General features: G+C 39.4%; 3 protein-coding genes and 1 pseudogene across 4 annotated transcripts; 1 reads left to right on the top strand and 3 right to left on the bottom strand.

Annotated features, from left to right (window-relative positions):
- Positions 1-8,102: 8,102 nt before the first annotated feature.
- tbc1d17 (TBC1 domain family, member 17) lies at positions 8,103-22,612 on the bottom strand. Its single transcript, XM_061710925.1, has 17 exons — positions 22,534-22,612; positions 19,889-19,984; positions 19,708-19,785; positions 19,508-19,619; positions 19,244-19,427; positions 18,056-18,167; positions 17,803-17,973; positions 17,213-17,338; positions 17,011-17,114; positions 16,086-16,180; positions 15,863-15,979; positions 14,522-14,622; positions 12,434-12,533; positions 12,187-12,284; positions 11,166-11,282; positions 10,994-11,080; positions 8,103-8,835 (listed from the first exon to the last, which is right to left on the bottom strand). The coding sequence occupies exons 1-17, from the start codon at positions 22,558-22,560 to the stop codon at positions 8,677-8,679; spliced, it is 1,884 nt and encodes a 627-aa protein (XP_061566909.1). The 5' UTR covers positions 22,561-22,612; the 3' UTR covers positions 8,103-8,676.
- Positions 22,613-27,000: 4,388 nt separating this feature from the next.
- On the top strand, positions 27,001-38,400 carry akt1s1 (AKT1 substrate 1 (proline-rich)). 2 transcript variants are annotated; one of them, XM_061711144.1, is made up of 6 exons: positions 27,001-27,127; positions 28,905-29,631; positions 30,796-31,057; positions 32,206-32,289; positions 32,361-32,536; positions 35,249-38,400. In XM_061711144.1, exons 2-6 carry the CDS (start codon positions 29,245-29,247, stop codon positions 35,384-35,386), a joined length of 1,047 nt encoding a protein of 348 aa, XP_061567128.1. In that variant the 5' UTR covers positions 27,001-27,127; positions 28,905-29,244; the 3' UTR covers positions 35,387-38,400. The 2 variants fall into 2 exon arrangements, with proteins under 2 accessions (XP_061567128.1, XP_061567129.1); XM_061711145.1 differs by having other exon boundaries at positions 30,796-31,051.
- A 959-nt stretch (positions 38,401-39,359) lies between these two features.
- Positions 39,360-55,009, bottom strand: zgc:195001 (uncharacterized protein LOC567531 homolog). Its single transcript, XM_061712311.1, has 5 exons — positions 54,910-55,009; positions 44,485-44,511; positions 44,281-44,343; positions 40,801-40,940; positions 39,360-39,873 (listed from the first exon to the last, which is right to left on the bottom strand). Exons 1-5 carry the CDS (start codon positions 54,923-54,925, stop codon positions 39,472-39,474), a joined length of 648 nt encoding a protein of 215 aa, XP_061568295.1. The 5' UTR covers positions 54,926-55,009; the 3' UTR covers positions 39,360-39,471.
- A 16,073-nt stretch (positions 55,010-71,082) lies between these two features.
- LOC133422313 (ER membrane protein complex subunit 10-like) overlaps positions 71,083-71,400 on the bottom strand; it is a 9,177-nt pseudogene continuing 8,859 nt past the window's right edge.

Genomic DNA, 71,400 nt, shown 5'->3' on the forward strand with positions numbered 1-71,400 from the left:
CAGGCAAAGTTTAACATCTTGCCTTACCCGTTTCATTGTCCTCATTTGTCAGCGAGCTCGCTTTTGTGAAAAAGCTGCCAATTTTGGCACACTTTGCTGCCTCTGATTCCAGAGCTTTTCTCTTTTTTAATCGTTGCTTCTCCGCGCCACCCTTGCTCTTTCTACTCTCCATCTCTCCATCACCACTGTCCGAGTGCACGGACGTGTTACGTCGTAACACGTCCGTGCACTCGGACAGGTAACAGTTACGTCACGGTCCGTCTGCAAAGAAAAAAAAAAAAAAGAGCTGCCAGCGGAGGCGGAGGCGGCCCAGGGACAGCGGTAGCACTTATTATATCATTATATTATTATTATACATCCATGCAGATACGTGATCAGCCCAGTGCAATGACTGAACACCGGCCCCGCCCCCCCGCCAAAAAAAAATGAACACCGGCCCTCGCGGCCCAAACATCAGACCGGCCCACCGGGAATTGTCCCGGTCCTCCCGATTAGCCACTCCGGGCCTGGCTCCTACCATAAGCTTTTGATTCTCCAGGAGACCAATTCTACGGAAGAGTATCAGGGCCATGCAGGAGAAAAAATATTTGAGAGAGGAAGATTTTTTTTTTATTGTGCACTTCGAGAAAAAAGTTGAAATGTCGAGAAAAAAGTCGAAATGTCGAGAATAATGTCGAAATACAATTTTTTTTCCTCAACATTTCAACTTTATTCACGACATTTTGACTTTTTTCTCGACATTTTGACTTTTTTCTCGACATTTCAACTTTTTTCTGGACATTTCGACTTTTTTCTCAACATTTCGACTTTTTTCTTGAAATTGTACTTCAACATTAATCTTGACATTTCGACTTTTTTTTGACATTTCGACTTTTTTCTCGACATTTTGACTTTTTTCTCGAAGTGCATAATGAAAAAAAAACTTCTTCCTATAAAATATTATTTTCATGTTTCTCTTGCCTGGCCATAATACTCTTCCTTACCAATTCACATGTGTGTGTGTGTGTGAATAAATCAAATCAAAAGGGAAAAAAACATTACAGAATGACCTCATAACTAAGAAAGTGTCGGTGAGTTACTTTACGAAAAAGCAGCCTCAAATGCGATCCAGGATGCAAACAGACTTTGTTCATTTAAAAGTTTTGGAAAGTGACGTTTTGAGCAATTATAAATGTCCCAGACTCTAATAAGGCTTCTCCAAATCCCTTAGAAACAAGTTAGAAGTTGGAATATTCTCCGCAAATATGTTCATCAAAGTTTTGGCTGTGGGTCTTTTCTCATTGTCAAAGCAGGCTGTCTCCCGGCCGTCAGCCTCCCCTCCCAGCGCCTGCAGCAATCTGCTGCCCCTGTTTAAAGAGCGCTCAGCCGCCGGGGAGGGCTGGGCGAGGTATGTGCAACAGACAGTGGAGCCGGCCGGGTCAATGAGCCGTATTGTCTCCTTTAACAAATCAGTGTCAGACAACAGACCCTGGCCTTCTGCCTGGTGCTGGCTCCTCTCACAGATACACACTTCACACATTCATGAGGTAGACACACTCCCCACACGCTCCCGGGAGACCCCTCTGACCGCCACAATGGGGTCACACTCACCGGTGGCCGTACAGATTGTATTTGACACACTCATTACAGGTGGCTTTTCACCAATCTGGAGGATTCGGTGGCAGCTCGCGTTTCAGACGGGAGTTAAATGGACGGCTGCAGGACAGCACGCAGCGGGCACCGGGACTTGATTTCAGCCCGGCATCAATAATTCACGGCCAGGGTTTCTGAGCATCAATGAGGGAGGATTCAGTTTCCAACGTGACACAAAAACGTATTTTTGAATTTGTTCGGTCGTCTGGAACTTGATACATTTCTAGATATCACGTAGCTCGGTCTGAAGACATAAGCTGCTCATCCATCCATCCATCCGTCCGTCCGTCCGTCCGTCCGTCCGTCCGTCCGTCCGTCCGTCCGTCCGTCCGTCCGTCCGTCCGTCCATCCATCCATCCATCCAGTGCAACTGTGAGAAACCTTGGTGTTGTTTTCGATCAGGATTTGTCGTTTAATCCATATGTTAATCAGGTTTGTAAAATAGCGTTTTTCCATCTCCGTAATATTGTAAAAATTCGGAAAATCCTCTCGCAGAGTGATGCAGAAAAACTAGTTCATGCGTTTGTATCTTCTAGACTAGATTACTGTAATGTGTTATTAGCAGGATGTCCAAGTAATTTGCTGAATAGGCTCCAGCTGATCCAAAATGCAGCAGCCCAAGTGCTGACAGGAATCAGCAGGAGAGACCACGTCTCTCCAGTGTTAGCGTCGCTCCATTGGCTACCTGTAAAATTCAGAATCCAATTAAAAATTTTATTACTTGCATATAAAGCCCAAAACGGCTCAGCTCCGCAATATTTACAAGACCTGATAGTGCCTTATGTTCCTGGCAGAGCTCTCCGTTCTCAGAGTGCAGGTTTACTCGTAGTTCCTAGAGTATCTAAATGTAGATTTGGAGGGCGGGCGTTCTGCTATCAGGCACCATTACTATGGAACCAACTTCCAATCTGGGTTAAGGAGGCTGACACCACCTCCACCTTTAAAACTAAACTTAAAACATTTCTGTTTAGTAAAGCCGATAGTTAGTGTTTAGTAAACCTCTAGCTGGTGTTGGTAAATCTCTAGGTAGTGTAAACTCTAGTGTGTTAGAGTCAGTAGTCATAGTTGCAGCTATAGAACAAGACTATAATAGTTAGTCTCAAATATAGCTTCGCGGTAGATATGCTGCTATAGGCCTATGCTGCAGGGGGGCACCGACATGATCCGCTGGGCGGTGCCTCTCACCCTTCTTCTGCTCTCCTTTTCCCTTCCGCTCTTCTCCATTTCCATTTTTATTTATTATAAATATCTCATAGCTATCGTTTTTGTCCATCGCTCCTGTAGTTTCTTGTGCTGGCCCCCCTTTTTTCTCTTTTGTGCATATTTGCAGGCCGGAGCCTCGGGAGCTGCGTTCTGGCCTGCGGTCCCAGTCCCCCGCCCCATCCCCGGTCATCCCGTTGCTGCTTCCACCTGCCTGCTGTGCTGCTGACGTCGCCGACTCCCCCAGTCTGGCCTTCGGCAGGAGGGTCCCCCCTTATGATCCAGGTCCTGGTCAAGGATTCTTCCTCCTAAAGGGGAGTTTTTCTTGCCACTGTTTGGCTTAAGGCTTTTCTCCCACTATGGGAGTTTTTACCTGCCATTGTTTATGTAATAACTGCCCGGGGGTTTATGTTTATGTTTATGTTTATGTTCATGTTTTGGATCTCTGGAAAGCGTCTAGAGACAACATCTGTTGTATTAGACGCTATATAAATAAAACTGAGTGGAAATTGTCCATCCATCCATCCATCCATCCATCCATCCATCCATCCATCCATCCATCCATCATCCATCCATCCATCCATCCATCCATCCATCCATCCCTCCAATCATCCATCCATCCATCCATCCATCCATCCGTCCATCCGTCCATCATCCATCCATCCATCCATCCATCCATCCATCCATCCATCCATCCATCCATCCATCCATCCATCCATCCATCATCCATCCATCCATCCATCCATCCATCCGTCCATCCATCCATCCATCTAAATGAAACATGTAAATCAAACGTTTTTAGAGAGTTATGACGTAATTGTGCGAGTTGTAATGAATTTAAATTAGATGGGTTGTCATGACAACATGACAACATGTATATGACTGCAAATATCAAGCCGGACTGTTATAGAAAACTTAGTTTAGTTAAAGTTTAGCTCATGTACAAATGTACAACACAATAAAAGGTCCAACAAATAATGTATATATGTCTTATAACGTATTCAAGAATGCGTTTATTTTAGACTAGGTGTTTTGTTTGTCTTAGTGGTCATTTTTAGTTTTTCCACACACCCTGTGAGACTGTCTGACACTCACATGACTGCTGTTCACACACAAATATACTGGCAACGTGACCAAAGCACCACTCTGAGATCACAGCTTCTTAAAGACACTCTACATAATGACTAGATGAAGAGAGCTTAATCCTCTAACACTCGGTTGATGGTAACATCAGCGAGAGAATATTGACTTTAGAGCCTTTTGGCTGTGAAAACGGGCTTTAAGAGGTGCTGAAAGCAGATTGAGTTTGAATGAGGGATTGACTGGGTTTGACTCCGCCAGTCAAGTGGGGTCAGGTTGGGGTGGACTCGGGGGCGGCGACTTGGGGGGCGGCCGGACAAACAGAGTGACAGATCGTCAGCCTGTTTAAGCAGCCTGTTAAATTCATACGCCACAGCTGTATTCAAACAACACGGAGCAGAGGAGAGGAGACAGCGACGAGCCAAAAGAGGAGCGCAGCAGGTCCTGAGAAGGGGGTGTGCCCGCCCGCCCCTCATTTTCCAGCTCATTTCCCGGGACACTGGAGAACAGAGGTCCTATTTTCCTCTCAGCCATTCACCTCACTCAGACACCTGCTGACCGCTGGTGGTGGGGGGTGACGGGGGAAACCAGTTCACAACAAAAACAAGCCAGTCTGACTGAGTAAAAATCAATATGGAAAGTCAGATTAAAGTCTGCACACTTCTGCCTTCTTCCCTGTTCAGTTGCTAACATACGACGGAGTATTAGGGTCAAACTAAGAAAAAAAAAAAAAAAAAGGAAATTCCGAAAATAAAGTCATAATAATATGAGAATAAAGTCGTAAAATTATGAGAATAAAGTTGTAATATTTTGAGAATAAAGTCGTAATATTACGAGAATAAAGTCGTAATATTAAATATATTATAAATATATAAATATAACTTCACAAGATGCTCAATATTCAACATTTTAACACACTCTTCTTGTTAGAGTTCTCATAAATTAACACTTTATTCTTGTAATATTACGACTTTATTCTCGTAATGTTACGACTTTATTCTCATAAATTATGACTTTATTCTCGTAATATTACGACTTTATTCTCATAAATTATGACTTTATTCTCGTAATTTTACGACTTTATTCTCACAAATTACGACGTTATTCTCGTAATGTTACGACTTTATTCTCGCAACATTATGACTTTATTCTCGTAATTTTACAACTTTATTCTCATTATATTATGATTTTATTCTCGTAATTTCCAATTTTTTTTTTGTCTTAGTTTGGCCCTAATACTCCGTCGTACTAACAAACAGTATTTCACAAAAACTAAACAAAAACAATGTTCAAAACTAACGTGTAAGAAGTTTTGAAGGTTCATCTCTGGATAGCATACAACTTTATAAAACAGCTCTGACATTTATTTGAACACTAACGTCATCATTCCAAGCAGGCCATTGTAACTGAAAGGCTGGGTCTTTGAGCAGCCGGGTCTTCTGGGAAATGTTTAAGAAAGCTTTTCCCCAACACAACGGAGAGGGTTCACACTTCCTCTTCTACAGTGCTAAATATCATTAAATTATTTAAATAAATCTGGAGGAATCTTCAATGTGTAAAAGGGCAGGGGTAAAACCCGATGTGTTCCATTCCTTCAGGTTCTGATCCATTTATCATTTAGTACTTGATTTAATCACAAGGGCAAGAAAATAACTCTGTCAAAACGCTACAGCGTGGAGCAAAGCTCAGAAACACCATTTAAACTTACTTTTTTTGTGGTCTGGTGAGTCAGTTTTGTACCCCTGACGTTTTATTTATTTATTTTATTTAACCAGGAATAATCCCAATGAGATTCAGAATCTCTTTTGCAAGTAGGTCCACGTAAAATACACACAAACAACAAAACAAGGATTAAAAACAGCTAAAACAGTTTGACAAACCACAGCATTACACTATAATCACTGTGCATGCAGTAGTCAAACAGTTCTAGATCCGAGCTTTAAAATCTTCCCCTCTTGGGAGATAATCCAATTTAAGATGACTCTGCAATTTACACCAGGACGAGGGTGTGAATGCTTAAAGGCTCGTTCCTGAAAGACAGTTCGGGTACGAGGACTAGTGCACATTATCAATCTGTCATGCCTGAGACTTCAGCCTTTGGTGTTGACTTTAGAAACCAAGAGAGAACAGAAATAAGGGGGTGAGACCTGCTCCCAAACCCCCCCAGACCCCCCCACACACCCACCACCCTGAACAGGAAACAGCCGGTACAGGCGGGGCCGCCTGGATGAATCAGTATCATCAGATTACCATTTGTTGCTATTAACAAAGTTTGTCTGGTTTCTTTTTGTTTCTGGGGGAGTCTCTTACCGAATAAACTGAAGGGCAACATGAAAATACCAACAAGAGATCAGAGGTGTCAAAAGTATTCACATTCATTACTCAGGTAGAAGTATAGATACTAGAGTTTAAAAATACTCCTGTAGAAGTTGAAGTATCAACTCAAGTTTTTTACTCAAGTAAAAGTATTAAAGTACTGGTTTCAAAACTACTTAAAGTATAAAAGTAATGTAAGGGGGAAAAAAGCCATTAAGGACAAAAGCCATTGAAAATGAATGCATCTTAGTATAATGTAAATATATTAAAGAACCATATATGTGTACTATTGAGCATTAACATGTGTTTCAGAGAGCAGGAGATATGATGACTAGTTGCCTATAAGTATTGTAATGGTGCAAAAAGTCAAACTTCAGAGGCATGTTATCATTTATCCTAACCTTTATTGGAATGTACATCCAAGTTTAGTTGCAGGAATCTGAGGGAACGGATGTAAGAACAAAACTGGACAAGAACATCTGAAACAACCACAACCAAATTCACTCTATCCGGATGGAGCAATTTAACTGGATAGTTTTTTTTTAAAGGCCGAAATGAAATAGAGTAACAAGGCTGTTTTTAAAATGTAAGGAGTAAAAAGTACAGATAATTGCGTGAAAATGTAAGGAGTAAAAGTAAAAAGTCGTCTGAAAAATAATTACTCCAGTGAAGTATAGATAACCAAAATTTCTACTTAAGTAAGGTAACAAAGTATTTGTACTTCGTTACTTGACACCTCTGCAAGAGATAAACTTTTACTTTATTGTAATATATTGCAATATTATCACCTGCCTGACACAAACTAAAAGACTCTTTATGACGTGCACCGGTGACCTGTTGAAGGGGAACCCCGACTTTACTTTTTGGGTAAAGAGAGCTGGAATTGGCCCGAAAAGACTCCCCTGACCCTAAATAGAATAGAATAGAATAGTGGACTTTATTAATCTCCCAGAGGAGAAATTCAGTCGTGCAGCAGCCAAAACACACAAAAAAAAGTAGTAAACACAAAATAAACGGATAATATTTACAAGATATTTACAAATATTTCCAAAAATACGTGAGGTATTAGTGGTAAATAGGCGGAAGTGGGTTTAGATAACTGATAGTTGGACTTTGCGTCTTTGTTGTTTTAGATTTGTCACCTTTTGAAAATACATAATTCTGGGACATTGTCAAAATAAAAAAACTCTACAAATCATATTCAAAGCGAGAACTGATTCACTTCCAGGCAATTTACAGAAAATGTTTTGTGACAGGGAGGGGGGTTATAATTTAAGAGGAAAATTTAATTTAAAAAAACAATGTGTTCATTCTAAAAGGAAAAGCATGTGTATCTCAGTTGTTGGAGTGGATCTATGGAATGGGTTGGGTGATGGGTTGAAGCAATGTACAAATATAAATCAATTTAAAAAACGGTACAAAAAGGAAGTTCTAGGAAGTTATTTGATTGAGGAGTTATGTTAAGGAAAGATTGTGTTTGTTAGCTGGTTAGGTGCAAAGGCACAACCAATGGGAAAATCGGTAGCCTAATAGGTAAATTAGCAGCTATTTATTATTAATATTTATGTTTAATTTATAATAGAGGTAACAAAGGGGCAGGGTTAAATAAGTTTTACTTCTACCTGCTCCTTTTCGGACACTGTTTTTTTTTTTTCCTGTTTTTCGTGTTTTGAATTTGTTTTAAAATGTTATATTTTTTTCCTTATGTGTTCAAAATAAACAATTCAATCAATCAATCAATCAATCAATCATAATACTCAAATTGCTGCACCTCTGGTTTCTGACGCCTCTCTCTTTTGAAATCTCAATAAAAGCAGCTTGACGACGGCCATCGCTGAAAACGAAGGGGTTAATGATGAAACAAATAGACGCTGTTTGGTAAAGATTTAAACATTTATTCGGTCATAATTCTTGGATGAAAATGCTTTTCATATAATGCATAAAAGAACAGCTATCCACGCAGCGTGTGAACACTATAAGGCATGCAAAAACTTTGCATAGGGCTGGAATGGCATCACGTAGCTCCAATGAACTGCTGCCACTGAGTTAATCTTCAACTTCTTCCCTTTGCAGTTACAGTCGAGAGGAAATAAAACGCGCTGGACATGATGACGGCGACAAACGACACAGAGGTGAATTAATTGTAAATTAGCAGCAACAGAGATAGAATGGAGAGGAGAAAGAATGGCATAGACACTCAGAACACATAAAAAAGGAAAAGCTGTCAAGAAAAACGAGGATACACACAAAAAAAACAGCACTGCAAGTACAAGTGTTTAAATCTCCAGGAGCAAGAGGGAACTGCTTTAAAGAGCCTCAATACTGCCCTCTGTCGTTGATAAGCAGCAACAACAGCCTTTATCACATACAGTTTATTCCTTCTTTTCACTTCATATTTAAATGTCGTCCACACGTGTCTTCATAAGCACCACTTCAGATGAGACAGTCTTAAGGACAGGGTGCGTGATGCGCGTCAGAGGCAGCGGCTCCCGCCTGCGGTTGGCTGAGCAGCCGCTGCGTCTCGCTGCTCCGGGAGTCTGGACTGCTCTCCTCCGAGCTGGACGGGACGTACAGGCCCAGAACCTGCTGCACTTTGAGAGGAAGCTCCTGCACAAGAACAGAGAACAGAGGGAGTAAGAACCTGCCGCCGCGGCCATGTTTTCAATCACCCGAGAGTCCTTGTTTCATCCTTGTGAGGACTCTCCAGAGGTGTCAAAAGTATTCACATTCATTACTCAGGTAGAAGTATAGATACTGGAGTTTAAAAATACTCCTGTAGAAGTTGAAGTATCGACTCAAGTTTTTTACTCAGGTATAAAAGTACTGGTTTCAAAACTACTTAAAGTATAAAAGTAAAAGTAATGTAAGGGGGAAAAAAGCCATTAAGGACAAAAGCCATTGAAAATGAATGCATCTTAGTATAATGCAAATATATTAAAGAACCATATATGTGTACTATTGAGCATTAACATGTGTTTCAGAGAGCAGGAGATATGATGACTAGTTGCCTATAAGTATTGTAATGGTGCAAAAAGTCAAACTTCAGAGGCATGTTGTCATTTATCCTAACCTTTATTGGAATGTACATCCAAGTTTAGTTGCAGGAATCTGAGGGAACGGATGTAAGAACAAAACTGGACAAGAACATCTGAAACAACCACAACCAAATTCACTCTATCCGGATGGAGCAATTTAACTGGATAGTTTTTATTAAAGGCCGAAATGAAATAGAGTAACGAGGCTGTTTTTAAAATGTAAGGAGTAAAAAGTACAGATAATTGCGTGAAAATGTAAGGAATAAAAGTAAAAAGTCGTCTGAAAAATAATTACTCCAGTGAAGTATAGATAACCAAAATTTCTACTTAAGTAAGGTAACAAAGTATTTGTACTTCGTTACTTGACACCTCTGGGACTCTCGATCCGGTTACTGAGAGACGACTTTGATGAATAATCTAAACAAATATTATACAATTTGCGGAAACATATTTTGATGAGATATAATGCGAACATGTGTGTGTTTTTTTTTAATCAAACATGAATGATTGAGTTAACTCTGACTGCAGGGTGTCTATGGGTTTGACCAAGGTAAATTTAAGACTTTTTAATACCATTTTCAAACAAAATTTAAGACCAAAAAGACAAGTCACTAAGAAATCCAGCGCTGAGGTCGAGGTTGCCAGATCTGGCTACCAGGTTCCAGCCCAGACGCGATGTAAAACCCACCGAAATGATGACAAACCAACCCCAAATCATACACTCTATTTTAAAACGATAAATTATTAAACGCGGAATACATTTCAAGCTTCACAACACCACTAAATAGCCCAAAAAAAAATTCAGGCTCCAAACAAAGACTACAATTAAATTGAGTAGATTAAAGCAAATCAAATATCAGTGAGTTTGTTCAATCAATCAATCAATCAACTTTATTTGTCCCCAATGGGGCAATTAATCATGCAGCAATATGTAGACATATACACATAGTAAAAAAGGGACAACGACTTAAATCTAAAAATCTAAAAATCCAAGCCCCACAACAGCTACCTTTTCCTCATGGAATTGAGAAGGGGGATAGCAGAAGGTACAAAAGAATGTTTATGTCTGTTGGTTTTGAGAAGTGGAAGTCTGAGCAATTTACCCGATGGAAGAAACTGAAATTCTTGGTGTAGAGGATGGGAACAGTCTGATAGGATAGTTTTTGCTTTCCTATACAGCTGTTTGTTATAAAGGTCCTGTAGAGTCACCTGAGCAATTATTTTGCTACAGACATTAACCACCTTGGTAAGAACAGTTTTCTGCTTTACCCTTAGTGATGAAAACCAACAAACGAAAGAAAAAGTTAATACGGACCTAATGAAAGAGCGATAAAACATGGACATCAAGGATGAATCAACATGAAATTTGGACAGTTTTCTAAGACAGTACAATATTTCTTCTAAATATTTAGTAAAAACCAGGAAAAGCAGCCCAAATATATATTTGTCAGCCCAATTCGGCTGAAACGTGCCCAATCTGGCAACACAGATTCAGACCGTCCGCAGGAGATTCTCCTCAAAACGATAAAATACACTTTTTGACGGTGACTCGATACATTGCCTCTAAAATTAAGACCCTTGGATTGAGATTTAAGACAAATTAAGACCATTAAAGGCCTTATTTTAGCAAAAATGGAATTTAAGACTTTTTGAAAACAACTATTCCGACAAACACAAGAAGACTAAAGTTGAAGTCGCCTTACTGAATGGTGAGGTGTGCGACATCCTACCTTGCACTGCACCAGCTGTAGGTAGATGGCCTCGGCGTCGTGCAGAATACTCTGCAGGTCGAGCTTCATGGTCAACTCATTGATGTGCTGTAGTTCAGTCAGGATGAAAGACATTAAAACGTGGATGCCGACATGTTACCGTGATCCGTCATCACGTCATAAACAAACTGACCTTTAAAATAGTGTTGAGGTCGTGGTCGGAGCCGATCAGCTCTCCTCGCTGGGACTGGAGGATGGAACAGGCTATCACCAGGTGGAAGTTGTCACAAGGGAGACGGCTCCAGAGGACCTGAGACAGAGAACAGGACGTCAGATTACCAAAACATTCTTAAGAATAAAAATCTTCTTAAGTGTCATTTTTTTCTTAAGTTCAGTCTTAAGAAGAAAAAAGAGAAGAAGTCATATTCTCCAAAAAAGTTCTAAGTATTTTCTCAACTTTCTTCTTAAGAAAAGACGTAAGAATAAATGGTACGCTTGAAATAAAAGTTCTCAAATTTGTTCTTGACTTTTTTCTTAACTTTAAGACAACCTTGACCCGTCTTAAAATTTCTTCTGTGAAAAGGTAATAATAATAATAATAATAATAATAATAATAATAATAATAATAATAATAATAATAATAATAATAATAATAATAATAATAATAATAAGACTCTAATATCCCCTTTTTCAACACATTTTAGACAAGTTTAGACTAGTAGGTCATAGTTTGAGGATATACTTTGTAATTAATTACACAAAGAGCCTGTTAACTGTTTGTTAGCATGTTAGTTAGCGTGGTAGTTAATTATTATTAATTTTCCCCAATAGTATTTTTTTTTCGCACATTAATCTCATCCACCATAACCTCTTTTTCTCCTTCTCCATGTTTAGTGAGTGACTGACGGTTAAGACCCAAACTACCTGTATAAATGTTGTTTGTTGGCGCGTGCAATGACATATTTTAAGAAGTTCTTAAGTAGGAAAAATAAGAAATTCGTAAGTTCTTAAGAAAATATTGAGGAAATGCACTTAAGAACTTTCTTATGAACTTCCTAATTTTAGATCTTAAGACATTTCTTAAGATCGTTCTTAAGAACATATTGGTGAATCTGGCCCCTGGACGTCAGACAGCGTGCACTCAACACCCAGGTATTTAACGTGTGTTTTCAGTGAATGGGTTTGTAACACACAATGAAGCGTAAAGGCCTCACCTCCCACAAGATGAGGATGTCTTCAAAGGAAAACTCTCTTTTAAACCAGATGAGCAGCCAGCGGAAACAGAAGCAGAGCGAGCCGCTGTCCTGTGAGTCTGCACGGCAAGAACAAATGATTAAAAAAAACAACAACTAAAAACAACTAAATAAAGACCCGTGGAGCCAGTTAGCTTTGCCTCTGGGGTGTAAGTTCCTTTGAATTTACTCTCATTCAATCTGATTGGCTGAAAATGAGACGACTGACCCAGGAAGTCCCACAGATCCGGGTCCAGAGCCTTCAGCAGGATGGTGAGTTGGAGGAGCTGGGTCTTCATCGCCTCCTGGGACTCTTCAAAGTTCTGATGCTGCAGGAAGAGGAGAAGTAAAAACAGAGCTCTCAGTGTCACGCGTCTGCCGTGGTCTTCATTTCACTTCTCTTACTACATGAATAGTATAGTAAAGCAGTATTTCCAACACGAGCTGGGACATTTTAAAGGGCTTTTCCTGTTATTTAGAAAAGCAGGAGCCAGATGCAAAACACTGGTTTGATCAATAATGCTGCATGCATATTAAATCTGCCAGATTTAGAAATCTCTGTGTAAATACGGTTCTTTTGGACGAATCGAGGTTTTAAGTACGTGCATGAACATGATTTCCACTCCCACTTTTTGCACCCTCCAATCAATTTGCATATCAAAGTTTCACCTTAACTAAACAGGACAAGAAGCACAATTAAGCTAAAAAAGAAAGAAAGAAAGAAAGAAAGAAAGAAAGAAAGAAAGAAAGAAAGAAATGAGCCTGAAAGAAAGATAGATATGAGCCAGAAAGAAAGAAAGAAAGAAAGAAAGAAAGAAAGGAACGAAGGAAGGAAGAAAGAAATGAGCCTGAAAGAAAGAAAGAAAGAAAGAAAGAAAGAAAGGAACGAAGGAAGGAAGAAAGAAATGAGCCTGAAAGAAATGAGCCTGAAAGAAAGAAAGAAAGAAAGAAAGAAAGAAAGAAAGAAAGAAAGAAAGAAAGAAAGAAAGAAAGAAAGAAAGAAAGAAAGAAAGAAAGAAAGAAAGAAAGAAAGAAAGAAAGAAAGAAAGAAAGAAAGAAAGAAAGAAAGAAAGAAAGAAAGAAAGAAATGAGCCAGGAAGAAAGAAAGAAAGAAAGAAAGAAAGAAAGAAAGAAAGAAAGAAAGAAATGAGCCAGGAAGAAAGAAAGGAAGGAACGAAGGAAAGAAAGAAAGAAAGAAAGAAAGAAAGAAAGAAAGAAAGAAAGAAAGAAAGGAACGAAGGAAGGAAGAAAGAAATGAGCCTGAAAGAAAGAAAGAAAGAAAGAAAGAAAGAAAGAAAGAAAGAAATGAGCCAGGAAGAAAGAAAGGAAGGAACGAAGGAAAGAAAGAAAGAAAGAAAGAAAGAAAGAAAGAAAGAAAGAAAGAAAGAAAGAAAGAAAGGAACGAAGGAAAGAAAGAAAGAAAGAAAGAAAGAAAGAAAGAAAGAAAGAAAGAAAGAAAGAAAGAAAGAAAGAAAGAAAGAAAGAAAGAAAGAAAGAAAGAAAGAAAGAAAGAAAGAAAGAAGTAATGGGAAAAATTTAATAACACAATTGATTAACTCTGTAAATTCGATGGTAAGGACCCAATGGAGGGGAAAAAGGGGAAGAGAAATTAAAATTCATATTACTTCACATGGACAGACGACACCGGAGCTACAGAAAGAAGACCAAGTGCTTTGTCTTGGACAGATGGAGCATAGCATGTTGTTGGTTTACTCAGACAGCTCTTGGAAATCTAAAACATTGCATGAGGGAATTCCCATCTTCTAAAAGTCTATTCTCTCCTTCGGGTTATAAAGTATAAAGGTCTTCAGACACCAGAACGCCATCCCTGCACACGACTGTATTATAAAACTCGAGATATTCACAGAAATTGTTTTCTTTCATGTTACATTCCATAATCTGTCGGCTTCACCATATCAAGCTCTAAAAACATCGGTAAACACGGGCAGAAGAATTATGAGACACACACATTCTCACAGTCTATTCTTCCTTTATGAACACTAGTTGGTGAGTCAGAAACCGCATATGCATGGTTTTGATGTGCATTTTTGCATCTGTTTCTAGAATTAAAAAAAAAAAAGTTCAAACTAGGAAAGATTTAGGAATCCAAGAATCTGAACCAGAGCAAAAGGTTTTGGAAACTCTCCGCTTGGGCTGTGCTGCTGATGAGCTGCAGTCCGTGTCAATTAGAGCTGAAATATTTTCCCTCGCACAGCTGCTAAACCTCTGAATTCACGTCGACTCCTCAGCAGAATCAAAGCAGGGAAGCAGTCCCGATCAAATTAACTGCTGGGCTCAGAGAAATATTTGTACTGACCACCAGCTCCATGAAGCCCGTCAGACACCAGAAGGATTCCACCTCGTTCTGGGTGACGAACAGGATGGGAGAAAGGAGGTCGCTCATTCCCTGGACGTAACCTGGATTGGTGGAGAGGAAAAGGGTCAGAGCGGAATGGTGTTTATGTCCATGTGACCTGTCTGTTTTTAATGATCCACTTCAAATAATCTGCTGTGTATTGCCTTTTTAAGGCAACAATAAAATTAAACAATACATTTAAAGTATTAGTGCATCTGTGAGCGGTAGGAATGGGCGATATTTTACCGTTCACGATAAACCGTCAAAAAAATTCCCCACGGTAAGAATTTGTCATTTCGCGGTAAAAACGATAAATTCCCGTTGATGATGTTTTTGTGTAAAGCTGATTTATGGTTCTGTGTTGAATCCACGCACAACGTACGTGATGGAAGGAAGGAAGGAAGGAAGGAAGGAAGGAAGGAAGGAAGGAAGGAAGGAAGGAAGGAAGGAAGGAAGGAAGGAAGGAAGGAAGGAAGGAAGGAAGAAAGAAAGAAAGAAAGAAAGAAAGAAATGAGCCTGAAAGAAAGATATGAGCCAGAAAGAAAGAAAGAAAGAAAGAAAGAAAGGAAGAAAGAAATGAGCCTGAAAGAAAGATAGAAAGAAAGAAAGAAAGAAAGAAAGAAAGAAAGGAAGAAATGAGCCTGAAAGAAAAGAAAGAAAGAAAGAAAGAAAGAAAGAAAGAAAGAAAGAAAGAAAGAAAGAAAGGAGCCAGAAAGAAAGAAAGAAAGAAATGAGCCAGAAAGAAAGAAAGAAAGAAAGAAAGAAATGAGCCTGAAAGAAAGAAAGAAAGAAAGAAAGAAATGAGCCAGAAAGAAAGAAAGAAAGAAAGAAAGAAATGAGCCTGAAAGAAAGAAAGAAAGAAAGAAAGAAAGAAAGAAAGAAAGAAAGAAAGAAAGAAAGAAAGAAAGAAAGAAAGAAAGAAAGAAAGAAAGAAAGAAAGAAAGAAAGAAAGAAAGAAAGAAAGAAAGAAAGAAAGAAAGAAAGATAAATTCCCGTTGATACGTGTTTGTGTAACAAGCATGTTGGATCTGAGTCATTCCAGTTTTGCAGTACATGTGACCTCATTTAATTGGTTTTTATCAATTCAATTTAATTGGTGTAGTTTAGTAGCATTTACTATTCTTTTAGAGCAGTGATTTGGGGGTTCCAAAGACTGAATGTGGTGATAGATTTATAGTTACAAAGGTGGAGTTGAATTGGTATTTTTTTTCGTTATCGGGATAAATGCCAGAAATTATCATTATACATTTTTTAGTCCATACCGCCCATCCCTAGTGAGCGGGCATTTAATAAAATACACACCGAGATCAAAGTTGTACATGCAGTAAGTCATCAGCACGTCGTGGAGCAGAGTCAGCCCCGGGTTGTCGTTCCCGGAGAAGAACGTGTTGTGTCTGTCCGTCCTGTTGACGTCCCTCTCTGTCACAACACAACAAAGACGCGTCAGCTTTAACGTTCGCTGCAGGCCAGACAAGCAGCTGACCGAGAGGAGGAACAGATCTGCTGTTGTTTGTGAAGACTTCACCGATCAGGTTCCTGTATCCTCTGAGGAGAGTGTTCCTCATCTCCTGCTCCTCGCTGACCGACTTCCACTGCACCTTCATCCTGAAATACTCATCCCTGCAGAGACGGAGGGGCATCAGAGCAGCTGAGCATGCAGAACCTCAGAAGAGAACGTTTAAAACCAAGAAAGTACAGAAAACAAAAGCTATACCGTATTGGCCCGAATATAAGACGACCCTGATTATAAGACGACCCCCTCTTTTTCAAGACTCAAGTTTGAAAAAAGACTTTTTGAACACCAAATTCAATTTTTATACAGAAAAATAATTACAGTACTTCTGAAACAAATAATTATAACAAAATATCTGAGAGAAAAAGCATGTTATTTTGCCTCATTCAAATCATCATCTTGAAGTTTGCATCATAACTTCTCCTCAGCTGCCGGTTAACCTGCCGATCTTCCACCCACTTTTCTCCAGATTGTCGCTACGTTTCTCCATTTTCTGTTATCTCTTCTCTTATTTTCTTCTCTTTTCCTTTCTTACCGGTATTTTTTATTTTTCTTCTTCGTGACAGGGGTTGGCTTTGGCCTGGGGAGTTATGTTCAGGATTCGCTTTAAAGATATCTCCACCCCCACTTTTTCAGTCTTATTTCAATGCAAAAAAACCCCGTGTTATATTCGGGCCAATACGGTATTTTAAGTTCTCAAATTTCTCAAATTTAATTGAAGAATGTAGTTGTTATCTGTAGAATAGATATACTGTTTGATGTGGTTTTTGAGTGATGTATTTTGTATTGTGTATTTTATTGCTGCTGTTGTCTTGGCCAGGTCTCCCTTGCAAAAGAGATCTCGTATCTCAATGGGACTTCCTGGTTAAAGAAAGGTTAAATAAATAAAATAAATAAAAGAGGCTATGAGTGCGTGTGCAGGAATAAAAACACCAACGTTTTGAAGCGAAGAATGTCTTCTCTTTCCTTTCTGGTGCTGTTCCACGGATAAAACCCCAGGAGGAACTTCCAAATGTCTTTCCTTAGTGTTGGTGTGATGCCCTGCAAGAAGAAGGGCAGTGAAGAAAAGACACTTAGCTTTAAGAGTTCAAAGGGGACGGTTCAAACATTAGGATGAACTGGGATTCTTCCTGTCTCACCCCTCTGAACACGAGTTCTTTGATCTTCTCTGGATTCTGCACTCGTCCCTCGGAGTCCAAAAACTCCTCCCACCGATCCAGAGGTCGTCCTCTTGTTACTTTTGGTCTGGGACCAAGTTCCATACCCTGTATGGGAAAACAATCACAAACAGCTCAGTTAGGATTCATTGGGTTTATCATTTATACATACAGGACTGTCTCAGAAAATTAGAATATTGTGATAAAGTTCTTTATTTTCTGTAATGCAATTAAAAAAACAAAAATGTCATACATTCTGGATTCATTACAAATTAACTGAAATATTGCAAGCCTTTTATTATTTTAATATTGCTGATTATGGCTTACAGTTTAAGATAAAGATGCCCAGAATATTCATATTTTTTGAATAGGATATTTTAGTTTTCTTAAGCTGTAAGCCATGATCAGCAATATTAAAATAATAAAAGGCTTGCAATATTTCAGTTGATTTGTAATGAATCTAGAATGTATGATATTTTTGCATTACAGAAAATAAAGGACTTTATCACAATATTCTAATTTTCTGAGACAGTCCTGTATATGAGGCATATAACTTTTTTTTTTTTTCTTACACAGGTGATGAGTTCAAATCCAGGCTCATCATCGGGCTGTGGGGGGAGATTTGGATCCTGAGAGACCCGTGAGTGGATGGGGGACTCTGGAGGTCGAAGGGCTTCTCTGAAGAAATTAGTGACTTTGGAGAAGCCACCGAATGTTGTGGCATACGGGTCATGGATAAACTTCTGTTTTAGGTGGATAAAATCAAAGTTACAATGTGCTTTTGGGTTCATTTATTTCTGTTTTGCTTCGTTACTGCAAAGTTACCGAGACAAGGTCTGAGCCTCCATCGTCAAAGAGCTGCAGCTTGTCGAAGGACTGAGAGAGATTATTGGAGTCTTGTGGGAAGGCGAGGAAAAGACGTCCATCGACCGGAGATCTGATGATAAGAGCATCCACCATGTCAGGTCTTCATCACCAAAGATGCAGCCTTTACCTCGACTACAATTTAGGCCCTGTCCCAATACTCCCACTACCCCTTGTTTTCATCACTACCCCTAAATTTTGCGCGTTCCCGTGAGGGTAGTGGTGTCCCTATTCCTCTTTTCACCTAGTGGTAGTGAAGAAAACGAGGATAGTGGCTATGAATCTGTCCCTACGGATCGAGGGTTTTCGGATCCTCACTAGCTGACCGAGGGCCAGAAAAATTTCCCAGAATGCTTTTCATCGTCATTTGCGGACTGAATAAAAAAAAAAACATGGCGGACATTTCTTATTTTTTTAGTGAATAAAATCAATATTTTGAGTTAGTTTCTGCATAAAAATGTGTTTTTATTACATTTCTATCGAGAAATATATATTTTACTTTCATAATATTCACTCAGTGAATGTACATAATCACTTTTCTGCCCGTTTTTTGCGACCTCGCCAGAATAAAGGCTGATTTATAGTTCTGCGTTACACCAACGCAGGCCTACGGCGTAGGTTACGCGGCGACGTGCGCGTACGCCGTACCCTATGCCGTACCGTATGCCGTAGGCTCTGCGTAGATTTAACGCAGAACCATAAATCAGCTCCCGAAGCCGGCAGGCAGACAGAAATCCTGAAGTTTTCTGAGCAAATCTCTTAACAGGCGTAGCTACAACTGTTAGATTTCATCTATTAAACCAACATTTATCTTCCTAAATGATTTATTTCGGCCAGCGGTAATTCTCAACAGAGCTGCAGGTTTCTCCCCCGGGACGACGGTGCAGGTTGACCTGGCGATCACGTCTGTACTCCGGCTGCTGCTGCTGCTGCTGCTCCGGGCCGGCGGCTCTTCTCATCGCCAAAAACAGCTTGAAATTAAAACAGCTTTTGGCTCTCAGCTTCCTGATTTTAGGGGTGGTGCTGAAAGTAGGAGTAGTGGGAGTATTGGGACAAGAGGACCCTTTATCTGCCATGAGATGTATTCTGACACACGTACAGTGACAACCCGGCAGGAAGTGCAGCTAAAAAGAGCAGAGCCGTACTCACGGGTCCAGGACGATGTAATGGTTGAGAGCTCGGAGCAGCTCCCTGGTTCCTCCTCTGTGGAAGTGAAGGGGCGGGAGCGGGTGGCCGCCTCTGCTGGTCAGCACTAGAAAGTTTCGACCTAAGGAGAAGCGGGCCCTACGAAGAGAGTACAGCTCGGACAGAGGCAGCGAGAAGGCCCACTGACCTGCAAGAGAGATAAAAAAGGTTTGAACATGTTTTCTTCATGTAACTATTTGCCCAGACTATGGAAAGCCTAAACTGCACCTGAATCCTTCACCGGGACTGGCTCACGATCTTTCTTCACAGTGCTGATAATTGCCCAGTCGGGTTCATATCCAGGGTCAAACCTTGTATCATCCTCCTCTCCTTCACCATCCTAGTTAGTTGGTGAGAACAACATTCTGACTCATAAAAATACTAATATTTTTAGACTTTAACAAGTAGTAAACAAACTGCCTGCAAACCTTTTTGGTGTAGAGGACGGCAGGAGCGCAGCGGCCCTCGTCCTCCAGTGGACTCCACTCTAAAGCCGGCACCCCACCCTTAAAAACACAAATAAATAGATAAATACATGCTTAGTTAACACAGTCATGTTGCATCCCTTCTTTGTGTTAGAGCAGACTTGGCTGATACAAATCTACGTACCCGCTCGACAATACGGATGAAGCCGGGGATGGTGGTTTCTTGGTTGCTCCTCTTGGCATTCGTGTGGAGGTAAACCCCTTCCTTCTCAAATATCAGCTGAAAATGACCCCAAAACACACAAACAATTCACTCAAATTAAACAGTCACCGGAGACAGATGTGTTGCAACCAACCACATTTTAGTTTCAATATCCAGTGATCTGCAGGTCCTATTTTCAATGTAGTTTTTTTTGGTAAGCATAATAAAGAAAAATAAAAGTCATACACAAATCATTCAGTCAGGGTAAAAAAAAAGACAAATAATAAACTTTATAACCTGCCACAGCAGCTGCTGACCACCTCCTACTCTGCCATCATACAGTCTGTTCTCTGCACGTCCATCACTGTCTGGTTCGGATCGGCCACCAAACTAGACAGAACAGACTGCAACGGACAATTAGGTCTGCAGAGAGGATAATTGGGACTAAGTTCCCATCTATCCAGGACCTGTACCTGTCCAGGACCAGGAAACGGGCAGGTAGCATCTCTGCAGACCCCTCACACCCAGGACACAGTCTGGTTGAACTCCCCCCTCTGGACGGCTCTACAGACCTCTGTAGCCAAAACCTCCAGACTCAGAGACAATTTCTTCCCCCACGCTGTTGCTCTGATGAACTCTCATCATTCATAGTCTCAGAGTAATCAAGTGGTTCAGTGAGCGAAAAAAAAACGAAAACAAATTCCCTGTCTGGCATGTTCATACTTGGCCAATAAAGCTTATTCTATTCTATTCACTTGATTTACACTTGGACAGGGTCACATGTACACAAAACCACACGCAAGCTCACACTCACTATGTGAAATTAAACCTTAAAATACATGTTTTTGGACGTGGAGAGGAAGCCACAGGAAGTCGAACCATAAACTCCCTTGTGAAGCAAGTCTTAACAACAAACATCTGGATATTTCTTAGAACCTCCAGACACAAAAACAGTTTCTTCCCCCAAGATGTTGCTCTGATGAACTCTCATCACTCACAGAGTCTCAGAGTAATCAATCACTGTGCAATAATAATAATAACAATAATAACCACAATCATATGCTGTAACAATGCACCTTTCAATAACCATGACTACCTCATACTGCTGCACCTTTCACTTTTTTTTTTTAAATTGTATATATGTTAATAAGAGCTGTCATTTGTCTATTTATTGTACAGTGAGCTAAAATAACCGGAGTCAAATTCCCTGTCTTGTTTGACCTGACTTGGCCAATAAACCTGATTCAGATATATCTACATCTATATATATATATATATATATATATATATATATATATATATATATATATAACAATAATGTATATTGTACATGCCTGTATGTATACATAAGGGAACCCCCTCATTAAGGCAAGAAAACCCCTCAATCTTCCCTAAAGCAACACAACTAGAGAAAGTTATATAAAGTTATAATACATGATTCTGATTCTTTATCACGTGATGAAACCGGAAAAACAATCACTGGAGTTTCATCTAATTTGCTCCGAACTGTCAAACTAAAATACGGACTTCTTACATATTTCACAGCATTAATTACTGCAACACAAGTGTGTCAAACATAAACCGCCTGGACACACAGTGTCCCGGTCAGAAGGTTAATCCGCAGCTTTAGCTGTAATATTATGGAAATAAACATGTTATATATATATGTATGTATATGGATATATAGAGATATATTATACATACAGTATTTATGTATGGGTATATCTCTGTTAATATATATGTATATAGTTATATGTAGATATGTTGATAAATGGATGTATATTCATGTTGATATATAGACTTATATTTTGCTTTTTGTGTTCTATAAGTGAGCTCATTGATTCTCTTGCTATTTGGAAAAATGTATATAAGATCCAGGGATAGGACCTGATATATATATATATATATATATATATATATATATATATATATATATATATATATATATATATATATATATATGTATATGTATATATATATATATATATATATATATATATATATATATATATATATATATGTATATGTATATATATATATATATAAAAGTAAAAAAAAATAAGTACAAATATATATATATATTTGTACTTATTTTTTTGTATTGTTCTTTTTTAATATGCATATTCGAAAAATAGCTCAATAATAATAATAATAATAGCAGGTAAAGCCTGATTTATGGTTCCGCGTTAAATCGACGGCGTACCCTACGCCGTAGGCTCTGCGTCGGTGTAACGCGGAACCATAAATCAGCCTTGACAGCAGCACAAAGAGCCGATCACTCGTTCAGGTCACATGATTACGGGGTGACTCGTCCGTCAGGTCCGACCTGGGGAAAAAACTACCTTAAGAACAAACTTAGAGAGACCCTCCCAAACTGGATGTTTTCATGTCTATATATTACACATATAATCAGATATCTGCACGGTGTCCAGCCTCTTGTTCTGCAGCCTGATCAAAGTGTGGACAGTTCGATCAGCGTTATTGACAACCCAGCTGGCCTTACACGCCTTTAGCTCGGACTAACTGTCGGGAAAGTTCGAGTGACACAGCCCAAAGGTTTTTCTGTCGAAGTGTCGTATCCGTGACACCTGGGCATGGAAAAAAGAGGAGAATAAACTTGCGTTTACCTTACAATTCTCAACGCTTTCCTGCATTTTTCCTGTCGTCTCCTCGCTCGTCCAAAACAATGTTACGTCATACTTCCGGCATACGGGACGCCCCGCCCACCAGAGAGTAGCCAATCAGATCACAGTACTATATATGTGTATTAATGCTTTTTATTGTTATTATACAATGTATAACGAAATTTTAAAGCTTCTCATGGGCTCAGTGCAAAACAATTAAATATATATATATATATATATATATATATATATATATATATATATATATATATATATATATATATATATATATATATATATATATATATATATATATATATATATATATATATATATATACATATATATATATATATATATATATATATATATATATATATATATATATATATATATATATATATATATATATATATATATGCAATTTTTTGTGTATATTGTACATGTGCTCAGTGCAAAACAATTAAAGTAAAAACAATTAAAAAGAAATTGCAGATATGCAAAATAATTTATATAAGAATAAAAAGTATAAAGTCTTTAAAAATGTATGGTAATATATATATTCTCTCTCTCTCTCCATATATATATATATATATATATATATATATATATATATATATATATATATATATATATATATATATATATATAAATAAAACATACATACCTTTTTAAATATGTTAATAAAACCCGTTTGTTAGCCGAGTCAAATTCCCTGTTTGACCTGACGCTGCCAACAAACCATATATATATATATATATATAGTACATGTCTGTATGTATACATAATGGAACCCTTATATTAAGGCAAGAAAACCCCACAATCTTCCCTAAAACAACAAAACTAGAGAAAGTTATAATACATTTTAATTTACTGAACACTGACTAATGATAATAAAGTATTGCTTTTTTTTGTAATAATTGCTCAGGGGTTTATGTTCTGGGTCGCTGAACAACTTCTGTTGTAATAGAGGCTATATAAATAAAATTGAATTGCTTTTAATTTTTTGTTTTAACCTAATCACTAAAAAACAAACAAACATACAAAAAGACTAATGACACTAATTGTGTCAAATGATTTGGTAGCTCAGCTTAACATTTTGAGTCAATGACTCAGTTTTGCATGTTACAGCGTTTTACACAGATGTTCAGTAGGATTTAGATCAGGGCTCATACAGTAGATGGACGTTTCAGAATCATCCAGTGTTTTTTTTAGCTGAGTGATTTTGGTTATTATCCTTTAGAAAGACTCGCGCCCTGCAACTAAATTCAAGCTTTCTCACACTGTGCAACACATTTAGTTCCAGAATGCCAGGATGGAGTACCTTACACAGATTCAAGGCTCCTGTGGATCCTAAACTTCTGAAGGACATTTTGCAGCTGCTGTCACAGGAAAATAAAGCTGCCTGGAAATAGTCTTAGAACTTTAACCTTTAACATGTGTAGAACCTTCTTTCTGGTCTTCTCAGATAACAGTCTCCTTTCATTTCTTTGGTCCATATCAAACAGCAGAGATAACAGTTCGCCTTTTTAAATAACCAGATAATCCTACTGCTAATTACAGACCAGACACGATAACTTACTATTACTTTTATCAGTAGTAATTTTAAGATAAACCTTACTGAGTCACATTTTATGTCAGATAGCTATGTTGGTTTCTAGTCATTTTTAGTTTTGACTGGCTTGACCATGATGTAATATTTACTGTATCGTCAGCTTTTGGCTTCTACATGTTGATCACTCAGTAACAGCAAACGTTAACTGCATATTAATCCAAATAAAGGTGTTACCGCAAGTGACAGTACTTAAATTGCACCTAATAACCATCAATTCCAAAGCTATTACGGTTAATAGTGCTTTAATCATGTTATCTTTCTGAAACAACTTGGAAGTTGTGGATGTCATCGTCATCAAGCCACTTTTGATAATATAGGTAATTAAGACTTATAAACACTGTATTATCTTAAATAGCATAAGTCAAAGGTTTGGTCATGCCTGTAGAAGCGTTTTGAATGAGTTGTGTTACATGATGATAGATATATGATGGACAAATGAATAAATACACTCAGTTTGACTTTGCTGTACAGATTAAGCGGGTAGTGCAAGAGTGTAATACAGATTTGAAAAGAGGCTCACTTAGAAGATTAGATTGGAGTTGAGTAGGATCACTCCACCTCCCAAACCTGCTGCAGCCAACAGATATGTAAAGACGTGATTAAAAAGGCCGGTTTTGTAGGGTTTCTTTGTGGTGACAAGCAATTATTGCATTTTTTAAAAACAATTTAATCGCTTTTAAAATTAAAAAAAAAAAAAAAAAAACAACATACAGTAAATAACAAAAAACCCACTGACAATAATTTCTGAGAGCTTTTTTCCCCCACAATATGACATGGTTTGTTGATGTTGTTTGGTAACATGGTGTACTGTAATAGTTAATGTAAACTCACTAACAGATGCACTAGGCTCCAGATATCACTATTTATACTTAATATTACACAGAGGTGTCAAGTAACGAAGTACAAATACTTTGTTACCTTACTTACGGTAAGTAGAAATTTTGGTTATCTATACTTCACTGGAGTAATTATTTTTCAGACGACTTTTTACTTTTACTCCTTACATTTTCACACAATTATCTGTACTTTTTACTCCTTACATTTTAAAAACAGCCTCGTTACTCTATTTCATTTCGGCCTTTAAAAAAAAACTATCCAGTTAAATTGCTCCATCCGGATAGAGTGAATTTGGTTGTGGTTGTTTCAGATGTTCTTGTCCAGTTTTGTTCTTACATCCGTTCCCTCAGATTCCTGCAACTAAACTTGGATGTACATTCCAATAAAGGTTAGGATAAATGATAACATGCCTCTGAAGTTTGACTTTTTGCACCATTACAATACTTATAGGTAACTAGTCATCATATCTCCTGCTCTCAAAAAAAACACATGTTAATGCTCAATAGTACACATATATGGTTCTTTAATATATTTGCATTATACTAAGATGCATTCATTTTCAATGGCTTTTTCCCCATTACATTACTTTTACTTTTATACTTTAAGTAGTTTTGAAACCAGTACTTTTATACTTTTACTTGAGTAAAAAACTTGAGTTGATACTTCAACTTCTGCAGGAGTATTTTTAAACTCTAGTATCTATACCTCTACCTGAGTAATGAATGTGAATACTTTTGACACCTCTGCTAACAGATGCACTAGGCTCCAGATATCACTATTTATACTTAATATTACAGTTGTAATAGATGAATGGACAGAGGAGCTACAGTTGTGCCCCCCAGATAGTTTTAGTCCACGAAATGAGTCTGACGTCTGCAGCAACATGTTTGGCTTCAGATTAAAACTTGACTTGATAAAGAAAGAGGAATAATATCTGTCTCGCAGCTGGAAGGTCAGTTTATGGGGGAGGATTAAGGCTGATTTATGGTTCTGCGTTAAAACGACGCAGATCCTACGGCGTAGGGTACGCGGAAACGCGCACCGTACCGCGGAACCATAAATCAGCCTGTAGGCGAATACGTGCTCGGCAACAGACCTCGGTCACGTGGTCGACGCGCGTCCGTTTGGAAACCTGTTGGAAACGCAGTAAACAGGTGACGTCACGGCGGCGTCAAGTCAGATACAAAACCGGATAAGAGCAGGTCTCTCATTTAATTCATTGTTCAATCTAATTATTTGGACAATCATATTTTTTAAATCAGAAAAAAAAATTAAGTAGAATTTTATAAATATATATAAACATGTTTTAACACTTTTTAAAAACAGTTTTTGCACACTCAATACTTATAACTAATTGGAATTAATTAAGAGTTAGTGTATAGAATACGAAATTATTAGCAGTAATTTATAAAACTATATTATTCACATATATTTAATTTTTTATTGTATTTATTTGCACAATGACAACAGTCATTTTTTTTATCATACAAGGACAAATAATTTGTGTAAGAGAGGAAAAGAAGCCCGAAGGGCTTATAAAAAATCCTCCCCCTCAATACAAAATCACCAAAACAAATCAATCAATAGAAAAAGAATAGAAAGGAAAAAGAAAAGGTAAAAGAAACAAAGAAAAATACAATAAACACCCAAACAAAAATATCCATGAAATGGCAATTTCATTTCAGTACGAATAGCCTGTTAATTTTGTCTATATAAAAGATACCCCACCAAGCTGGTCCTAAACATTTTTAAGGATGACACTAACTTAATAACTTAATATATTGCCTGTGAACATAGAAGGGGAACAGTTTTTGAACGTTACTAAATTATTACGTCATGTACATAGAAACTTTTGCAAGATGGCAAAAAACTATTATAATTCGACCCCAACAAATGTTACTTTTCACAAAGACATATTTAAATTAAATTAAGACCTTAATTTAGTTGTAGAAAAGTAAAAGACTATCGCAGCTTTTACGCTGAAAGTCTAAGCGGAAGCGCCTGACTGACGGCGGCCGCTTTGCTGCTCTGGTGTCGCTGCTGGCTGGGGGAGAGAAACCGTGGGAGAGGGCACAATCCGTGGGACTAAAAACAACATTAAAGCTCGATTAACATCTGGCAAGGTTGAAGAAGGAAAGTGAACCGGTAGGTGACCGTCTTTTCTTTTCTCACTTGTCACATTTGCGGATTCCTGGCCGCTGTTAAAGCCTGAAAAATGGAGGTGAAATGTGGCTCCATCAGGAGGAGGTTGCACACAACACTGAGCAAACAAGCAGATAAACAACAGCAGCTGCAGCAGCAGTGGCTGTGGCAGCAGCAGGGCTGATAAAGTCTGCGACATGCAGCTTTTAAACGAGGTAGATGTGATTGCGAGGATGGCAGAAAGCCAGTTTTTACAGGAGAGCCTCATTACTCAGCGCTCACGTTGCACGTCGCTACAGTTGTTAGCTTTGGTCTTGCAGAGGAAAGGAGGGCTGAGACAGGCAGCTCCAACTCTTCTGCATGTTTACATGATTACCTGCACTTATCTGAACGGGTTTAGTCAGTTTTTCAATGCACAAGCATGATTTCTACAATTAAAGTCTTGCAGCTCATGTTTTTTTTAAATTGTTATCATAGTTTTAATTAGGGCTGTTCGATTTTGCCCAAAAATAAAATCTCGATTTTTTTCTCTCAAAATCCGATTTTCGATTACGATTATTTTGTGAATTGACAAAAGGCAAAGAAATGATTTCAAATATGCTGTTTTTTTATTGAACATTTGCCCTATTGGGCTTTAAGTGCAAACTTTGCTCTTATTAAACCAAAAATGAATGAATAAAGTGCAAAGCTCTGTAAAATAAGTTGAAAAAAAGTTTTAAAAAATATAATAAAATATAAAGTTTTATCTCTGAAAAAAAATCAGCAAATCAGCACTTGCAAACATACAGTAAGGTATATTTCCAATTAAATAAAACAAGACATTTTCTAATTAAACTAAACTGGGTCTTTGCATGCTAAATAATAATGCAACCCATGAAGGAGGTAGAGGTGTGTAATGTCAGTCATTACATTTGCTATTCACATTTGCAAGTTTTTTGCAAGGAACACGAGCCGGTCTACCGCATCTGGCTTGAGGGATGCCCGGTGGCATGTTACAACGCCCCCTCCTACACTAAAGAGCCTCTCCCATGGGGCACTTGTCGCAGGTATTGAGAGGTATTTCCACCATCATTAATATGGTATCAATCATTAATATGTGTGCAGACAAGGTAAAAAAAATAAATAAATAAATAAAGAAAAAAAGTGAAAAATCGATTTTACGAGTTTCACGTTTTAACATCGTTCTAATTACATAATCACGATTACGATTTAAAATCGATTAATCGAACAGCCCTAGTTTTAATTATTGCTGCAATGGTTGCTGTCATCATTAGTGTAAGTTTTTCCTTATCACTATAATTTGTAAGGCAACTACAAACGCATGGAGTGCTGCTGGGTGTATAAAAAGTAAACTTCAGGTGCTCTTCGGCATGGGGATCCAAAAGATTCAAAAACGATTTAGAAAAACCGAGGCACTCAAGAAGTTAGAAAAATATAAAAGGCCTTTACTAAATCATGGCTTAAAAAAGTTAAAATGCCTAGAAAAAGTAAAAAATTCCAATTAGTCAGTCTTTCAATGCACAAGCATGATTTCTATAATTAAAGTCTTGCAGCTCATGTTTTTTTTAATTGTTATCATAGTTTTAATTATTGCTGCAATGGTTGCTGTCATCATTAGTGTAAGTTTTTCCTTATCACTATAATTTGTATTTTAGTTGAACTTTTTCATTACTCTATGTGAACTTACGGGTGGACCCCAGGAAGATTAGTAGCTGCTAATGGGGATCCAATCAAATAAACAAATAAATGTTATGCTGTTTTTTGTCTTTTTTGTTTTTAGGTATCACCAGCAAGTTGGCAACATCTCTTCTCTCCCCTGGCTCTCCAGTTTGTAAAGACACCATCCAAAGTATCATATCTTAATGTCACCCAGTGCCTCTTTATCGGACAAGTTTTAACTTTCCACTTCATTTTCATCAGTGCAAAAATCTGCAATCCGCACCAGCAAGAAACCAACTTAAGGAAACTCAGACAGACGCCCCCTCAGCCACCAAAGTCAGTCCCGGTTCAGTCACAGTCCAAGCTCCTGCTACATTTTGCACCACTCATCACTGTTATTAAGTTATTGCATCAAGCCATTTTTCGACTGAGGGTTTCTTTAAAGAGTAGTTAGCACCATTATGGCCTCCATCACCCAGTCATCCGAGCCTGAAATCCCAGACAACCACAAGGAGAGCTGGCTGGCGCTGCTCTCTGCAGCAGAAGCTTACTGCCAAAAGTCTGGCTGCGACCTGGCCATACTCACCGCCTGCAAGAAGTTCCGGCCGTCCACCGGGGAAGGAGAAGGAGGGAAGAAACGGGAGGGCGGCACCACCTTCCCCAGGGAGTGCGATTTCTCCTACAACGTGTGGGGTCAGGGCTTCCTGGCGGAGTCGGCGCGCCGCTACATGGACGACATCGGCGTGCTGCACTCCACCACCATGCTAACAACCCAAAAACATGCGCGTCAATCAGCGGAGGGAGCCAAGCTCGTGGTGGACTTCACGCCCGACCCTGGACACAAGGGGGTGAGTGAACGTCTGTGCTAGGGCTGGGGATCCATTCAAATATCAAGAATCGATTCTGATTCTTAAGATTCAGAATCGATTATCACGATTTGATTTGATCCGATATTGATTTGGGTTACTGTTAATAAAACAGTTTTTTCAGCTGTTGCATGAATTATATGACTGTCTAGTTATGCAACATATTAATACTAGTATTATATTGAGATTCAACAGCAAGTATTGGCAGCTAATGATGCTGTAAGGACCAATCAGCTCCCAGAATGCTGATAGAACTGAAGCAGAAACATCGTGGGTCAGAATTACCAAACAGATCCAGGGAGGAAACAGAGACGGATGAAATCGCTTTTATTTTTTCCCCATTTATGAGAATTTGGTTTTTAACATTTATGCAAATGTAACCCCAAGACAGTATATAAGGCAAAGAAATATAGACAATTTATGCAATTATAACTGAAAACTTTAATGTTTTCATACCTTTAAACATATTTAAAGGCAAAAACATGGCACCAGTTTACGACGGAGTATTAGGGCCAAAATAAGACAAAATAAATTGGAAATTACGAGAATAAAGTCGTAAAATTACGAGAATAAAGTCGTAATATTACGACTTTATTCTCGCAACAATATGACTTTATTCTCGTAATATTATGACTATATTCTCGCAACATTAGGCTATGACTTTATTCTCGTAATATTGCAACTTTATTCTCGTAATATTACGACTTTATTCTCGTAACATTAGGTTTTGACTTTATTCTCGTAATATTATGACTTTATTCTCGTAATATTATGACTTTATTCTCGTAATATTATGACTTTATTCTCGTAATATTAGGTTTTGACTTTATTCTCGTAATTTCCAATTATTATTTTTTTGTCTTAGTTTGGCCCTAATACTCCGTCGTACCAGTTATTCTCGTGTCCAACAAAATATTCCTTTTTTGGGCATAAACAAAAAAGTTGTAATGTAATGATGAAAAAAAAAAACATTTTTTTTTTTTTTTTTAAATCGATCTTTAGACATATGAATCGATTTTTAGGAATTAATATGAGAATCGATTTAAAATCGGAGAATCGATCTTTTCAACACAGGCCTAGTCTGTGCTGCTCTCCGCTCGGATGTTTCCATCAGAGAAGCTCACGGTGCACTTCTCTCCCCTGCAGAGCTTCACGGGCGACGGCAGCCTGGGCGGCGTGAGCCCCAACGGGCGGCTGTACTCCCAGAGCTACCCGTCCATCTACAGCCCCGGGGCCGTGAGCGGCCAGGGCGACAACAGCAACGGAGAGAGGGAGCGGGAGAGGAGCGTCATGGAGGCCGAGCGGGGGAGACAGAGGTCTGGGATCGTGGATCTGGAGGAAGAGTGTGAGGAAGAGGAAGACGAGGAGGACATGGACGAGAGACGACAATATGGAAATGAAGGTGCCGGTGAGGAATGAGGCGTAAAACTGTTGTCACCAGCAAAATCTAAACTATTAAGAGTGTCCTAAAGGTTTGGAGCATCCGAAATAGTCTAAATCAGGGGTGTCAAATGTGCGGCCCGAGTGAGATTTTCATGCGGCCCGCAAGAAGTTTCCAACGCACAAAACCTAAAAAGGAAGGCATAAATAATTGCCATGAATCGCAGCATATCCGATAATATATTTCTTCTACAAATCCATCGTTATTCCACAAAGAGAGCAGTTTGACATTTTTTTAGTTTTCTAGAATGCATTTGCCGATTTTATTTCTTTGTAGACGGTCGTTTATTTTTATTAACTGACTACTATTATATATTTTCGCAGGAAAAATATCACTGCTAAAAAAGATGATAGAAGATATTTATTCGGAGAATTTCAGTTTTGAATACGAGGATAGTGACAAAATAAAACAGTTAAAAGAGAAGTGCTGACTTTTTCGGCACACTGGCGTAAATATCCGCGCCAATTTTTAAAAATAAATACACTTAATTGTACTGGAAAAATCTCTAAATCACAAAGAAACACTCTCGGATGTAATAAGAAAGATTTTGCTTTTAATTACATTTCCTATAAAAAAGCGAAATATAAAAAAAACATACTTGTTTCTGTTTATCTTTGTAAAATGATATTAAAAGTATTATACATAATTTGAAAAAAAAATGAGAAATTTCAAGAAAAGATCCTGAAGAAATACATTTTACATAATTAGAGTGTAAACAAAGTGCATATTTCCTTTAAAATTAACTAAACTGATATTGGATTAGATAACCATAGTAAAAAAAAAAAAGAATTTGAAAAACTAAATTTTGCACCGTTTTTGTTATTTTGAGCGTGCGGCCCGCAAGAAAAAAATTGGTCAAATCCGGCCCGCCAAGCAAAATTAGTTTGACACCCCTGGTCTAAATGCAAGTAGTAAATACTTGAATACATTTATTTGTATTTATTAGTCGCCTTTCATGGCAGTCAAGGTCGCCGTACACCAATCAAAATATGAAAACACAATTTAAACAACAGAAAACAGCAGTTTTGCTGGTAGATAATCACAACAAAGCACTGACTCAGAGCTAGACGGGACATGACGGTACATTATTTCTCCTGATTATGTTTCTTCCTCAGGTGTGTTTTCGATGGATGAGGACTCTCTCTCTCGGGACTGCGAACCGTTCTTTGAGTCTGACGGAGAGGAAGAGAGCACCGATGGTAAGCCGTTGTTTCTCCACCCGTAATTACACGTTTCTGGATCACTGACGTTGATTTCTCCCCCCGACCAGGCTCCCTGAGTGAGGACGCGCCGCCGCCATCGTCGCGCGCGATGGCCGTGGGTCAGCCGGCGTTCATGTCGCGCCACAGCCACCCCATGGCTCTGGCCCGCTCGCTGCCCGTGTCGGTGCCCGTGTGGGGGTGCAAAGGAGGCCGAGCTCAGGGAGACAACAACAGCGGTGAACGGGTGAGCACCAGCCGTCCTGGAGACGCCAACCGCTTCCTTTAAATTTGGGAATTCTCTGTTAGTCTGTGTTGAGTAATCTATGACTGGGTCTTGATGGGGACAAAGACAAAGTGACTTGAAGAGTATAGGGCTGGGCGATATGGACCAAAAGTCATATCTCGATATTTTCTAGCTGAATGGCGATACTCGATATATATCGATATTTTTTCTGTGACATAATTGGTGTTTCCCCCAAAGCATTATAGCATAGCATCTCTGTTAGCTTCATTTTTTTCTGAGGCAAACCCTTTAAAAAACTGTCAGTTTTAATACAAAGCCTCGTGCCAAATGTCACACAGGTACCTTTGTTAACAGAGGTCTGCACAATATCAACATGTATAAAACAAATGAAATAAAAATAAACTGCCTGCATATATAGAATAAAAATGCTTCTTGAATAAAATAAAACAAATATCCCTTTCCTGCATAACAATTAAATTAAAATACACTGTGCAATTAATACAATGTAGACAGTAACAGGCAGACTTTTCCACTGAGGTTGACAGTTGTGCAAATAACAAAACATTTGTGCAAATCTCTAATAAAACATTCAAGTCAATTTGTCACAAAATAAGCTTTATCAAAATCATTAATTTTTTTATTTTTTTTTTAATCGATATATACGATATTGTCTCGTACCATATCGCGTTTGAAAATATATCGATATATATTAAAATCTCGATATATCGCCCAGCCCTAAGCTGTTGTGAAGTGGCACTTCATCAGAGGAAGAAACTTACAAAGGTTTTACCTTCACTGGAGCTGGTTCTTGTGATTCTGGTGCATTTGGGGATTGCATTTCAGAACTGAACTCTAAGTTTTAGTCGACTTTAATTACTAAAACAATCGTTTTATAGCTTTTTCTTGCACAGAATATTTTTACAACACAAATATTTGGATCCGAGTGGTGGACTGCTTCTCAGTCCAAACACACTGAAAACCACATGAATAACTCCACCATGTCATTTCTTCAGGCTACGTTAGATCTCTGGATGTTCCTCCAGGTTTATTTTAAGGTTTCATTTGCTGTTTTAGCCGTATGTTTAGGTTTTCCTGCACTTAATTATCGTGTTTTGCGGTCGTCTTGTCCGTAGCTGGATCAGTGAACAGTAGCCTGGATGTTGATGTGACACGGATGAGTCTCGCTTCACGACACCTGCTGCACCTGTTCTGGTTTGGTCTGTTGGGGAATCAGTAAAACGCTTTTAGCATTGGGGAAAAACAGGTTTCTTGTTTTTACTGGAGACATAGTCACATAATGGGGGTTATACGGCTTTTATTTAAAAAATGAATAAATAAAATACTAGGAAGGAAGGAAGAGAGAAAACAAGGAAAGAAGGAAGGAAGGAAGGGAGAAAAGAGGAAGGGAAGAAGGAAGGAGAGAGCAGGAGGAAAGAAAGAAGGAAGGGAAAAAAGAAGGAAGGGAAAAAAGAAGGAAGAAAGAAATGAAGGAACGAAGGAAATGAGCCTGAAAGAAAGAAAGAAAGAAAGAAAGAAAGAAAGAAAGAAAGAAAGAAATGAGAAAGAAAGAAAGAAATGAGCCAGAAAGAAAGAAAGAAAGAAAGAAAGAAAGAAAGAAAGAAAGAAAGAAAGAAAGAAAGAAATGAGCCAGAAAGAAAGAAATGAGCCAGAAAGAAAGAAAGAAAGAAAGAAAGAAATGAGCCAGAAAGAAAGAAATGAGCCTGAAAGAAAGAAAGAAAGAAAGAAAGAAAGAAAGAAAGAAAGAAAGAAATGAGAAAGAAAGAAAGAAATGAGAAAGAAAGAAAGAAATGAGCCAGAAAGAAAGAAAGAAAGAAAGAAAGAAAGAAAGAAATGAGCCAGAAAGAAAGAAAGAAAGAAAGAAATGAGCCAGAAAGAAAGAAATGAGCCAGAAAGAAAGAAAGAAAGAAAGAAAGAAAGAAATGAGCCAGAAAGAAAGAAAGAAAGAAAGAAATGAGCCAGAAAGAAAGAAATGAGCCAGAAAGAAAGAAAGAAATGAGCCAGAAAGAAAGAAAGAAAGAAAGAAAGAAATGAGCCAGAAAGAAAGAAAGAAAGAAAGAAAGAAAGAAAGAAAGAAAGAAAGAAATGAGCCAGAAAGAAAGAAAGAAAGAAAGAAAGAAAGAAAGAAATGAGAAAGAAAGAAAGAAATGAGCCAGAAAGAAAGAAAGAAAGAAATGAGCCAGAAGGAAAGAAAGAAAAAAGGATAAATTCCCGTTGATGTGTTTTTTTGTGGCGGATCTGAGAGCGAGATAGATTTATAGTTACAAAGGTGGAGTTGAATTGGTATTTTTTTATCATCATTTTTATCGTTATGGGGATAAATGCCAGAAATGATGGTGATAAATGTTTTAGTCCACACCGCCCATCCCTAGTCTGAGTCCTTTAGGTGGAACTGATTTTCTGGGGGTGAAAAAGCAAATTGAAAGAACTTGTTTTTTTAGGCTTCAGTTGATCCAGACTTATTTATTCCGTCTGGAGACAAAGACGCCATTGAGTCCCGGCCGCTGATCAAGCAGCTAACAGCCACGACGGATCCCTGCGTTCATGTGACTGTAAAAGTGTCTGGGGTCATGCTCAGCAAGTAACTGTTCGGAATGTCAAACATCGTGTTTTTGAACAACCTGAACAGAAAAATCCTTTGCGAGCAGCTGGTGTCTCGGTGTGTTTCTGACCGACTATGTTCCCATCTCCCAGGTGGGCTGCGCGGACCTGGAGCACATCGCCGCCAGCATGAAGGCCCTGCTGGCCCCCGGGGCCACGGACGGGACGGAGATGTTCGGGGCGCTGCCGCGGCCGCGCCTCAACACCGGGGACTTCTCCCTCAAGCACTGAGGGCGGGCCGGGGAGGGCGAGCGAGCGGAGAGACGGAGAAAGGGATGAAGGGAGAGGGTCAGAGAGAGGTCAGAGAGAGGTCGTAGCGGCGGTCGGAGGTCGGAGGGAACCTGGAATATCTGGCAAATGTGACATACAGTATGTGAAACAGTGTTAAAGCTAGTAACTCCGTTTGTTTCTCACTAACATGAATTAACGGCACATGCTTTCAGGAGTATCGTACGTACAAGAAATGTTATGAACACTAATAACATTTTCAACACTACTACCCCCTCGTTGTCTACATCTCACAGCATCTCACAGTACTAGCTGCTGCACATGCAACACTACATTTGGATCCAGCGCCGCGGTGGAGAATCTCTGGGAGGTTTTGCCTTTTGGTCAGATTACCTGTGACGTGAGCTGAAAACCAACAACCCGTCTGCTCGGTTGCTGGTTCTGGTGCTCCACGCCGACCTCCAGCGGCCTCGGCTTTGGGTCGCTAGTTTATCCAAAGCTTGACGTCGCAGCTTTTTCAGAGACGTGAGAAAAAACCCGATGTCTCTCTCATCTTCAGGTTAACAGGCTGAAAAAAAATTCATCACCACCAGCTCTAAAGCTCAGTAATCGGCAAGTGGAGTTCAGTTTGGTTCATGCGCATCTTTTTCTCTTTAATAATAACTTTTTAACCCCCCCCAAAAAAAAAAAAATGACAAAAAAAGAAAACTAGCTTTGGTTTTCAGTGATGGCGATGGGCTCGGGGCTGCGACACCGGGGGTCCGTGTACTTCGCGGCCATCGGTTTTTTGTTTTCAAACGACAAAATAAAAATAGAGATATAATCAGTTTCCCATCTTTTGTTTTGTAATAAAAAACGGAAAACGGATCGTTATATATTATCCTTTATCCGTTTTCATTGATGTGTTTGAAAATCGAAATTGGGAATTAAAACAGCGAGTGGAAAACTCTTTTCTCTATTTCCTATTCGTTTCCAACGGGGGTGGGGGGCAGTATGTTAGAGTTCAGTACATGTAATTGATTGGACGCTGCAGCTGAACGGACTGTCACAACATGATGACGGAGTGAAGACAGATTACAGATTAAACTCATGTTTCACTCCCATGTTTCATATTTGATTTATTTTCTGTTTCAACATTAAAAAAAATCTAAAACTGTTAATTTTCAATCTGATCAACAAAATAACCAGAAACAACTTTCTTCATTTATTACTGCGCATGTGCAATCCCCCCATTTGTCCAATCCTTGTTTTCAGTATCCTTGGAAACGAATAGGAAATAGAGAAAAGAGTTTTCCACTCGCTGTTTTAATTCCCAATTTCGATTTTCAAACACATCAATGAAATTGGATAACGGATAATGGATAACGATCCGTTTTCCGTTTTCCGTTTTTTATTATCAAAACAAAAGATGGGGAACGGATTATTTTGGTTTATTTCTCTTTCTCTATTTTTATTTTGTCATTTGAAAACAAAAAACGGATGGCCTAAAACTGACGGAGCACTCTTGTTCAGAACAATCCTGATTGATTAATAATAATAATTGGCAGCTCACTGTCGGTCCGATGGCGTGAACTGACGCCCCGGAGCTCATGAAAAATGGACAATTCGTATCATAATCTCTTAAGTCACCCTGTTAAAAACGACAGTTTTACACCTTTTTAATTTAGAAAAGCGATTAAACATTAACGACTAGTGTTGTCTGACGCTCGTGTTTCCGCTGAAGTCTCGACAAACGCCTTCCTCCGTTTAATTGGACTCCCTTTTTCCTCCGAAACGCTCTCAGAGGCACGCCGTTAAAACAGTTAATATCAGTAGATGAATGTTGTGATCATAATGGGATGGTGCCGTCGGGTTGCCACACATGATGGAGATAATAAGGAGAAGTTTGTAACGATTCCGCTCAGCTCAAGCATTTCTCTCCAACTCAGGAACGAGGCCAGGCGAACTAAAACCACGGGGCGTTACTTTCTAAAACCGATGATTTCTAGAACAGTTTTAGGTCTTTGATAGAGTTTTTGATGATGTGCTGAAGTCTCTAGAGAGCGTTACTAACGCAGCTCCAGTCCTGTGTGTAGGTGCGGGCCGAGACACCCGCCGGCTTGTTTTGACCTTTGTGGCTTTACGTGTAACGCGGATTTCTCTTGAACCAAAACATAAAATACAAACTTAATTTAACGCTCGCGGTGACGGTAGAGTCGGATCAAGGAATAAAACCTTTCTTTTCTTCTGCAGACTGGAGTGGCTCGCAAGCAGAGTTTAATAAGATGCAGTGCAGCTGAATATCCTGGGCTTATCATTTAATTCTTCACGTATAATTCATGAAGCTCAATTCCCACGGATTCAAAGCACACTGGAATACATAAAAAAAAAAAAAAAAGCAAGGTGTTATTCCCAACTGCTGAGCTCCACATCTAATCCATGTTTCCGTCTGTTTCAGTCTGCAGCAGAGAACCAGAAACTTCTCCAAATTCCTCCTGAAATGTTTGAAAATAGTGAAAAATATTGTTCATTGACTCCAAAAATATGCATTTCTGATCATGTGACCTTCGTTGGACACATGTAGAGGTCAGGTTGAGCTGTCAGCTCCGGTCATTTACCCGGTAAGATGACCAAAAGGCCCGTTGTCACCCCTCAGCGTTAAAGGGGGAGAAGCCAGAGAAATGGTTTATAACAAAAAAAAGCTTCTGACTTGTCGATATGTGAGCAGAGGACACCAGCACCTCCTCCTACATTGCCTATTTTTACTTTTGCCAATGAATGACTGACTGATAGAATGATTGTAAATGAATACCGAATTTTAGGGGATGGTATTTTTTTTCTTTTTAATTTTTTTTTTTCTTCTTTTTGTTCTGAGTTTATTGTTGAGATGGAATGAATGAGGACGTGACTCTGTGTGCGCATGCGAGAGAGAGAGAGAGAGATGGAGTTGGTTTGAAAGGCGACGTGTCCATCTCTGACATTACAAAAACAAATAAATGTACTTTTATGTTTCAAATAAAGGAGCAACACCAAGAAAAGAGACTTGTGCATTATTGTGAGCACTCGTTTAAGGGTGCAGTGTTTCCATCCGCCGCTAGATGGCGACAGAGCGCCACAAGTGAGGCGTCACATACAGGAGCAGATGACGTCAACGTTGATGCAGCATTACAGGACTGTCTCAGAAAATTAGAATATGGTGATTTTCTGTAATGCAATTACAAAAACAAAAATGTCATACATTCTGGATTCATTACAAATCAACTGAAATATTGCAAGCCTTTTATTATTTTATTATTGCTGATCATGGTTTACAGCTTAAGAAAACTTTTAGAATATTCTGGGAATTCTGGGAAAAAATTAGAATATTCTGGGAATCTTAATCTTAAACTGTAAGCCATAATCAGCAATATTAAAATAATAAAAGGCTTGCAATATTTCAGTTGATTTGTAATGAATCCCGAATGTATGACCTTTTTTTATTTATTTTTTAATTGCATTACAGAAAATAAAGAACTTTATCACAATATTCTAATTTTCTGAGACAGTCCTGTACATTCAGGCCATTATAAAGGCTAAACTTTAAAACTATCCAATGCAATATATATATATATATATATATATATATATATATATTTTTTTTTTTTTTAATATATATATATTTATATATATATATATATTTTTTTTTATATATATATATATATTTTTTAATATATATATATTTTTATATATATATATATATATATATATATATATATGTATTTTTTTTTAAATTTTAGACAAAGGGGTGAGAGCTACTAAGCTATGCTCACTCCTTTTCGAATATGTCATTTATTTTCGGTTTTTCTGTGCTTTATTATTTTTGCTTCCTGGTAATTGGCATATTTGGAATAAACAGTACAAACAAACAAGTATAAACAAAGTCCCAAGTGTAACAAAATCAAAATAAACGTAACTTTTAATTTTGAAATACATTTAAAGAAATATGAAGTAAAACAGTTAGGCATCTTTAGATATATTATTAACTCAAGGAGCATTTTTCATGCATTGCAGACAGGGTTACAGCTCCCACACTTGATCCCCAAACTTCTTTTTTTTTTTTTTTAAAGACATCATTGATCTTTTTTCCGGATGAGACAGAATGAATTTGTGCCGACCCAGAACGCCGGGAACACTTTCTCCTTGAAGCCGGCCTGGAACCTGTGGATGAGCGTGACCTCCCTCTCGCTGTCCCCTCCCACGGAGAGGAACTGGATGACGCCGGCGGGCTGGTCCACGTACACGCCCATGGTGGGCGTGGACGCCAGCGTCACGTCCACGTTCTCGCTGTTGTGCCAGACCTGGTAGCAGGAGCCGCACCAGCCCACGCCCCAGGAGCCGCCGTTCTCCCCGATGCCGCAGGGATCCGGGCCCTTCCGGGGCGCGCTCTCCGACACCAGCCCGATCACCACCCAGCCCTCGTAGTCCACCTCCCAGTAGCCGCGCTGGCCCTGCAGCCCCTGCTTGCTCAGCACCTGGAAGGAGACACGTCATCACGTATTCAGTGATCTGGGGATCCAGATGTTTCTATCACAGACACTCAACCTTGTTTGGACAACAAACATGGTTGTTTCCTTATGTCCTATAACTTGATATTTATTATATTGCCCGTCAGAGGTGTCAAGTAACGAAGTACAAATACTTCGTTACCTTACTTAAGTAGAAATTTTGGTTATCTATACTTCACTGGAGTAATTATTTTTCAGACAACTTTTTACTTTTACTCCTTACATTTTCACGCAATTATCTGTACTTTTTACTCCTTACATTTTAAAAACAGCCTCGTTACTCTATTTCATTTCGGCCTTTAAAAAAAACTATCCAGTTAAATTGCTCCATCCGGATAGAGTGAATTTGGTTTTGGTTGTTTCAGATGTTCTTGTCCAGTTTTGTTCTTACATCCGTTCCCTCAGATTCCTGCAACTAAACTTGGATGTACATTCCAATAAAGGTTAGGATAAATGATAACATGCCTCTGAAGTTTGACATTTTGCACCATTACAATACTTATAGGTAACTAGTCATCATATCTCCTGCTCTCTGAAACACATGTTAATGCTCAATAGTACACATATATGGTTCTTTAATATATTTGCATTATACTAAGATGCATTCATTTTCAATGGCTTTTGTCCTTAATGGCTTTTTTCCCCCTTACATTACTTTTACTTTTATACTTTAAGTAGTTTTGAAACCAGTACTTTTATACTTTTACTTGAGTAAAAAACTTGAGTTGATACTTCAACTTCTACAGGAGTATTTTTAAACTCTAGTATCTATACTTCTACCTGAGTAATGAATGTGAATACTTTTGACACCCCTGTCAATATCTCAAATACACCTAAATAAAGAGGGTGTGTTAGTTTGAATGATTTGATTCGATGGTCACCTAACTGTCCTACCTGTGGAGAGTGCTCATATCGCTCTGGCCTGTTGGGGTAAGGACAGACAGCGTCCGAGGTTCGAGCCACCTTGGAGCCTCCCTCAGAAATCCACAACAGCTTCTGTGCAGTTTTATCATCCAGGGACACGGGGAGCCAGTCTGGAGGAGTTACCAGGGAAGACAAGCAGAGGACAGCAAAGTGAGCAAAGAAATGAGTCTGTTTTAACACATCAATGATCGAGAATTTAATATCTCCATTTTCAAATTTGACTTTGACCCAGACAGTCGTGAATTTAGCTTAGAGTTTTACTGAGCTGCAGAAAGATAAGCGCTTGTGTCCTCATCTTAACCTGTCCTAAAGCAACCTTTGATACGAGCAGAGGTGGGTAGTAACGAGTTATATTTACTCCCTTACATTTACTTGAGTAAGTTTTGGGAAATTTTGTACTTTTAGGAGTAGTTTTGAATCACTATACTTTTTACTTTTACTTGAGTAGATTTGTGAAGAAGAAACTGTTACTCTTACTCCGCTACATTAGGCTACGTTGATCTGTTACTTTTCTTTTATCCCTTTCATCCACATACGCGTCAATCTCATGAGATCACTGGCTGATTCTTTTGGAAAAATGTTTGTTTTTGCACGTTTTGTCACATTTACAGACTCAAACACACACAGAGTTTCTATGAGTTCATGTTTGTTCTAGTTCTGCCCAGTTAAAAAAGAAAAGTACAAAGGCTTGAAATTTTGTGCTACTTGTGCTTAATTTATTTTTTTTATTCTGTTATTATTTTATTTATTTTATTATTTATTAAAGTACTTGAATTAACTTTAAGATTATTTTAATTTAAGCATTTTTTTTATTTTTTATTAATTCTAATTTATTTTATTATTTCATTGATTTAATTTGCCTGAAGATGATTATTTTGTACTTTTGTCTGTTTGCATGGTTGTGTTAAAAAAATAAATCAGACGTTACTCAACAGTTACTCAGTACTTGACTAGTTTTTTCACCAAGTACGTTTTTACTTTTACTCAAGTTATTATTTGGATGACTACTTTTTACTTCTACTTGAGTCATATTATTCTGAAGTAACAGTAATTTTACTTGAGTACAATTTTTGCCTCCTCTACCCACCTCTGGATACGAGTAGGAGTCTGTAACATTTCTCCACCCTCGCCCGGGCCGTCCCCACATATTTAACATGCCAACATGTCGTCTGAGAGAAATCCTGCTTCCTGCACGTTTGAGCTGGATCACCAAAAAGAAGAAGAAGAAGAAGAAGAAATCCGGCAACAAGTGGAGATGCTGATCCAAGAGCAGAGATCTGCTGAAGACGCTGTAACAGTTTTATTCAGCAAAGTAATCAGTATTTTAAGTTTGTCGTCCCTTTAATCCTAGAAGTTCTTGTAGATACTCCGGCTCAAATAAACTTGAATGGTCGTCAAATTCAAACGCTTCAGTCAGATACAGAAATCAGCTGAATATTCAGCCCTGTCATGTGGAAGTGCATTAATGATAAATGTCTGTGGATCCCCCCAGAGTCATGACAAGTCTGTTCTGGATCCAGTAAGACGATCAAAGCGGATCACAGAGCATCATAATGTCAGACTTGGTCAGTTTTCAGACTGCCTTCCTCTTTCCTCTCGTCCCACCAGCTGCCACTCAACATTTATTACACGGATCAAAGCATTTCCAGCGGCTTTGTCTCCCTGTAAACGTCAGAATGACATGACCTCAGTAATGGATGAAGAAATATGGCTTTGAAGTAACCAGTAGTAGCAGAAATGCTCTTGGTATTAAACACCGAACAGAGAACTTGCTGAGAAACGATAACAGCTGCTGCGGGAGAACCACGGCGGATGGAAACACACAGTGATGTGCACGTCACAGACGGGAGGAAAGTCTGCGGCTGCACAGCTCTCAGCACCAAGGCCAAACAGTTCCTCTTGTATTATCGCCGCTCTCCCCGAGCTCTCTGCTATGCAGAGTCATGTGATAAATCTTTTAGATTTAGCCGTCAGGCCCTCGCTTCGCCTTTCTCCCTTCGCACATTTTAACTCTCTCTTTTGAATCTTCAGCTGTCTGGTGGGTTTTGCAAGGCTGTTTTTGTCGTCACTGCTTCGTTTTTTGGACTGTTTCTATATGAAATGTTACACCTTTCTATTATGCATCACTGCAAATGCTCTGATTTTTGAATTAAAATAAACAAAAGGAGAACAAAAATTTTCCCATAATCAATTACTTCACATTAAAACTTCATCTACAATTTAAGTTACTGAGTGATACGCTGGAGCAGGGGTCTGCAACCCAAAATGTTGAAAGAGCCATATTGGACCAAAAACACAAAAAACAAATATGTCTGGAGCCGCAAAAAATGAAGAGTCTTGTCTAAGCCTTAGAATGAAGGCAACACATGCTGCATGTTTCTATATTAGTTAGAACTGGGGGGAGATTTTTTTTCATTGTGCACTTCGAGAAAAAAGTCGAAATGTCGAGAAAAAAATTGAAATTTCAAAAAAAAAAAGTCCAAATGTCGAGATTAATGTTGAAGTACAATCTTGAGAAAAAAGTCGAAATGTCGAGATTAAAAAGGAAGGGGAAAAGGAATAAAAAAGATAAAAAAAGGAAAAAAAAGAAAAAAGGAAAGAAAAAACAAAAAGAGAAAAAAAGGAAGAAAAAAGAAGAAAAAAGGAAAAAAAGAAAAAAAAGAAAAAAAATTTGGACCAAAAACACAAAAAACAAATATGTCTGGAGCCGCAAAAAATGAAAAGTCTTGTATCAGCCTTAGAATGAAGGCAACACGTGCTGCATGTTTCTATATTAGTTAGAACTGGGGGAAGATTTTTTTTTTTCATTATGCACTTCAAGAAAAAAGTCAAAATGTTGAGAAAAAAGTTGAAATGTCAAGAAAAAAGTCGAAATGTCAAGAAAAAAGTCGAAATGTCGAGAAAAAAGTCGAAATGTCAAGAAAAACGTCAAAATTTCGAGATTAATGTTGAAGTACAATCTCGAGAAAAAAGTTGAAATGTTGAGAAAAAAGTCAAAATGTCGATAAAAAAGTCCAAATATAGAGAAATAGGTTGAAATGTCGAGATTAAAAAAAGAAGAAAAAAAAGAAGAAAAAAAGAGAAGAAAAGGAAAAAAAAATTGAAAAAAGACAAAATAAGGAAAAAAAAGAAAAAAAGAAGAAAAAAAAGGAAAAAAAGAAGAAAAAAAGGTCAAACATTTTTTGAGAAAGCTCCAGGAGCCACTAGGGCGGCGCTAAAGAGCCGCATGCGGCGGCTCTAGAGCCGCGGGTTGCCGACCTCTGCTCTGGAGTGTGTTTGGTCTGATATTACTATGTGTGTGGTACTTGTGTGCAGAAATCAGAGTCTGTATTATTTAATAAAGATGCTGCTACAGATGAGTGATGGTGTACTTTACTTAACTCTGAAATGCATATATAAATTTCAAAGGCCGTGTGTATGTGATTATTTCAAAGTCTTAGGCGGAGTTACATTTCATGAAGTCAGCTCTGGTAGTCGGTTCAGGGATATTTGGCTCATATGACTGCAGGGTTTCTAAAGAAAGATGAAAGACACGCGTTAGACTGTAACGAGAGCATATTATACGTAATTCAAACGACAGTAATGCTCAGAGGATCTCATCTTTTGCTGATTTACAGGGGCCTTTCTAGAGCAGGGCTCCCTGCTGCTCTTTACCTTCTGGAGTGCTGCTGCCTTTTCTTCCTGCAAAAGAAAAAGAGGAAAAGTGTGATTTCCTGTCATCCGCCTCAGACCCCGTGCAGAGAATTACAGTTCCTGCTCAGGGATTCTTCTCACATCGGCTTATGTGACAGAGAACTGAAATGCACTCAAGGTGGCTCTGCTGGTTTCTTTAAACCTTTTCATCTCCCTGCGGGCCGCTCGTTCATCACAGCGGCTGCTGGGGCCACTCATCTGCGCTAAATCACCACAGGTGATTTACTGAACTGTGTAGATCACAGGCGTGTGTGTGTGCGTGTGTGTTTGTGTGTGTGTTTGTGTGTTTGTGTGTGCAATGTCAAGTCTGCGTGGGTTCATGACGCGACCTCCAAGCAGAGGTGTCAAGTAACGAAGTACAAATACTTCGTTACCTTACTTAAGTAGAAATTTTGGTTATCTATACTTCATTGGAGTAATTATTTTTCAGACGACTTTTTACTTTTACTCCTTACATTTTCACGCAATTATCTGTACTTTTTACTCCTTACATTTTAAAAACAGCCTCGTTACTCTATTTCATTTCGGCCTTTAAAAAACAACTATCCAGTTAAATTGCTCCATCTGGATAGAGTGAATTTGGTTGTGGTTGTTTCAGATGTTCTTGTCCAGTTTTGTTCTTATCCGTTCCCTCAGATTCCCGCAACTAAACTTGGATGTACATTCCAATAAAGGTTAGGATAAATGATAACATGCCTCTGAAGTTTGACTTTTTGCACCATTACAATACTTATAGGCAACTAGTCATCATATCTCCTGCTCTCTGAAACACATAATGCTCAATAGTACACATATATCGTTCTTTAATATATTTGCATTCATTTTCAATGGCTTTTGTCCTTAATGGCTTTTTTCCCCCTTACATTACTTTTACTTTTATACTTTAAGTAGTTTTGAAACCAGTACTTTTATACTTTTACTGGAGTAAAAAACTTGAGTTTATATTTCAACTTCTACAGGAGTATTTTTAAACTCTAGTATCTATACTTCTACCTGAGTAATGAATGTGAATATTTTTGACACCTCTGGTCACAGACGCAGGTTCTAGGGGGCGGGGCCAGATATTCACCTCCACCTGCCCATTTCCATGACATGTGCCTCTTTTGAAATGTTGAAGCAAATGCTTGATGCAAAGATGGGGAGGCAGATGTCAGTATCATTGAAGCATTCCCGAACGAAGGGACCAGTTGTGATGGGGCTGAATTCTTCTCCTGTTTGTCACTTCAGGCAAACTAATATGTGCTCTCAAGCTCAGAAAATGTTATTTTTCCACTATATGTCCCACTCAATGTTCCTAGTTTAGTTTAGTTTATTTTCGGTCATGACACAAAAAAAAAGAATAAAAATGACAGCAAGAAAAAGAATACACTGTTCAAAAAAAACATTAGAAAAAAGTTTCCAATATACAAATAAACAAATAACATCTAGACCGAAAAAGGTGAAGGCTGAAGCAAAGCTTATTATTTGCCTACCCTCAAAAAGATTAATTAAATTAATGAAATAAAAGCAAGAAAGACTGCCAGTAAAACAAATTGCCTCCACGGGGATAACAAAAATTCCTCAAGAAATAAAAAAGATTTTTAAAATAAAGGTCTACATGTTACCTTCATCCTTAAAAAATCAAATCAAATCACCAATTAAATAAATACCTAAATCAACATAGCAAGCATCACCACTCATTAATTTGATATAAGGAAATCATCCTTCTTTTCAGTGTTTTTTTAAATAAGGTTAAGGTTCTACATAATTTCAAATCCCTATCCAACTTATTCCATACTTCTATATCCTATAATTTAATAATTTTCAAGAAAACAATCCAAAAATGTAACTACATTCTTATTTGTAAGCTTCACTTTACCTGGAAGCATCTATGTAAATTTAAACATTTAGCTTTTTCTTTTCTTTTAAGGTTTTTTTTTATCAGTAATGTGATGAATGCAGTCGGGGTGCGAGCAAATCAGTGCAGGATGTCAGCATGAAATAATTCAGGTTACAGACTTCAGCAGGGAAAGCCACGCGTCCAGAATAAAACCATCCAGTCAAAGCATTCATCAGAAACAACGCCGGCATCGGGAAAAGCTGTAAATAATAGAGGATAGATTTTTTCCTCCTTTCTTTTTCTTTTCAACGTGTGTGTGAGCAAGAGTGAGAGAGACTGCGATCACGGAAAAAAGCCTTTGCAGCAGAAATTTCTTCAAACATTAATTGTCCATTCATGCGTTGTTTTATTTAGTTTCAACTCATGTCAAGTATAAACAATCAATCTTGATAAATTAACCCATTATTTTAAGTTAAAAATCTTTATTTCTTAGGTCAATATTAAATATTAATAATGGATGATACTCAATTTTTGTGAGTATCTCTTATATACTCGGAGAGTATGGGGTCCGGGGCCCTCTACTAAGGGCTGTCCGGTCTCTGTATGATCGGAGCAGGAGTCTGGTTCGCATTGCCGGCAGTAAGTCAGACTTGTTCCCGGTGCATGTTGGACTCCGGCAGGGCTGCCCTTTGTCACCGGTCCTGTTCATAATTTTTATGTACAGGATTTCTAGGCGCAGCCAGGGGCCGGAGGGGATCCGGTTTGGGAACCTCAGGATTTCATCTCTGCTTTTTGCGGATGATGTTGTCCTGTTGGCTTCATCGGACCGGGACCTCCAGCATGTGCCGGGGCGGTTTGAGGCCGAGTGCGACGCGGCTGGGATGAAAATCAGCACCTCCAAGACCGAGGCCATGGTTCTCCACCGGAAAAGGGTGGCATGCCTTCTCCGGGTGGGTGGAGAAGTCCTGCCTCAGGTGGAGGAGTTCAAGTATCTCGGGGTCTTGTTCACGAGTGAGGGAACAATGGAGCGTGAGATTGACAGACGGATCGGTGCAGCGTCCACAGTTATGCGGTCGATGTACCGGACCGTCGTGGTAAAGAGGGAGCTGAGTCGAAAGGCGAAGCTCTCGATTTACCGGTCAATCTACGCCCCTACCCTCACCTATGGTCATGAACTTTGGGTAGTGACCGAAAGGACAAGATCGCGGATACAAGCGGCCGAGATGAGTTTCCTCCGCAGGCTGGCTGGACGCTCCCTTAGAGATAGGGTGAGGAGTTCGGTCACCCGGGAGGAGCTCGGAGTCGAGCCGCTGCTCCTTCACATTGAGAGGAGCCAGCTGAGGTGGCTTGGACATCTGTATCGGATCCTCCTGGACGCCTCCCTAGGGAGGTGTTCCAGGCATGTCCCTCCCTAGGGAGGTGTTCCAGGCATGTCCCTCCTCCCTAGGGAGGTGTTCCAGGCATGTCCCTCCTCCCTAGGGAGGTGTTCCAGGCATGTCCCTCCTCCCTAGGGAGGTGTTCCAGGCTTGTCCCACCGGGAGGAGACCCCGGGGAAGACCCAGGACACGCTGGAGAGACTATGTCTCTCGGCTGGCCTGGGAACGCCTCGGACTCCCCCCGGAAGAGATGGAGGAAGAGCTGGAGGAAGAGATGGAGGAAGTGTCTGGGGTGAAGGAAGTCTGGGCATCTCTGTTGAGTCTGCTGCCCCCACGACCCGGGAACTGTTAAGCGGCGGACGATGGATGGATGGATATCTCTTATAAGTATCTCTTATGTCATGTTGTCATTTTAAAGGCCATCTGTGAGTCAGTTTATGCAGCGCTAAACTAATAAAATCTGACTGTAACCGACAATTAAAGTTAATTTTTTTGCCAATATTTTCCACTGTGAAGTGTTTTTTCACTACTGGATGCCCTACATTTCCTCCAGGATTAATAAAGCGTCCGTCCGTCCGTCCGTCCGTCCGTCCGTCCGTCCGTCCATCTATCTATCTATCTATCTATCTATCCATCCATCCATCCATCTATCAGGTATTTGTCAGGTAACATCATGGTCTGTCTCTAGAAATCATGATTGCCAAAAAAAACTAAACATATTTGGTTATTTAAAAAAAGTGTTACCAGAATGTTCTCATTAGGCCAGGCTTTTCACAAATATATATTTTAGTTACACGTATTGGTGTTTTAATCGTGTGTTTGGTAATAACATCCATTACTCTTTCATCAGTGGATCCTGATGAAAGACAAGTAGAAGGACAGACTGAAGGTCGTGGACTCGTCTGACTCACCTCTCTCTTTGCTCTGTTTCATGCAAGAAGACAACAGGTGAGACGGAGATGATAATAAAAAGTCTTGAGGAGAGTTCGGGGAGGCTACGAGAGGAATAAAATTAGAAGTGAGATATGTGGAGGAATGCCACACGGAAATTAGATTCATCCTCAAATGTGTGAGTCGTGTTGGGCGCCTATCTCAGAGGAGAAGAGAACACCTCAGGTGGAGCGAGTGAGACGGATGATGAGTGTGGAGTGGGCGGTAAGTTGGATGACTGAAAATATGCGAGATGTCTCTGTCTGGTGTGTGGAAGTGAAACCTCCTGCGGCCGGCTGTCCTTGCTTGCCAGGATCAGCATGAAAGCCCCCGCAGGGATAAACAGATACACAAAAAGACTGATGAGTTGACGCTGCGGCGGCGGAGACATCGCTGCCACAGAAGGGGGGGTGCAGGACGGAGGTGAAGCGATGAATACATTCAAAGGCAGCGGGCCCATAAACATGACGCCTCGTAAATCAAGCCGGGAATAATGGAGGGATGCTGGAGCGAGGCCGCGCCTCAGGAGGATCTACGGGAACGAAATCTGTTTTAAAAGATGAAGGATTTCTGTCTGCCGGATTTTGGAGCGGATAGGGATGGGCGGTATGGACTAAAAAATGTATCACGATCATTTCTGGCATTTATCCCGATAACGATAAAAATGACGATTAAAAAAAATACCAATTCAACTCCACCTTTGTAACTATAAATCTATCACCACATTCAGTCTTTGGAGCCAAAACACTGCTCTAAAAGAATAATAAATGCTACTAAACTACACCAATGGGAATTTATCTTTCTTTCTTTCTTTCTTTCTTTCTTTCTTTCTTTCTTTCTTTCTTTCTTTCTTTCTTTCTTTCTTTCTTTCTTTCTTTCTTTCTTTCTTTCTTTCTTTCTTTCTTTCTTTCTTTCTTTCTGGCTCATTTCCTTCCTTCCTTCCTTCCTTCCTTCCTTCCTTCCTTCCTTCCTTCCTTCCTTCCTTCCTTCCTTCCTTCCTCCTTCCTTCTTTCCTTCCTCCCTCCCTCCCTCCTTCCTTCCTCCTTCCTTCCTTCCTTCCTTCCTTCCTTCCTTCCTTCCTTCCTTCCTTCCTTCCTTCCCCCTTCTTTCCTTCTTTCCTCCTTCCTTCCTTCCTTCCTTCCTTCCTTCCTTCCTTCCTTCCTTCCTTCCTTCCTTCCTTCCTTCCTTCCTTCCTTCCTTCCTTCCTTCCTTCCTTCCTTCCTTTTTCCCTTCCTTCCTTCCTTCCTTCCTTCCTTCCTTCCTTCCTTCCTTCCTTCCTTCCTTCCTTCCTTCCTTCCTTCCTTATTTTCTTCCTTCCTTCCTTCCTTCCTTCCTTCCTTCCTTCCTTATTTTCTTCCTTCCTTCCTTCCTTCCTTCCTTCCTTCCTTCCTTCCTTCCTTATTTTCTTCCTTCCTTCCTTCCTTCCTTCCTTCCTTCCTTCCTTCCTTCCTTATTTTCTTCCTTCCTTCCTTCCTTCCTTCCTTCCTTCCTTCCTTCCTTATTTTCTTCCTTCCTTCCTTCCTTCCTTCCTTATTTTCTTCCTTCCTTCCTTCCTTCCTTCCTTCCTTCCTTCCTTCCTTCCTTCCTTCCTTCCTTCCTTCCTTCCTTCCTTCCTTCCTTCCTTCCTTCCTTCCTTCCTTCCTTCCTTCCTTCCTTCCTTCCTTCCTTCCTTTTTCCCTTCCTTCCTTCCTTCCTTCCTTCCTTCCTTCCTTCCTTCCTTCCTTCCTTCCTTCCTTCCTTCCTTCCTTCCTTCCTTCCTTATTTTCTTCCTTCCTTCCTTCCTTCCTTCCTTCCTTCCTTCCTTATTTTCTTCCTTCCTTCCTTCCTTCCTTCCTTCCTTCCTTCCTTCCTTATTTTCTTCCTTCCTTCCTTCCTTATTTTCTTCCTTCCTTCCTTCCTTCCTTCCTTCCTTCCTTCCTTCCTTCCTTCCTTCCTTCCTTCCTTCCTTCCTTCCTTCCTTCCTTCCTTATTTTCTTCCTTCCTTCCTTCCTTCCTTCCTTATTTTCTTCCTTCCTTCCTTCCTTCCTTCCTTCCTTCCTTCCTTCCTTCCTTCCTTCCTTCCTTCCTTCCTTCCTTCCTTCCTTCCTTCCTTCCTTCCTTCCTTCCTTCCTTCCTTCCTTCCTTCCTTCACGTACGTTGTGTGTGGATTTAACACAGAACCATAAATCATCTTTACACAAAAACGTCATCAACGGGAATTTATCATTTTTACCGCGAGATGACAAATTCTTATTGTGAGGAATTTTTTTGACGGTTTATCGTGAACGGTAAAATATCGCCCATTCCTAATCCATGCCGACGTCTGTCTGTCTGTCTGCACGTCTGAGCGTCTCAGAAAGGTCAGCTGTCGAGCTCACGGCGCCTCATGGGAACTGTTTGTTTTGGACGGGGTGCAAGGCAGATTTTTTCCTTTCCCAGATTCCTTTCGCGAGCAAAATTATCTGTGCAGATCAGGTTCAGAACAATCCACTGAGACAGCAGGATAGGATGCTGGTGGGATCAGAGGGAGGCAGACGGACATCCAGGCCCATTCCTCCAGTGGGCATCAGGTGTCACGGCTTCCTGGCTGGAAGCCCGACGGGTGACGAGCATGGGATGAAGATGGGAGACATGTAAAACCGCTGGGAAAAGGAAGAATCAAGGGCGTAGGTTTGGTCTCAACATTGGTAGGGACGATATAACAGCATAACCTGCATGTACTTTTTGCTGGGGACGGGACATTAATAAGACCAAACAGATTGGGTGAACGGGGGTCAGGGCTACATTTGTCACAAATATCAACCTAATTAATTGATAGGCTAAATGATCAATGCAAAATAAATCTGTATTGACTTATACTAACTTTCATGTGTATTGGTTCACCTGATACACGGTTCCATTCAAACCTTTGTTTTCAAAAACTACTAAAGAAACATTTTGAAAACTTCCAGAATATTCCAGGATTTTGTTAGCAATTTAAATTGCAATATTTGAACATAATTTAAATTATATTAACATACACAATAAATACAAACTTATTAATAATCTCTTTACTACTACTTAACCTATATATGGAACTATATGCTAGCCTACATTGTCCTTCACCACAAGAGTAATACATTGCTTTAATTGGTTGTCTCTTTCACCTTCTTTTCTACGATGGAGTATTAGGGCCAAACTAAGACAAAAAAAAAATTGGAAATTACGAGAATAAAGTCATAAAATTACGAGAATAAAGTCAAAACCTAATGTTGCGAGAATAAAGTTGTAATATTACGAGAATAAAGTCGTAATATTACGAGAATAAAGTCATAAAGTTACGAGAATAAAGTCAAAACCTAATGTTGCGAGAATAAAGTTGTAATATTACGAGAATAAAGTCGTAATATTACGAGAATAAAGTCATAATATTAGGAGAATAAAGTCGTAATATTACGAGAATAAAGTCATAGCCTAATGTTGCGAGAATAAAGTCGTAATATTACGACTTTATTCTCGTAATTTCAATTTTTTTTTGTCTTGGTTTGGCCCTAATATTCCGTCGTACTTTTCCCTTATCTTCCTCTCTAAAATGCATCAGTGGGTCGAGCAATTATGGAAAAAATGGTCAAGTCATCAGCCAATCAAACGTGCGCTTGAGGGAAAAAAATAGACCGGCAAATTCAGCAAGTGAAAAGGAGTAAATGTAAGTCTGTACATAATGAAAATAATTCACTTAATAATGGTAGGGTCAATTCTACCCTTACAACATTTGGGAAGACAATTTAAATTACCTTTATATCTGAACTCATTATATAATGCAAATAAGGTTGCTTAAAAGTTGGTGGGGACAATTTGAGCCTCCTGAAAAGTTGTTAGTGTTATGTCCCTACCGTCCCTATGCAAACCTACGCCCTTGGGAAGAAGGACTCAAGAAAAGGTTGGATTCTGAATCCTCACAAAAGAGGACTTCCAAAAGTTTCCAAGTTGGATTTTCACAATCAGTCACAATCACTTGGGTTGGGTGTATCTAAAAGCCAAGAGCAGCAGCTGATCACATGTCTGCTTATTTATTCACTTCACGGAGACAAAGTAAACTTGGTATGATTAATTTGTAAAGGAGACTTCAAAGTGCTCCGAGTGACATCACGCTACAACCAAGCAGCTGCAAGTAACGCTGGGCAGATTTCCCAGATCATCACTGGGAAAACCAGGGACAGGAAAAGGCAGAAGCTCAACGTTTCCCAGAGGTGTCAAAAGTATTCACATTCATTACTCAGGTAGAAGTATAGATACTAGAGTTTAAAAATACTCCTGTAGAAGTTGAAGAATCAACTCAAGATTTCTACTCAAGTAAAAGTATAAAAGTACTGGTTTCAAAACTACTTAAAGTATAAAAGTAAAAGTAATGTAAGGGGGAAAAAGTAATTAAGGACAAAAGCCATTGAAAATGAATGCATCTTAGTATAATGCAAATATATTAAAGAACCATATATGTGTACTATTGAGCATTAACATGTGTTTCAGAGGGCAGGAGATATGATGACTTGTTGCCTATAAGTATTGTAATGGTGCAAAAAGTCAAACTTCAGAGGCATGTTATCATTTATCCTAACCTTTATTGGAATGTACATCCAAGTTTAGTTGCAGGAATCTGAGGGAACGGATGTGAGAACAAAACTGGACAAGAACATCTGAAACAACCACAACCAAATTCACTCAATCCGGATGGAGCAATTTAACTGGATAGTTTTTTTTAAAGGCCGAAATGAAATAGAGTAACGAGGCTGTTTTTAAAATGTAAGGAGTAAAAAGTACAGATAATTGCATGAAAATGTAAGGTGTAAAAGTAAAAAGTCGTCTGAAAAATAATTACTCCAGTGAAGTATAGATAACCAAAATTTCTACTTAAGTAAGGTAACGAAATATTTGTACTTTGTTACTTGACACCGCTGACGTTTCCACCTGTAACAAAGAGAAGTAATGAAGCAACGCATGCAGAGACAGGTGAGGGACACCGCAAGAAGGACAGAAACTCTGAAGGTGGACAGAAATACGAGCGATGAAACTTAGACTACAACACCGGAGCACCAGCGGTCGCAGAGATGCTGCTGCGTTGACATGATTAATCCAGGCTGAAGTAAAAACGACGGGGTGCAAGGCGACGAAGGACGCTTGGCCCGGAGACGACTCACAGGGACGGCCAGCATGAGGACACTTAATGACATCTAATAAACACCATTGGATACACATTGTAAACTGGTAGTAAAACACTGTGACGAGCAATAAATCAGGTCTTTACAGCTGCCCAGGCTTAAATCAAGGGGGGAAATCATGCACATATGCTTCTTGTGTTGATTGAATAATTGCTGTTGCAGTCTGAGTTTGAAACTCCAACGTGAGGGGGACACACGATAAGAGAGGAAGGAAAGAAATTAGCCTGTGTTGAAAAAATCGATTTTCTGATTCTAAATCGATTATCATATTCATTCCTAAAAATCGATTTGAATGTCTAAAGATCGATTTTTTTTTTATTACATTTTTTTTTTCTTTTTTATCATCATTACATTTTTTCCTGATGAACTTTAATCCCAGTAGTTTTGAAAACTCTTGAACTAAATTAACTTTTCTTTAGAGAAAATGCTGGACATTTCAGCTTAAATTTCTAAATGTTATATTAGTTCAATGAAGTTCATATTATCTATATTTACTATAGCTTGTTTGGTTTCTCTGTTATCGGACACGGTTTGTCATGAAATACCTGAAAAATGCCGGTGCTTCATGGCAAGCTGTGTGTCTGGTGACAGAATAAATCAGACAAGCTAAAATAATTTGTTTACTGCTTGAGCTGTTGCAATTTCTTTCTTTTTTTGCACTTTAAATGGATATTGAAATGCCTATTTGAGTTATTTATTTCTTAGTTATTTCACAATAATTATTGTTGAATTATTATTTCAATAGTTATTTTACAGTCATATAATCCAGGCAACACTAACCCAAATCAATATCGAATCGAATCAAATCTTGATAATCGATTCTGAATCTTAAGAATCGGAATCTAATCGATTCTTGACATTTGAATCGATACCCAGCTCTAGAAAGAAAACAGTCATTCTGAACTCGTTTAGGAGGAAAAAGTGCAGTTAAAAGTTTCATCCGAGACCATGTGACGAAATGTGATTTCATCATAAACCTCATTACTGAGCAGCATATTTGCGTCTCATCAGTGTCTTTGATGGCGTGAAGCGGTTTCATCCCCCCCACAGGTGCCTGGAAACACTCGGGTCAGACTCGGGTCCTTACCTGCTTTCTTGGGCATGGTGGTGTTGATGTTCAGCTTCGGACGGGGGGGTTCTTGTGACTTTGCTCCTGAGCCCGAGGGTCAGTTTTATTAACCTCTGGATGAGTGGGGAGGGGAAGAGACGAGCGGGGAGGAGGGGGCGCCGGGTTCTGGTCGTATCAGGGAGGAAGGGATGATTCCGTCACACCAAACCTGGGATCAGACTGATGGAGAAGAGCAAGTAGCAGTAGTAGTAGTAGTAGTAGTAGTATATCTGATGGATACACGTGTGTTTGTATACTCATGGACAAAGCAAGCACAAATAATTGCAGATTAATGTAATATAGGATGACATGACAATCTTGACATTTCGACTTTTTTCTCGAAATTTTGACTTTTTTTTCAAGATTGTACTTCAACTTTTTTCTTTACATTTCGACTTTTTTCATGAAATTTTGACTATTTCCTCGACTTTTTTCTCAACATTTCGACTTTTTTCTCGACATTTCAACTTTTTTCTCAAGATTGTACTTCAACTTTTTTCTTTACATTTCGACTTTTTTCATGAAATTTTGACTATTTCCTCGACTTTTTTCTCAACATTTCAACTTTTTTCTCGACATTTCGACTTTTTTCTTGACATTTCAACTTTTTTCTCAAGATTGTACTTCAACATTAATCTTGACATTTCAACTTTTTTCTCGAAATGTTGACTTTTTTTCTCGAAATTTCGACTTTTTTCTTTACATTTCGACTTTTTTCAAGACATTTTGACTATTTCCTCGACTTTTTTCTCAACATTTCCACTTTTTTCTCGACATTTCGACTTTTTTCTCAAGATTGTACTTTAACATTAATCTTGACATTTCGACTTTTTTCTCGGAATTTTGACTTTTTTCTCGACATTTCGACTTTTTTCTCAACGTGCATAATAAAAAAAAAAATCTTCCCCCAGTTATAACTAATATAGCTACATGCAGCATGTGTTGCCTTCATTCTAAGGCTGATACAAGACTTTTCATTTATTGCGGCTCCAGACATATTTGTTTTTTGTGTTTTTGGTCCAATATGGCTCTTTCAACATTGTGGGTTGCCGACCCCTGTTATAGATGTTATTTTCTTTTTTTTTATAATATTTTTATCCCGATTTTTTCCCCATTTTATCACCCAGTGCTTCTACCTAAGTGACAGTCATTGCTCCCCTCTACCAACCCCGGGAGAGCCCTACAGTAGATATTATTTTCTGTACGGGGAGGACGACCCGTCTGTGTGCAAGAAGGCAGCCGGCTCCTCACTGGGAAGCTGTCATCAGTCTGAAACCCCATCAATCCCCGGCTGCAGCTGGTGCCAAGGACTCGGGGACGGTGACGGGGGGGGCAAAGTGCGGCGAACTGTTGAGGTGCAGAGCTTGAAACTGTCACTAGGATGTGAGCGTTGATTATCAACCACCAAGGAGGTCATTAAGGTCAAACACAAAAACCAGGATGGAGGGGAACTAGACTTCTTTTTTCTTTGTTTTTACAGATGTTTCACTTTTCATCTCTCGTTGGTCAACATGTGAACAAATGAGTGAGGGATTTGTCATGTAGTGAATAAAATAATCACATTTTCTGTGTTTAAGTGACTTGCAACTTAAAAAGTCCAACAGATATATTTGTTTGTGGCTCCCTAGGTTTAAAAATGTAATTCGGTCACCCGTTCAGATTTGCAGACGATAATAACTGAACTATCCATCCTTCTGGTCTTTACTCTGCTCCAACGACCCAGCTGCATGTGCTGGACTTGTCAGGGTTTGACATTTCCCCTAGTTTGTTTCTGTTTTGCCCCGCCTGTGTCCCATCTGCCCTGATTGTCTGCACCTGTGTCTCGTTATCCCCTGTGTATATCTGGTCTTGTCAATCCCTTGCTCCTTGTGGTTCCGTACTGTGTTTTCCTCCATGTGTCCTGCCTGTTTTTGCTACAGTTTTTTTATCCCTGTTTCTGTGTGTGTTTTTGATCCTGCTAAGCAGCGCTTTGTTTTTTGTTTTGGAAAATAAACAATTTTTGTTGCGAACTCCTGCCTCGCTCTCCTGCATCTGGGTCCTCACCACACCAGTCCTGACAGTACTTCAAAAAGGTTGAGATGCTGATTCCTTGTAAAACAACTCACTGTAAACAGAGATGTAAATGAAAAGTACCATATGTAATAATTACACTTTGATATAATCTAAAAATCAACCAACTTAATGTAAGTGAACTAAAAACAACTGCTTTGTCACAATGTTAAAACTGTTGATGAAAGTGACACTGCCATGCCACCGCAGTCTTTGTGACATGTTTTGGTTAAAATATATCAAAAACAGCTTCGGAAATAGTGTCAGCTTTTCGAAAAAAAACTTCCAAATACCCGTCCTTTCGATATCTTTAAATAAATCTGTGTCTCCGTATCTCTCACTTCTGCTAAACGCTCCAGTTTCCCTCCTACATCACATCACCTTCTTTCACATCTCCATCCTCAATCAATCCAAACGCTGTGCACGTAACGTCTGGATACTGATGAACAGCGGGAAGATATTCATGTGCGACTCAGAACATTTCATCCCGGCTCTTCTAGATCGTTACAACTTAATAAGAAAGGCGCTCCTGTCATGAGAACGTGCCTCGCTGCATCACTGGAAGCATTTTAATGAGGTGCAGCTGCACGCTGGGAGCAGGTACCTCATACACCTTGGGCCAAACTTCCAAACAGCTTTCAGCGCCGTCTTCTCGCTGCTGTCAGTGAACCAGGCTCCCACTGTATTGTGCCATGACCTTCGGGAGTGTTTAGGAGAGCTTTATTTTACGCTCAATGATCACTATGTCATATTCCGGTGTACATTACTGCTGTTCTTGGCTGTTACATGCCCTATCCTGTTACCTCATTACACGCAGACATGATGGGGTAAAGCTGAACCAGGCGGGACGCTGGGCTGCCGTCGTGCCGTACCACGTGACATGTAAAGGCCTGCTGGGATGTTTCTCCGGGCTGCAGTCCAAACTGTAGTTTTCTTAAAGGGGACCTATTATGAAAAACACGTTTTTTCTTGCTTTAACATATATAAAGTGTTCTCTCCTCAGCCTGCCAACTCAGAGGAGGAGGAAAGCAACCAAATTCTGCAGTGTCTGTACAGCCGCCCGGATGAGCCGTCCTGTGTGATGTGGATCTACGAGCTCCCTTTCGTTACGTAAACAAAATGCAATTTGCATAGGTTGGCCTCCGATGCGTGAAACCACGCCCACAACTAACTCCGCCGGCCGGAGCTTCCGCCATTTTTTCGTAGCGGTGTATCGTGTCTGTCATTACCCGATTTGAGTCACACATGCGCAGTCGCGTCCAACATCATCGGCCATCTTGGAAAGCAACATACGGCAACACCACTTGGACATATGAATGTAAAATGATTGTAATGTAATGTTAAAAATTTGTTAGTTTATACCATTCTCAACTAAAAAAATATGAACATATCTATGCATCTCTCTCTATATATGATCATATCTAAACACACACACACACACTATATATATATACATACTACTCACAATAAGTTAGGGATATTGTGAGAGACTATTTTTATTGTCTACATTTTTGGGGTAATATTAAACTAATGAAAATGGTGTTTCTTCTCATTCATCATTAGCAATATCAAAAGGGAACTTTTACTTATTTCATTAAAATTCAGACCAAATAGGAAAAGCAATCATGTAAATAATAATATCCCTAACTTATTGTGAGTAGTGTATATCAAAACAAGTGTGTGTTTAGATCTTGTCTATCAAGTCTGGCGACGTAACTGTAGTTTGTCCAAGTGGTGTTGCCGTATGTTCCTTTCCAAGATGGCCGACGATGTTGGACACGACTGCGCATGTGTGACTCAAATCGGGTAATGACAGCGTCATTCATGCAGCCAATCAGCACAGTGCCTCATTATCATAGCCCCGCCCACTCAGAATCCTGCATAGATTAATCCTGCACAGGTTAGAGACTGTGATGATAAAGACATGGCTCAGAGGCTGAATTTCTAATTTATTTAGCAAAAACAATCAAAAGCTTGTTTTTAAGACATTCAAGGCCTGTTTAAAATAGGTATTAGATGCCATAATAGGTCCCTTTTAACTTATATCCTGAGACTGAGAGAGCAGCTGGTCGCCGCTTCTCGCTCGTCCTCGTCCTTTCTGTAGACGTGTATTTATCTGGCAGCAGAGAATCTCTGGAGTCTCTTCATGACGGACAGACTGAAGGACACATTGAGAGTCTGTAAGTCAACTGGGGACGAAAGGTCAGGTCTGACACCTCGGGAGGTAAAATTCAAGACTTTTTAGCTAAAAGAAACAAACCTGAATGTATGTATGTGTAGTATTAAAAATAGTAAAAGTGTAGAAGATGAGTCAGTGAGCAGGATCTTGCTGATTTAGATCACGTTTAAATGAATAAAAAAGGAAAGTAGGGAGATGGGAAAACGTGAGATGAAGTGAGATGACTTTGGCTGCCGCCTTCTGCAGGCGGTTTGCCCACAGGGGGGTGAACCCACGTTGCTTGTTCAGGCTCATAAAGGCCCGGGACCAATTTACCTAACGAAGACCCTACCAGGGGCAACTATCTCAGACAACGTAGCTCCTGGGTAGTTCAGGCAGGCGAACCCTCCACTAGACCAGAGCACGGTGGAGATGCAGCTCTACTCCGAGTCCTCCGACTCTGCTCCTCCACATCGGCAGGAGCTTCGGCCAGGTTGGGATGTCTCTTGGTCTCAGGCACGTCCAACAAGAAGATCTGGTGCATTCTGCAGAGATTATGGCCCTGTCCCAATACTCCCACTACCCCTAGTTTTCAGCCCTATCCCTAAATTTTGCGCGTCCCCGTGAGGGTAGTGGTTTCCCAATTCCTCTTTTCATCTAGGGGTAGTGGAGAAAACTAGTGTAGTGGCTATGAATCTTTCTCTACGGATCGAGGGTTTTCGGATGCACACTAGGTGAACTAGGGCCAGAAAAATTTCCCAGAATGCTTTTCGTCGTCATTTGCGGACTGAATCAAAAAAAAAAAAAAAAATGGGACATTTCTTATTTTTTAGTGAATAAAATAAATATTTTGAGTTAGTTTCTGCATAAAAATGCGTTTTGATTACATTTCTAGCGAGAAATATATATTTTACTTTCATAATATTCACTCAGTGAATGTACGTAATCACTCGCTTGCTCGTTGGTGCGAAGTCTTTTTCAAACCTCGCCAAAATAAAGGCTGATTTATGTTTCCGCGTTACACTAATGCAGAGCCTACGGCATAGTTTACGCAGCGACGCGCGCCGTACGCCGTAGGCTCTGCGTCGATTTAACGTGGAACCATAAATCAGCTCCGGAGCCGGCAGGCAGAAATCCCGAAATTTTCGGAGCAAATTTCTTAACAGGCGTAGCTACAACTGTTAGATTTCATCTATTAAACCAACATTTATCTTCCTAAATGATTTATTTCAGCCAGATGTAATTCTCCACAGAGCTGCAGGTTTCTCCCTGGGACGACGGCACAGGTTGACCTGGCGATCACGTCTGAACTCCGGCTGCTGCTGCTGCACCCCGGACCGGCGGCTCTTATCATCGCCAAAAACATCAGATCAAATTTCTTAACAGGCGTTATTTGGATAAACTGAGCCCAGGTTGGGGATCTTAATGGTGACTTTTACGCCTGAAAAAGTATTAACACTTAATAAAGTGGCATATTAACAGCGCTACAGCTGAAATTAAAACAGCTTTTGGCTCTCAGCTTCCTGATTTTAGGGGTGGTGCTGAAAGTAGGAGTAGTGGGAGTATTGGGACAGGACCCTGGGAAGATTTCAAGTGCCCTAAAATCTGTGCCTTCTTTTTTAGGGGTAGTGGAAGTGAGGGAGGGCTAGTGGTAGGAAGTAGGGGGTGTATTGGGATTGGCCCTATATTCTGGCCAGGGAAGGCCTCGGTGCCCCGGGTTTCTGTCCTTAGACGAGTGGAAGATGATGGATGGAAGAGAAAGAGAGAAAATCTAATGAAAGTAACCTGCATTTGGGGTTTGGAGATGTTCTCCTCGACTCCTCAGAGATGTGTTCATAAATTTGTCCCATTTGTTTGAACATAAAACTCATCCAGAAGTTGGATATGAGCTGCAGAGACGACTCCTGAAAGCTTTCAGTGTTTTCTGGAGTTCTTTGTTGCTGCGCCGAGCAAACGGTGGCAGTCGGCTCGTACCTCATTACTTTTGGCTAATGTTCATTCTTTTCTCTCAATAAATCCAAGGCGAGTTTTTAGTTTGCGGCGGCACCGTTAATGACGCGTGTAAAGTTAATCTGAGCAGATTTACAGTGTGGGAATGACGGACCAAATCCACTGCCCCTCTGCAAGTTTTAGTGCAACATAAACCTCGCAACAGCCTCTCAATCAGAGGGAAAGGAATGTCCTGCCAGGCTGCGAAATTTATGGGTGGCACGCTCCCATGCAAGCTGAAGCCTGTGCGCCCCCCCCCCCCCCCCCCCATCATGATGTCCCCATGCAATTCTGCATGTGTGCATATATTTCTACCTGCAGTTGTGCTACAAAGACATTGATGTTCTTCAGATGACGAATTGCCCGCATGAGCCTCGGCCTCTGCAACAAATCTGCAATGAAGAAAGTTCTGTCTTGTTTATGATGATGGGAATCCTAGAAAACAGAGAATTTCACAAATTGTTTGTGTCAGTTGCTAATAGCATGAGGGAAGCTATTACTTAGGCTACTTAAATCACTATAATTTGTAAGTGTAGTGCTACTCTGCAAATTCCCCAAATAAACGTTCTTGGCTTGTTGTATTAATTTGTAATTTGCTCACAAATAATCATATTCTACAGTTTAGTAAGCAGTTATATGGCCGTAGACTCATGCATGCAGGTCCAGTCTGCAATTGAATCTCTAAACACTACAACATTTATTAACTTAATTACCCTTCAGGAGGGTTTAGTGCTTAAAACGCTGACATTCCCTTATTTCAAGATGCACAAGAAGAACAGATCAACATACTTGTTCCTCTTTGCAAGTGGCTGCATCTTCTCCCGTCAGACTGTGTGAAATGCATGTGTTTTAGCGTCTGTCTCTTTAACACCATAAATTTAAAAAAAAAATAATTAAAAAAGAGTGGAAAACTCCTCAGGTTAAGGAGACTTGAGCTCAGTGTGGGGCCTCCCGGGGTTGGTAGAGGGAAGCAATGCCCAGGACTGACTTAGGTAGGAGCACTGGGAGGTAAAAATAGGAAAAAAACGGGGATAAAAATATATATATATAAAAAAAAAAAAGTGTGGGAAGCAGAAACTCATCCTCATTTTGTTATCATTAAGTAAAACAAAAAGTCTGGGCAGCTCAGCAGCGTCTTCTGTCAGGAAAACCACTCATGTGGATGTAACTCTTCAGACTAAGATCTCATTCGTGCATCTGTTGCAGCTTCTTTGTCAAGTTAAGAGGTCAGCGCAACAAATCTGATGTTTGAATACTCGTATATGATGGTTTGACATCGGTTTCTGGGTAGATATCTATCATATTTGTTAGTTCCTACTTTCTGCAATAACTTTTGAATGGTTTGACATAAAGAGTCGTGGGTGGTGTCATCGCAAATGAGCCCGCCCCTTCTTCTGATTGGTTCATATTTGATAGTCCCTATTTTCTGCCATAGCTTTTGAATGGTTTGACATAGAGAGTCGTGGGTGGTGTCATCTGCTAAATGTCCAGGCCTGAAGAATCTACATGCAAGTCATACAAGCTTCCACTGCAGCCTGAACGTGCACAAGGGTGCGAGGGCCCGTTCATCGCTGCTTGCAGCTTTAATCTTGTTTATTATTCTCTTATTTATTTTAATGGTTTTCTTATTTTACTTAGAATCTTTTAGTGATGGAAACACTGGTTTTTCTGTTGTTGTAACAGCTTTATTGTGAATGAGGCCGCTGCCTCAGTTTACTTCTGACTTTAAAACAAGTAGCTAAATAAGGGACTCTAATGTCTTGTATTCTTAATCTAAAATACACCAATTTGTTTTAGATTTACTGGGCACTTTAGGTGTATTTGGACAATGTATCTGTATCAAATCGGTATTGCCGATACCAGCCTGAATTTTACTCCAAATTGGATCGGAAAGGAAAACGGGGGTATCGAACATTAGTAGTATGTACTACAGACAGAAGATCTTTGTCCTTGCAGAAAACTTACGTCATCCATGCTGGATATATTTAGCTGTGTGAATGTGGTGGGCTCAACGGGAAACCTCTCAGAGAGCGATTGTGCTGCTGTGCAGTCACATGCACGCAGAAGCCTCTGTCTCAGTCCCACCTGGCAGAAGCAGATCTCTTTACCAACAGATGACTTTTGTTGTGCGTTTTATTTCAGGCCGTCCGTCCGTCCGTCCGTCCCTCCTTTGAGCTGTTGTCGCCATCCTGCTCCTGCCGGAGAAGTGGCGAGTGAAAACAGGGTGATTCTGAGAAAGGTTTGGGCCTGAAGAGCTTACGCGGAGCAGAACGCCAGGCATCCCAGAATGAGAAGATACACCTCGCAGTCAGAGGTGTAGACTAAAAACAGCAGGGAGTGATGGATGGGAGGATGAGGACGAGGAGGCAATGTTGACTCAGAGATTTTGGGACATTCTGTTTCAAAGGGCATGTTGTTGTGAGGCAGTGGGCTTCCTCTCTGACTCACAGTTAAAAATACATACCTCTTGTATGTTATACCGGGCCGTCTTTACAAGCTTGTAATTCTTATTGTGAATTGTTGCCTTAACCCTTGTACTGTCTTTGGGTCAAAATGACCTAATTCTCCTGTTCCTTCTTTCCTCCCTCTTTTCTCCCTTCCTTCCTTCCTTCCTTCCTTCCTTCCTTCCTTCCTTCCTTCCTTCCTTCCTTCCTTCCTTCCTTCCTTCCTTCCTTCCTTCCTTCCTTCCTTCCTTCCTTCCTTCCTTCCTTCCTTCCTTCCATCCTTCTTTTTTCCCTTCCTTCCTTCTTTCGTCCTGTCATCTCCTTCCTTCTCCGTTCGTTCGTTCGTTCGTTCGTTCGGTCGTTCGTTCGTTCGTCCGTCCGTCCGTCCGTTCGTTCGTTCGTTCGTTCCTTCCTTCCTTCCTTCCTTCCTTCCTTCCTTCCTTCCTTCCTTCCATCCTTCTTTTTTCCCTTCCTTCCTTCTTTCGTCCTGTCATCTCCTTCCTTCTCCGTTCGTTCGTTCGTTCGTTCGTTCGTTCGGTCGTTCGTTCGTTCGTCCGTCCGTCCGTTCGTTCGTTCGTTCGTTCGTTCCTTCCTTCCTTCCTTCCTTCCTTCCTTCCTTCCTTCCTTCCTTCCTTCCATCCTTCTTTTTTCCCTTCCTTCCTTCTTTCGTCCTGTCATCTCCTTCCTTCTCCGTTCGTTCGTTCGTTCGGTCGTTCGTTCGTCCGTCCGTCCGTTCGTTCGTTCGTTCGTTCCTTCCTTCCTTCCTTCCTTCCTTCCTTCCTTCCTTCCTTCCTTCCTTCCTTCCTTCCTTCCTTCCTTCCTTCCTTCCTTCCTTCCTTCCTTCCTTCCTTCCTTCCTTCCTTCCTTCCTTCCTTCCTTCCTTCCTTCTTTTTTCCCTTCCTTCCTTCTTTCGTCCTGCTATCTCCTTCCTTCTCCCTTCCTCTTTTCATCCTTCCTTCCTTCGTTCCTTCCTTCCTTCATCCTTCTTTTCTCCCTTCTTCCCTTCCTTCTTCCTTGACCTGAAGACAGCACAAGGGTTAATCCGACAGATATCAAAATTTTCAATCAATCAATCAATCAATCAATCAATCAATCAATCAATCAATCAATCAATCAATCAATCAATCTTTATTTACAAAGCACTTTTCATACATATATGTAGCACAAAGTGCTTTACATGTTTAATCCAACATTGCTTTAACGCACCTGATTCTAATTAATCATGGTCATCAATCATCAAGGTCTGTACAATTCTGTTAACGACTTGTATCATGGTGCAATGAAGCAGGGAAACATCTCAAACAGGGGTGTCGGACTCCAGTCCTCGAGTGCCGGTGTCCCTGCAGGTTTTAGATGTTTCCGTGCTTCATTGCACCATGATACAAGTTACTGTGACTACGTTTACATGCAGTCAAAATTCGGGTTATGGCTAATATTCCGGTTACTGAAACATTCAGAATATTCCGTTTACATGCGTGAGCAAACAGGGTTATCCCTGTTTACATGGTGATTAATCATTTGGGATATCTGGATCAAAACAGCGACGCACGGAGAACATGATGACGCAATTCCCGTCATTTCCGCTTCTTCTTCCTGTATCCAAATTCAAAACAAATGCTGCTTCGTGCAACTTTTCGCTCACCTTCTTGTAAATCTCGCTATCCCGGTACTTTCTACCGTCTACAAATGCCAAAATGTTCATATCCTTCATTACATTTATAAAGGCAAGGCAAATTTATTTATATAGCACAATTCAACACAAGGTAATTCAAAGTGCTTTACATTGACATTAAAAGCGGCAAGACATAATAACAAATAGGTAAGAATAAGAAAAGAAGTAAAATAATAAAAAGCACAAGCTGTTAAAAAAAAATAATTATAAAATGATTACCGGTAGTCTCTTCCTCACTCCAAAAGTGTGGCGTGGTCTTGTGTTTCTCCATATTAATAAGAACTTCCTGGACTCAAAAGACCAAGATTCCTTGTGAACAGAGGATGTGCAGAAAACAAATTCATGTTCCATTTGATCCAGATATTCCGTTTGGCGTTTACATGACCCAATATTCGGGTTTTAAAAGGAGTAACCCAGGGGTCATATTCGGGTTTTTAAAAACCCGAATATGAGCAAATTCGGGTTTTAAAAGGGTTATTGGTGTTTACATGGCCGTGCAAAACCGGGTTATTGCTAATATTCGGGTTTTAAAATGGTTATTGACTGCATGTAAACGCAATCTGTGTCATCAACAGAACTATCCAGACTTTGATGACAAACTGGTGACGATGATTAATTAGAATCAAGTGTGTTAAAGCAATGAACCATCTAAAACATGCAGGACACCGGCACCTCTGGGATTCATTTTGACACCTGTGATCTAAAACCTGCCGGAGCGGGATTGTCCACCTCTGCTCTAAGGCGTCAGTTAGGTTAGGTTCTTGTGCTAGCCGATCAAATCCTGCATGCAGGTGGACCAAAGCAAATGGAGACGAAACCGTCCAATCAGCTCATGTCCAAGAAGCTCACTTTGAGGTCATATCTTGAAACGCTGTGTACCAAGTGGGAGGAAATTTGATTGATAAAGACACGGTGCAGAATCCTCCATGAGGTCCAGACGGGCAACCGGCACCCATGTAGGGACAACAAACCAATGAGGAAACACTAACGGGCTCAACCCAACGCCCTGTGAAACATGTGTACACCTTAGTCGGGCTGTAGTCGCACCGGACTGAAGGTCTTGAGATCGAGCTTTTAGTGTCAGATAATGCATCCTAATCCGAGTTATTGCTGCATGTAAACCAACCCACGCTGAACCGAGCTACCGCGAAAGCCAGAATATCAACACAGTAGCAGAAGAAGAAGACCAACGACAAAGAACTAACCTGAAGAACGCCAACGAGAAAGTGCGGAGAGAAACACACCTCACTCAATAATCGATTGTCTTCTCGCGCATGTACAGTGGGGCAAAAACGTATTTAGTCAGACCCCAATTGGGCAAGTTCTCCCACTTAAAAAGATGAGAGAGGCCTGTCATTTTCATAACAGGTACACTTCAACTATGAGAGACAGAATGGGGGGAAAGAATCCAGGAAATCACATTGTAGGATTTTTACTGAATTGGTAAATTCCTTGGTAAAATAAGTACCAAATCATCCCCCTTGTGAAACTGCCATCCCCCCTTTCCATCCCTTATGTCATTCCATCAATGAATGTGGTTTTACTGCTATTTCAACATTTAGAGTCATCACCAGAAATTTGACAATCTTCACCTGTTTCAAGTAAATTTTCACTTGAAATAAGTAGAAAAATCTGCCAGTGGGACAAGATTTATCTTCTCATTACAAGCAAAAAAATCTTGTTCCACTGGCAGATTTTTCTACTTATTTCAAGTGAAAATCTACTTGAAACAGGTGAAAATTGTTGTTTTTTCCAGTGATGAGTCTTGTTTAAAGTGCAATGAGATTTCTTTTACTAAAATGAGACATTTTAACTAGAAATAAAACAAATATTCTTGTTAAGATTTTTGAGTTTTTGCAGTCTTTTACTTATCCTGTGAAGGACAGAGTCATATTGATAAGTTCATAAAAGTGTTTTTTATTGTTGTGTTTTGATGTATTTGATGTAAGTCCAGTGGATATTTAAAGCTTACAGAAGGCTGCATTTAACTGCTGCTATGTCATTCCTGCAGTATTTCTGCAGCTGTTTTGGTCACTGCTATTATTTGTAATATATTATATTAAGTAATCAGGACAAATTATCTGTCACCATATGATAAAATCCACCATCCCCCCTGATTTTTTTTTTTACAACTCGAGTACTGGATATACCTGTGATGAAAAATTACAGGCCTCTCATCTTTTTAAGTGGGAGAACTTGCACAATTGGTGGCAGACTAAATACTTTTTTGCCCCACTGTACATTCAGATTCTCTGAAACTTCAGTTTAATCTTTAGCTAGATTGTTGCCAATAGCTTGATTTAGATGCATGTAACCGCAAGAATGTTTGTTCAAGTGGCCAGAAGGTTTTTTTTTTCTTTATTGCAGAATTTCCACTGAATCTGTGATTAATTTTATTATTAATTTGGAGCTGCTCTATTCATTCAATTTTAATGCACTTAATTTATCAGATTTGTCAAAGCCAAAGCCACCCAAAGCTCGGTGAACTGTCTGCACAAACACGCCGGAGCATCTGGGGGGGTCAGCCGAGTCCTCGGCGCACAAGCAGCTTGTTTAGGTCTGTATTTGCCGAGTGAAATGTCACAATAGTTGACAAGCGGCGGGGAATGACAGCAGCTGCTCTGATCGTGCCGGGTCAAACCCACGGCTGGAATATAACGGATTAAAGTGATGAGAGAGGGCTTTTCAGTTCACATGTGGCAAAGCGACAAAGAGGTGGCTCTGGTTTCCCCCGTTTGTGAGGGAAACTGGAGCACGAAGGGCCTTTTTCAAACTAAGATGAAACAAACAGATAAAAAAAACTAAGTTGTGATGAGAAGAAGTTTATCAAGCCTCTAATTTTAGGAAATTAGCCTTGTTTAAGGTTAACGTGACGCATCTGCGGATCAGCTGGATGCACAGAGTTGAGGAAAGAAAGCCTGGCTGTCAACAAAGTTATCAGAATAGCTAACTATTTGAAGTCTTTGTCTTCATTGCAGACAGTTGGAAAAAAAGAGCAGGAGCTGATGCAAATGGCCCTCCTCCCCTCATTGTTGGGGCTTGAAATGTTTTGAAGACTGCTGCAGCTCAGCGGGTTGTTTTCCATCTATTGAATTAATATTTTAGCAGGAATCTGTTGCTCAGCTTTGTTCTCAGCTGGATGTACCCGGGTGAAGTGATCTGATTTAGAGATTTAGAGATACTTTAATGTCTCAAGTGGCTTCTCACAATATCAGCAGCTGAAATAAAGGATAAATCAAAAGCAAATCAAAACCACGTGAGCACTAAAATGCTGCTTAAGTGTTAATCCATAGTTATAACATTTCCCTTTTACAGCCAGCTCATGAGTTTAGGATTGGAAATCCTTATTTTGACACAGTCTCATTATCATGAGGATTTATTTATTTTTACATCGAGTTTTTCACTGGAATTAAACTGAACTTGAGACAGCTGTCTGGAGTTGGCAGGAACATGTCTAATCTATATATCGCTAAGTTTGTCACAGAGATGTTTTCACACTTCAGTGAAAGGTGTAACTTCTTCACCACATAGTCCTCAGACTGTTTAACAGAAGCTAAAGTGCACTCAAGAACAAGCACATGCCGTCTCATTAAAACAACAATAGGTCCATTATTAAATGGTAAGGAGTGTAAAACTTTCATTAAAGGTCCAAAACAATGAAATGAAGCAGTTCTGACTATAAGTGGACTATGTTTGAAAAAAATGCAGCAATTAATGTTAATTAAGTTAGTTGTTAATGTTGTATTGCTTTCTTTTTTGTTGTTGTTGATCTATTTTTTGCAGAGGTGTTTTTTATAAGCCTACTGTATATCAGGTTTGTTTACTTCTTCCGAACTTTTCTGGTTTTGAAATTGTCTTTTATGTGCAAATAAACAGAGGTGTCAAAAGTATTCACATTCATTACTCAGGTAGAAGTATAGATACTAGAGTTTAAAAATACTCCTGTTGAAGTTGAAGTATCAACTCAAGTTTTTTACTCAAGTAAAAGTATAAAAGTACTGGTTTCAAAACTACTTAAAGTATAAAAGTAAAAGTAATGTAAGGGGGAAAAAAGCCATTAAGGACATTGACATTGAAAATGAATGTATCTTAGTATAAAGCAAATATATTAAAGAACCATATATGTGTACTATTGAGCATTAACATGTGTTTCAGAGAGCAGGAGATATGATGACTAGTTGCCTATAAGTATTGTAATGGTGCAAAAAGTCAAACTTCAGAGGCATGTTATCATTTATCCTAACCTTTATTGGAATGTACATCCAAGTTTAGTTGCAGGAATCTGAGGGAACGGATGTAAGAACAAAACTGGACAAGAACATCTGAAACAACCACAACCAAATTCACTCTATCCGGATGGAGCAATTTAACTGGATAGTTTTTATTTAAAGGCCTAAATGAAATAGAGAAACGAGGCTGTTTTTAAAATGTAAGGAGTAAAAAGTACAGATAATTGTGTGAAAATGTAAGGAGTAAAAGTAAAAAGTCGTCTGAAAAATAATTACTCCAGTGAAGTATAAATGACCAAAATTTCTACTTAAGTAAGGTAACAAAGTATTTGTACTTGGTTACTTGACACCTCTGCAAATAAATAAACACGGATAAATGGAGCCAAGTCTAAAATAAGTTTCTATTATGAGTTACTGCTTCTGAGATTTGTCTATTTTGTCATAAACATATGAACACTGACCCAGTAGCAATTAAATCTCCTTGTGTCTATTGACAGAGCTGCCTGCAACATCGGTATTTATAAAATAATGTTAAGAGACTGGATGGAAATTAAAGTATTAACAGTAACTAACAGGTTTGAGGTGCTTGTTGAGATTGTTAAAAGGTCTGGATTAAAGCTGAAAATGATCATTGTATTTTATATAGTTGCTTCATTAAGACCATCAGGTAAGGCGGCGTCTCTGTTTAACTGATGAGCTGAGGAGGAACAAAGCTGATCAATGACTGGATCATTCACTAATCTCTGCCCACCTGGTGAACAGACTGTTTGGTTTTACGTTGCATGAGTGACCATTGCATGCGACTTGGGGTGGGTATCGATTCGATTCAGATTCTTAATATTCAGAATCGATTATCATGATTCGATTCGATTCGTTATTGATTTGGCTTAGTGTTATTTAAAATGTTTTTTGAGCTGTTGCCTGAATTATATGACTGTAAAATAACTAGTGAAATAATTTCACAATAATTATTGTGAAATAACTAAGAAATAAATAACTCAAACAGGCCTTTCAATATCCATTTAAAGTGCAAAAAAAAAAAGTTCATGCAGTAAACAAATCATTTTAGCTTATCTAATTTATTCTGTCACCACGCACACATATTGCCATGAAGCACCTGGCATTTTTCAGAAGTGTCATGACAAACTGTGTGTCCGACTACTGTGATTAAAGTTCACCTGGCGAAAATTATGAAAAAAAAAAATTAAAATAAAAAAAAAATAAAAAAAATAAATCGATCTTTAGACATAAGAATCGATTTTTAGGAATTAATCTGAGAATCGATTTAGAATCGGAAAATCGATTTTTTTCAATACAGGCCTACATGCGACTGCTGCTGCATCTGCTATCGTCACAAGGAAAGCAAGAAAACATGAATGCATCCTAATCTGAGTGGAGGGAAACATGAATGCTAGTGAATCCAACTTTAGGAATGAGATCACATGCACGTCTAATATTCTTTTCTGATTAATCGTGCAGCCTTCTCGAGGTGTAGCGGTTTTTCCGGCGTAAACACATATTTCACAAGCTTTCATCAGTTCTTCTTTAATGCATGCTCTTTTTAGATGTAACGGCAACATTATTACTCCAAAATCACACAGTTAAAACAAGTCAAGTAATAAATACTTTATTTTCACATTAGTATTAAAAATGCAGTCGTTTTCGGGTCACAATATTTCCTCTGTACTGCAACATTATGCACTTACCCTAAACAGCATTATGTACAGCAGTTAAAAACGGTCTAAGAGAAACATTGTTCAGAGATCAGCTGTTGGCGTGTTGCTCATCGGCCGCCGCCGTTGCCGCCTCCGCCTCCAGCGCCGCCTCCTGATTGGTCCTGAGCGCCCGGACATCATCAGGAAGAGAACGAGAGGCACGATGTACATCCACTGAGGAGGGAAACCAAGAGAAGGGAAATCAATTACAACG

This window comes from Cololabis saira, chromosome 21 (genome assembly GCF_033807715.1).
Source record: "Cololabis saira isolate AMF1-May2022 chromosome 21, fColSai1.1, whole genome shotgun sequence".
Taxonomy (NCBI): domain Eukaryota; kingdom Metazoa; phylum Chordata; class Actinopteri; order Beloniformes; family Belonidae; genus Cololabis; species Cololabis saira.

Excerpts from the sequence above, each read along its gene's own strand:
- tbc1d17 (XM_061710925.1), bottom strand. The coding sequence starts at position 22,560 with ATGCAGGAAAGCGTTGAGAATTGTAAG. Across the intron at positions 14,623-15,862 it reads CATGTACAACTTTGATCTCG|GTTACGTCCAGGGAATGAGC; the intron begins GTGTGTATTTTA and ends CCACCAATCCAG. Across the intron at positions 12,534-14,521 it reads CGGGCTTCATGGAGCTGGTG|CATCAGAACTTTGAAGAGTC; the intron begins GTCAGTACAAAT and ends CTCTTCCTGCAG.
- akt1s1 (XM_061711144.1), top strand. The coding sequence starts at position 29,245 with ATGGCCTCCATCACCCAGTCATCCGAGCCTGAAATCCCAGACAACCAC. Across the intron at positions 29,632-30,795 it reads CCGACCCTGGACACAAGGGG|AGCTTCACGGGCGACGGCAG; the intron begins GTGAGTGAACGT and ends TCTCCCCTGCAG. Across the intron at positions 31,058-32,205 it reads ATATGGAAATGAAGGTGCCG|GTGTGTTTTCGATGGATGAG; the intron begins GTGAGGAATGAG and ends TTTCTTCCTCAG.
- zgc:195001 (XM_061712311.1), bottom strand. Across the intron at positions 44,344-44,484 it reads AGGCAGCAGCACTCCAGAAG|AAACCCTGCAGTCATATGAG; the intron begins GTAAAGAGCAGC and ends ATCTTTCTTTAG. Across the intron at positions 40,941-44,280 it reads CAGAGCTGACTTCATGAAAT|ACTGGCTCCCCGTGTCCCTG; the intron begins GTAACTCCGCCT and ends TAACTCCTCCAG.